General features: G+C 37.8%; 1 protein-coding gene across 1 annotated transcript; it reads right to left on the bottom strand.

Annotated features, from left to right (window-relative positions):
• Positions 1–54,564: 54,564 nt before the first annotated feature.
• Positions 54,565–55,011, bottom strand: LOC113708331 (uncharacterized). Its single transcript, XM_027230792.1, has one exon. It carries the CDS (start codon positions 55,009–55,011, stop codon positions 54,565–54,567), a length of 447 nt encoding a protein of 148 aa, XP_027086593.1.
• Between the last annotated feature and the right edge of the window lie 17,078 nt (positions 55,012–72,089).

Genomic DNA, 72,089 nt, shown 5'->3' with positions numbered 1-72,089 from the left:
GTAAAGTGATTGCTATTGAAGAAGCAAAAGATCTGAATTCTATATCTATTGAATCTCTTGTAAATTCTCTAACATCTTATGAGTTGAAACCTAAGACCAAAGTACAGGAAGAAGAAGATGCGAAGGTAAAACAGAGCATTGCTCTAAAAGAATTTCAAAATGAAGATGATTCTGTTTCATTGGATGTTGATGATGATGATCTAGCTCTCATCACGAAAAGAATCCTAAACAAAAGAAAATTCAGAAGAGGAGGACCTAGCAATACATTTCTAAATCAGTTCAACAATGCAAGGAACAAAGAAAAATAAAAAGCTAATAAAAAGCAAGCGGACAAATGCTTTGAATGCGGCCAACTTGAACACTATATGAGTGAGTGTCCAATGAAGAAGAAAAAAAAAGTAAGAAAATCAAGATTCAACAACTTCCAGTTCACATGGAATGAATGCAACTTCGATGGTGAAATTGAAGAGGAAGAAAAATCTACTCAATTGGCTTTCGTGGCCATTGGAGATGATGAGGTAACAACTTGTAATTCTCAATTTGATAGTGATGATGAAACTGATGATGGTTTTGAATCTTTCATTATAAAATTGCATGATAGTTTAAAAAAATTTTATACTAGAAACAAGGAATTAAAATATAAAATTAGTTTTCTTCTTCAAGACAATGCACGTCTTTTTCAAGAAAACAAAAAGCTGAAAACTGAAAATGATTTCTTTAAAAAGAATGAGATTGATTTACAAAATAAACTTGATAGAAAAATAAGATTTTGTGAAATGTTCAAAAAGGAACAAGGTGATTTGAAAAGTAGAATGAATAATTTAAATGAATTACTCCAACATAAAAAACATGACTGTTTTCAAGGTAATAAATCAAAGGCTTATCTTGACACTCATGAGAAGAAGTTGAATTCTGGTGCAAATGAATTTGCTATTTATAAAAAAAGACAAGTAAGATTCATTAAACATGTTCATGTAAATAACTCTTTGATTATGTGTAATTTTTGTTGTCAAAAAGGTCACATGAAAGGTGATTGCTATGTGAAGAAGAACATGAGAAAAGGCATGAAATGGATATGGATAGTTAGATATAATACTAACTCTCAAGAACCCAAAAATTAAAGGGTACCAAATATTAGTTCTTGAACTCTTGAGTAGGTGAATCTGGTGAATATCATTAAGGAATCAAAATAATTCATAGACAGTTGATACTGAAGACACATGACCGGTGATCCATCACATTTTATCAAATTCAAGCCAAAATCAAGTAGCAAAGTGACATTTGGAGATGATATAAAAGCAAAAAATTAGAGTAAGAGATGTTGGTAAGAATGATCAGATTTTTGTTCATAACGTTCTTTTGTATTTTTTTAATGTTTCTGATATTTTGAACTAAGTTTCCTTTGATGTTTTTAATAATTAATGAATTTCGGTTGATATGAATGTGGGTATGAATGTTAGTTTCATTGATGTTCATTGTTATTTTTTGGTCTCTTTTGATGTGATTTTTCTGTTATTGACTGGTGATGGTTGCAGCTACTGTTTTTTTTATGGCAATTACTCTCTACTTTTATGATGACAAAAAGGGGGAGAAATTATAAAATAAATGTGGTTTGGGATTCTATGAGTAAGGGGGAGTTTCTCCTCATTTTCTTTCCTTCCATCCATTATTTTGTCATCATCAAAAAGGGGGAGAATGTTGATCTTGATCCCTATCTTTTGATGTTTACAAAACAATGGATAATGCTAATATCTTTTCAAGAAATATTTTCAATTATGAAATAAATCGGATTCAAAGATCAAATGCAAATGAAAGGGACAAAGGCTGCTGAAAGCTGTCGGACACTTGGATCGGACGTCTGATAATCATTGTGCAACTTCGGACGCATAAAGAACTCCACCACCGGACGTCCGAAGGAAATAAGACATTCCCCCTGACTCACTGACCTTGATCGGACGCAAGCATCAGACGTCCAATAGGATCGTTCAAACTCGACGAAAACTGTCAGTCGCTCACAAAGGCAATACCGAACGTCCGATAGAATTGAATAAGATTTTTTAAACTCACTGCCTGCTGTCGGACGCAAGAAACCGGTGTGAGAACCCTCATTTTTAAAATACAATTTCCCCAAACTACATGCCTTGCACCAAGATTTAAACCACTTCTTATATGCCCTAGTATTATATTTCATAATGTGTTACAACAAATCCCTTGTATTGACCCTTGCTTTAAAACACAATTTTCTTATTTACATGCCTTATTATAAGATCTAGACCATTTAATATATGCCCTTACAAATTATTTTCTATGTGTTATAATAATTTCCATGCATTTCATTTCAATTCATTTTACTTGAAGTAAAATATATCCTTGAGCTAGGTTGTAAATAAATCACCACTTGTAATTGTCCAAGTGTTTTTTTATTAGTGGTAGAGACTTTATGTGAGAGATTAGAGGTGTTGAATAATTATTGGTGCATTTGGAAAGGTAAGAATGGCATTAGTCAAAGATTAAGAAAAGTTAGGACAATAATGGAGCCATGTGGCAAAACCCTAGTCATATATCTTGTTTGACCAAAGGATTAGAGGAATTTTAAACCAACTTTGCTTCATTTTCCTCCAAAATTTCGTCCACCTTAAGGGCTTCCAAGGGAAGGAAGAAAACTCCATCTTCTTGCTATGACAACCTTAGTTTGATCTTGAACAAAAACCAAAAGAGAAAGATCTAGAGTTTGTGAGAAAATTTCCTTCAATCTTTGAGATTGTTTCAAGCCTAAAGCTTCTATTGTGGTGGTTTGTTTGGTGACCAAAGCAACTTGTAAGTAAGGTATGTAATCTTTACAATTTGGGTTTATGATGCTATATCATCTACTTGAGGATGACATGGTGAAAAACAACTTGTTATGGTTGAATTTGGGGTTAGTTTCTTGAGTTAATCAAGTAATGGTTAGGTTTACTAATATGCATACTAAGTGTTTGATGAAATGTCTAACCCATATTCATGTGTGTTTATGAAGTATTGATTTGTTTTAAACCCCTATTTAGTTGGATTTAATACTTGTTATGTGCAAGGAATGAAAATAACAAGTAGAGTAGAAGTTAGAAATTTTTAAAGTGTGCTGACCGAAACTTTTTAAGCTTGCTGCCTGGTTTTTCATTGATATTTTTATGCACATTTTGGCTACAAATGTGAGTGTTATATGTTTGGTTATGTGTGTGAAGATTGTCTACAAAAAATTAGCCAATTTGGTTGAATAGATTTCGAGTTATAAACAAAGGAGGAAAACTGGACTAGGTCCAGAAATTTTCTGTCCAGCAATTTTGTTAAGGTCATAACGTGTTACTCACTGATCAGAATTGAGTGCCGTTTATGACAATTGAAAGTAGACTCTTAGAGCTTTAAAACGGTACAAAGATCATTTTCTGGTTCATCCCGAGTGATCCGTGGCGAGTCTGGAAAGTTGGCTGTCCGGGCGGTACTGTTCATCCGAGACAGTCCAGAAAGTTCATTTGGTTTCTTAATTTTGAGCCACTTATGTTGGGATTTTGGAAATGGTTTCTTCTAGACAAATTTAACCTTATGAACCTAGTTTCCAATACAACTGACGGAACCTAATTCTGACTTTCCCACAATGAGAAATGACCATTTTTCCGAGGCTGGCCGGGCGAGACAGTTTAACCCGTAATGAAGCCTTTGAGCTTTAGTGAAACTTTTCTTTTGCCAAACTTTCATGTACATACTAGACTTGTTTTCCATGAACTTTCACCGTGGTTTAGACCCTATTTGCATGCCGGATTAAGTAGGTTAAGCTACTCATTTGGCCTCTTAATGAACCTATATTTTAGTAGGGAACGAATCCAATTATTAATGTTTTCACTCGTTGACCTAGGTTTGGGCAACGACGGTGATCGTAACTGAGACGTTTGACGTCGATTATTACTTTTGCTTGACAGGTGAGTGTTCCACTACCTGTTACTTGTTATGTGGAATATTTGTGTACTTGAAATTATTGACTTGATGTTGTTTGAGCCAAACACTGTTTTAATGAAATTGAGGCGAGTGTGTACTTTATCATATTCGACCTTCCTTGTTTGATTGCTGAGGCTCTAATTACTAAATGAATTACCATGGAATAAAAAAAATGCGATATGTGACTGTGCTTAAGTTGCGTGGATGATATTCCACCGACTACTGTTACTGTTTGGGTACCCAACCTCATGGGTGAGTCGGTTGTATCGAGCCAGCAAGGGCTTGGTCGAGAAGTTCGATAAACCCTGAGGACTGTTTACTGTTCACTGGAAATCGAATCTTGCTTGGAGGTCCCTGGTGAAGCATAGCCGTTGTGCTTGCTTGTTGTGTTGTCCAGCACTACCAGTGATAAAATCCTCGGCTTGATACTGTTTCATTGGAATCCTTGAGCATTGGAAACTCGGATTCCTGGTATACTCGAGTATTACCAAACTACTGTTTATGGAGTGCGGGCCCGGTGGGAGGTTGTTTGGTGGACGGAAACTGGTGAAAGTGGTGTTCTACGGACCTATATACTGTTGCAAGTGTTGACGGAGTGTCAACAGAAAGTAGTTATGATCAAGCTCAAGTGGACCTTTGGCTTTTGAAAGCCACCCGTATCCTTGAATTGAACTGTGATTAAACTGTTATTTTACTGTACGGTGTTTAGTTGGCTATTTTGTGATTTTATGTGGTTATGTGTTTACTTGTTTACCTGGAACCTCACTGGGCTTTAGCTCACCCCCTTCCCTTTGTTTTCCTTAACAGATCGGGAAGGGATTTGACCGAGGGCTTTCTTAGCTTTATTTTGCCGTTCTTGCGTTTTCAGGTTGTAATTTTCGTTTAAGCAGACTTGTAAGTTTAAATTCTTAAGGGTGATTTATATTATGTAATTTTGAGTGAAGCGTGGTAAGTTGGTATGCGATGATATATGTACTAAGCTGAATTGTTGGATTAGTGATTATGTTTGAGTTAGTGTTTCAATTCCCTGCGTTGTCAAATGTTACATTCGTTTCATGATGGTACTAGTACTTTGAACGATTGAGTCCTGGCGAGAGCTGGGCAGGCAGTCCGCTGATACCCTAGGGTTTGCCCTAGGAAGAGGTGGGGCTATCACAGTTGGTATCAGAGCTTAGGTTTCCGATCTCTGTAGTGTTTCCTAGGCTTCAAGTTTAGGATACCGGACTGTGGGATTGGTTTGAAAGTTGAGTGACCGCTAGTAGGGATAAAAATTAGACCCTTGGTTTGAATTGGCTTGAGTGAATTAGAAATTTTCGACTTTGGGATTATATTTGACTATTTTCCTTTAAGAGTGCTTAAGTTTCCTCTACGTCTTGTGTACGATGGACGGATCTAGTGGCCCTATCAATAGACCAGTTGGTGAGTTGTTCCGTGGGGACTTACAGATGATTAAGTATCAAATCAGGCCCGAAAACGATAGAGGCTCTTGAAGCCCATCTAACCGCTACAGGCATTTCGAGTGCCATTATACTTATACCTACCCTAATGAAGTAGTTCTGGCCATAGTGAAGCAGTGGAAGGTCCTAGCGAGGGATAATACTAGGCTTGGATTTGAAATGAATTACCTGAAGAAAACTATTGAAATGGAAGCGGAGCGGATTAAGGAACTTGAGTATGATGTGGTTAAGAGCCAGGAAAGTGAGGATTAGAGCAGAATCCATTCGGAATATTTGTGATGATCTGCTGGGAGAAGTGAGTGACGAGGCTTCTTACTTAGGAGGCGAGATTAGAGACGAACCTGCCCAGTTTGGGGGGGGTCAACTAGTCCTACGACGGATTAAGCCTCTACTCCTAGGCTACTATCTTGGATGATTTTGACTATTGCACATAGAAAGGATAGGAGAGGTTGTGGCTCGGTGGTTGTACAGTTTTCTTTTGACACTTGTGCTAGATTTTGTTTAATATGACTGTACAACTATATCTGTACTCTTGAGGCTCGTACTTGCTACTTTTGGTCCTATTATTTTATAAATAACTGTTAGGGGCCTTTATGTACAGTGTTTGACTGTTAACTTGGATCTTTGACTTTTGAACTTTTGACTTTTGACTTTGACCTTATTTTGACATTGGCCTTTAACTGCTTTTCAATTTCACTTGTTTATTGTGACTCCGATTCCATTTCTTATATGATCTTTAAATATGAATAAGCATATTGTATACCCCTATTTGCTTACCTTGTCAGTTATAATACTTGGGCCCCAGACTAGTGAGTAATCATGGAGACTAGACGACAATATGGTTGGGGCCATGGGTGTGGATCTAGGTAGGTCCAAGATTAAGAGGAGGAATAAAGGTCTGTAGTCAATTAGAACCAAGGACCCAAATGTGGAGAAGGAGACCAGGCAGCTATAACTATCAATCGTATGACTGATCTATTGTTTACTGGCCTGTTTGGTTGACCATCGAGGTCAAGTACCAGGTAACTAGTAAAGGAACCTTGAAGTAAGTGAAGATAAGACCCTAAAATGGTTCCAAAGTTCGCTCCCCCTAAATTTCTTAGAGGACCAGATCCAAAAGCTACCGAGAACTGGTTTGAAAGAATGGAAGATATTTTTGCTACTTCGCGTGGTCCCTACGCGGAGTGAGTTTGGGGTCAAGTGGTGTTATTGTCCGATTAGGTGGGTAAGTGGTAAGGACAAGGTGCTCTTCTGGGGCGTAAGCTAGCTATGAATCATGACTGTTATAAGCATAAACCCTTTATCGGGATACTTGGGAGGAATAGATACATACGTCGGGTAGGAATCTGTAATATGGGTGATTTACTCTTGGGACCGGCCGGCTCGAGTTGTGAATTACCTTATTGTGGATTCTTGTACTTGAGTATCAAAAAGAGGAGAGCACTAGAATAAGGGTCTGTATCTTGATGGTACTTGAGATAAGTTTTAATGGCAAAAGTCAAAGCGTGGAAGATTCTGACACTTGACCTAGTTGTTGGACTGATTGAGGGGATATATCTCGGAAGTTATCATGGACTAATCTTGAAACAGTCTGTTAGCGTTTCTATAGACGGTGGCTAGACTGTAGTGTACGTTGAGAAATTTGCACTGAAGACCTATTTCCTTCTCCTGCGACTGTGAAGACTTGGTAAGTGTTTATTTCGAATGTATGGCGGTTTGATTTCAACTATATTGATATTTCTACTCCTCTTGTGACATTCTTTCCTATACTTCCTTGATACCTATCCACTAATATCAAAGTATGGATTTGTTTTGATTATTATAGTGTTGAGATCAAGAGTTTTGGAATCTTGTATGGGGATTGGAGAAAAGAATTGGGTTCTATACCTGTACGCAAAAGCTTGAGATAAGGTGTGAAACTTTTGATATACAAAATACGCTTTAGGGTTTCACTATGTACATAAGTGGCAATGGTACTTCTTGTGTTAAGACACCATAATAGAAATAAGTGGCATAGTATCTTGAAGTATTGCCCCACTTGTGTTCTGCTTTCTTGTCTATCTCTATTGAGAATAGCTAAATTTAATTCCTCGTGGTCGGATTGGAAATGAATGAACTTAAAAGTTATATGACTAGACCTTCTACGAAGCCAATCATACTTAGAGTTGCCTGGCAAGCTACTATCGATAAGTGAATCGGTGAGACGACAAAGGTGATTGATCTGCATGAGAAAATAGAGACTGTTCAAAAAGAAGTAGAGTTCCAAAAGAGATGAACTGAGTACTGGGAAAGATAATGGGAACCAAAATACCTAGAGAACATTGAACTATCGTATCAGGACATACAATTGAAAGGAAATATGAAGGGGTTCCAGAAGAGGTACAGAATAAGTTTGCATCAGTACATTTGCCTAGTTGAATAGCCATTAATGAGGTTTTGCCCGGATAAGTTATAATCATTGGACTATGCATAGTGACATTTTTTTTATATAGCAAGATGTATTCCCTTAGGAACAGTGGACTTGGTACCTGCTATTTTAATAAGTGCTATGAAATATTGGTGGTTGTGCAGTATTGGATCCTTATCCCCGAGTTTGTTGCCTTACTTTGGTCTTTGAGTTAAAAATTTATTGTTTGTCGCACGAAGGGAAGAAATGATTTAATATACAATGCATGGGTTAACGAGCCAGTAAGAATAGTAACCATGTTGTAACTCTTCTTTTATCGAGATTAAGGTTTGCGTCACATTTTTCACCTTGGCTAAATCAACAATTTGACTGAATTGTCTTCATCTTCCCTCTTACTTGCCCGAACCAAGAGAGAAGAGAAACCAAAGAGAGAGCTCCAACTCCAACCTCAATTTTGTACTTGAGTCTGAAGTTACTCCATGAAAATGTTAACTAAGAAAGATTTCAAGGTATTGGTGGAGCGATTTTTGAGGAAGAAGCCCTGGATTTCCATCTTTCTTGAGGTTATAAGGTAACTTTGGCTAGCAATTTTCCTCTACTACCAATATAGGTAAACTAGTGGATTAAGGTAGTACTTTTGGCAGCCTTATGGAAAATTTCATGGGTTGAACTAGTGTTGTGGTAATTTTATAGTTTTATGGTGAATTTTCTATCACACGTCATGCTTAAGTATTGACCATGGTCTGATAGCTTTGTTATGACTTGCCTAAAGAAAATTCTAGCTTGTGATTAAGAATTTCAGCTTCGGGTTTCATTTTGCTAAACTTGAGTAGAGACGGTTATATGCTTGATGTAGTGAGTTGTGGGCTTGATATTTATATGCTTGAGTTGAAGCTATTTCATGGGAAGAATGAAGCCTTGAATGGGCTAGGAAAAGTTAGTAAACACAAAGAATGTGCCGCTGAAAATTTTTCGCAGGGAACCTTGGAAGGTTTTACAGAATTTGTTATATCTTGATGTTGAAAAGTCAAAATTGAGTTTCATTTATTATGTTTGAAACTAGGTTCAGAGTATCAATATTGTTCTCAATTCCCATGAATATCTATGATTTTTCAAAGTTGACTGAAATTGTATACCTGTTCTGTCTGTTACTGGGTGAAGCAACAATTTTAGGTTGGAATTTGACCGACTCATGGATTGAATCTTACAATGGTACCTTCTAGAAAGTTGTAACAATTTGAATCCATATTCCGACGGTATAAAGTTTTTAAGTTTTGGACATAAGAATCTCGAGATAAGATTTTCAAATGAGATCACGCAAAAAAAAATTTTCTATTTTTCCTAGGATTATTCCTACTTACATTCCCAGCTTTAGGATTGGAGTTGGTAAACTATTTTGAGGTTGGTTTATGAGTGGAATCGAGACTTAAATGAAAAGAAAATGAGTTCTTCAAACCACCTTAGGTCAGACAGTTTACAACTTTTCATTTTGAACGTACGTCTTTTCTACTTTCTCTAAACGTTTGGCTATACGTGATACTTTTCTGCTCTAAATGACTTTTGCAACATTGATTAGTAAGGACATAAGGATTATTCTTCGATGGGAACAAGCTAGTATTATATTTCGATAGGTTATACAACTATGAAACTTGTAAATTGATACATGTTTTAAATAAAGATTTGGAGCTTCAATTCCTACATAATATGGCTTTGTATTGCTGGTCTTACTAAAGCATGCGCTCACAGGACTCGAGAGAGTTAAAAAGGATATTCATCGAAAATATTTTGAACTACTGAGTAATCAAGCTGAGAATTTCGAGGGCGAAATTCTTTAAGGGGGAGAGAGTGTGAGAACCCTCATTTTTAAAATACAATTTCCCCAAACTACATGCCTTGCACCAAGATTTAAACCACTTCTTATATGCCCTAGTATTATATTTCATAATGTGTTACAATAAATCCCTTGTATTGACCCTTGCTTTAAAACACAATTTTCTTATTTACATGCCTTATTATAAGATCTAGACCATTTAATATATGCCCTTACAAATTATTTTCTATGTGTTATAATAATTTCCATGCATTTCATTTCAATTCATTTTACTTGAAGTAAAATATATCCTTGAGCTAGGTACTTGTAATTGTCCTAGTGTTCTTTTATTAGTGGTAGAGACTTTATGTGAGAGATTAGAGGTGTTGAATAATTATTGGTGCATTTGGAAAGGTAAGAATGGCATTAGTCAAAGATTAAGAAAAGTTAGGACAATAATGGAGCCATGTGGCAAAACCCTAGCCATATATCTTGTTTGACCAAAGGATTAGAGGAATTTTAAACCAACTTTGCTTCATTTTCCTCCAAAATTTCGTCCACCTTAAGGGCTTCCAAGGGAAGGAAGAAAACTCCATCTTCTTGCTATGACAACCTTAGTTTGATCTTGAACAAAAACCAAAAGAGAAAGATCTAGAGTTTGTGAGAAAATTTCCTTCAATCTTTGAGGTTGTTTCAAGCCTAAAGCTTCTATTGTGGTGGTTTGTTTGGTGACCAAAGCAACTTGTAAGTAAGGTATGTAATCTTTACAATTTGGGTTTATGATGTTATATCATCTACTTGAGGATGACATGGTGAAAAACAACTTGTTATGGTTGAATTTGGGGTTAGTTTCTTGAGTTAATCAAGTAATGGTTAGGTTTACTAATATGCATACCAAGTGTTTGATGAAATGTCTAACCCTTATTCATGTGTGTTTATGAAGTATTGATTTGTTTTAAACCCCTATTTAGTTGGATTTAATACTTGTTATGTGCAAGGAATGAAAATAACAAGAAGAGTAGAAGTTAGAAATTTTTAAAGTGTGCTGACCGAAACTTTTTAAGCTTGCTGCCTAGTTTTTCCTTGATATTTTTATGCACATTTTGGCTACAAATGTGAGTGTTATATGTTTGGTTATGTGTGAGAAGGTTGTCTACAAAAAATTAGCCAATTTGGTTGAATAGATTTCGAGTTATAAACAAAGGAGGAAAACTGGACTAGGTCCAGAAATTTTCTGTCCAGCGATCTTGTTAAGGTCATAACGTGTTCCTCACTGATCAGAATTGAGTGCCATTTGTGGCAATTGAAAGTAGACTCTTAGAGCTTTAAAACGGTACAAAGCTCATTTTCTGGTTCATCCCGAGCGATCCATGGCGAGTCTGGAAAGTTGGCTGTCCGGGCGGTACTGTTCATCCGAGACAGTCCAGAATGTTCATTTGGTTTCTTAATTTTGAGCCACTTATGTTGGGATTTTGGAAATGGTTTCTTCTAGACAAATTTAACCTTATGAACCTAGTTTCCAATACAACTGACGGAACCTAATTCTGACTTTCCCACAATGAGAAATGACCATTTTTCCGAGGCTGGCCGGGCAAGACAGTTTAACCCGTAATGAAGCCTTTGAGCTTTAGTGAAACTTTTCTTTTGCCAAACTTTCATGTACATACTAGACTTGTTTTCCATGAACTTTCACCGTGGTTTAGACCCTATTTGCATGCCGGATTAAGTAGGTTAAGCTACTCATTTGGCCTCTTAATGAACCTATACTTTAGTAGGGAACGAATCCAATTATTAATGTTTTCACTCGTTGACCTAGGTTTGGGCAACGACGGTGATCGTAACTGAGACGTTCGACGTCGATTATTACTTTTGCTTGACAGGTGAGTGTTCCACTACCTGTTATTTGTTATGTGGAATATTTGTGTACTTGAAATTATTGACTTGATGTTGTTTGAGCCAAACACTGTTTTAATGAAATTGAGGCGAGTGTGTACTTTATCATACTCGACCTTCCTTGTTTGATTGCTGAGGCTCTAATTACTAAATGAATTACCATGGAATAAAAAAAATACGATATGTGACTGTGCTTAAGTTGCGTGGATGATATTCCACCGACTACTGTTACTGTTTGGGTACCCAACCTCATAGGTGAGTCGGTTGTATCGAGCCAGCAAGGGCTTGGTCGAGAAGTTCGATAAACCCTGAGGACTGTTTACTGTTCACTGGAAATCGAATCTTGCTTGGAGGTCCCTGGTGAAGCATAGCCGTTGTGCTTGCTTGTTGTGTTGTCCAGCACTACCAGTGATAAAATCCTCGGCTTGATACTGTTTCATTGGAATCCTTGAGCATTGGAAACTCGGATTCCTGGTATACTCGAGTATTACCAAACTACTGTTTATGGAGTGCGGGCCCAGTAGGAGGTTGTTTGGTGGACGGAAACTGGTGAAAGTGGTGTTCTACGGACCTATATACTGTTACAAGTGTTGACGGAGTGTCAACAGGAAGTAGTTATGATCAAGCTCAAGTGGACCTTTGGCTTTTGAAAGCCACCCGTATCCTTGAATTGAACTGTGATTAAACTATTATTTTACTGTACGGTGTTTAGTTGGCTATTTTGTGATTTTATGTGGTTATGTGTTTACTTGTTTACCTGAAACCTCACTGGGCTTTAGCTCACCCCCTTCCCTTTGTTTTCCTTAACAGATCGGGAAGGGATTTGACCGAGGGCTTTCTTAGCTTTATTTTGCCGTTCTTACGTTTTCAGGTTGTAATTTTCGTTTAAACAGACTTGTAAGTTTAAATTCTTAAGGGTGATTTATATTATGTAATTTTGAGTGAAGCGTGGTAAGTTGGCATGCGATGATATATGTACTAAGCTGAATTGTTGGATTAGTGATTATGTTTGAGTTAGTGTTTCAATCCCCTGCGTTGTCAAATGTTACATTCGTTTCATGATGGTACTAGTACTTTGAACGACTGAGTCCTGGCGAGAGCTGGGCAGGCAGTCCGCTGATACCCTAGGGTTTGCCCTAGGGAGAGGTGGGGCTATCACAACCGGACTACCGGACGTCTAATATTCCAATGACTAGTTGACTCTTCAGCTACTTTCTATCTGTTAGAAGCATTAATGAAGCACTTTCTTAGTCTCCTATAAATAGAGCATGGTCAGAAATTTCAAACAACTTTTGCACACTGAACATACAAAAGATCTAGAGTGATTTTAGTGAGAAAATACTTTTCAAGGAAGATTTGTAGTCTTGGTGGTGTGATGTTTGTTGTAAGCTTTCATTTGTGAGTGAATACTTCAATAGTGTAGCTCTGTGAGGGTTGTCCTGAGGGATAGTAAAACTTCCTACCATGACCAAGTGGAGATTGGGGCAAGGAGGAAGTGAACCTTCTTTTGTAAACAAGATTGGTTGTATTTCGTCAATTTGAAGAAACTTGTTTGAATTGGTCTACAAGTTCAAGAGGAGCTTGGTAGTCAATTGATTTGCAATTCTTCCCTTCTTATTTACTTATTGTTATGTTGCGATCCTTAAATTACTTAACTCTTCTACTTCTCTCAAGTGATACTGTTCATTCATTGTGTGATCACTTAGAAAAGAGGGAAAATTTCATATTGAACCAAAAGTGCCCATAACTTGATTAGTTTTCTAATCAACCTAATTCACCCCCTCTTAGGTTATCTTCGGGCCTTACAGAGTTTCCATGCATGTTATTTGTCTTGAATTTGCAAATTTGGCATAAATGTGAACTTGATGTTGTGATTGAGATAAATAGTGTTTTGAATTGTTGAAGTGTTGTGATGTCGCCGGGGTTGTTATCCCATCGACGATCAGTGATTGATTGTGCATGTTAATTCTCGGGAATTCCTAAGTCCTATGGTAAGTCTGTCGATTCGAGCCAGTCATGGGACTTGGTCGAGGAGATTTGACGAGCCATAGGAGAGTGTTTTGTATTCACTAGACTTGGCGTTTAGACTTGTCCCTTTTGAAGTAAAAACTATGGTATGCTCGAACAATACCCATTTTAACTGTTTTGGATTTCGGACCCGATAGGGAGAGTCATTGGAAGGAGAATGAAGTAAGTGGAGTTCTATATAGTGATAAAACTAAAAAGTCGACGGAGTGTTGACTATGTGAAGTAAGATCAAAATTCATTGAAATTGGCTCCTAAGAGCCACCCGTATCCTACCCCCTTGATATTGTTAATCGCTTTATTTACTCGCTTTGAATTGTGAACTTGAAATGTAATTTGAACTGCTTTATGTGACTGTATGCCATTTTGGAACTCGCTGGGCGTTAGCTTATTCCTTCAAATTTGTTTTCCTTTACAGGAATTAAGAACCTGAGTGAAGCCGCAGTCCATTAGGATGTGACCTTGTTTCTTTCGTTCCTTGTTTTGGGTTGTTAAACTTTGAATTCAATATTTTGAAAACTTGTAAGATGAACTCTGATTTTATCTTAAGTACGTTGGATCGTATTTTGTTAGTTGGGTTGTAAGTTGAACTTAGTTATGTCATAAGCTATGGAATTGTTATTTTAAGTACTTTGGAAATATTTTATTCGATCATATGAGTGAGTCCTAGCGCGAGTTGGGGAGGCAACCCATTAAACCCTTTGGTTTGTCCGAGGGGAAGGTGGGGCTGTCACAGGTGGTATCAGAGCCTAGGTTGAATGGTCTAGGCAGAGTTAGTGTTATTAAGATATTTGTGAGTTTTATTAGGATAGAACGAAGTGTTAGGCAAGAGGGACTAAGTGTGTTTGAGCTTTAGAATATTTAAGTATCTAATCCAGTTTATTCTTGTAGGTTATGGATTGACAGGGTGATAGTGAGCATCCTAGGATTCGTCGTCTAATGATCGGCTACCCCACGAGATTAGGGGGTTCTCGTGTGACCTATAACCCCATGACTCGAGCTAGGTGGCAGTGTGAGTGTTGGATGACTCATGCTTACCCTGATCATGTGGTCCTATCACTCTACCATGAGAGAAGACGTCTGACTAGGATCAATAGGGTGTTACGAGAGGAGGTTGATAGACGTTTGGTTGTGGAGGAGGCTCAGACAGCTAGGTTCACGTGACCACTGAGCGAACGATTGACTAGAGTGGTGAGGGTTGCTCGCGATCGAGCCAGTGGCATCGTAGCTGAGTACGAGGAGTTACTTGGAGGAGTACTCGAGGCTAGTCGAGTAGAGGTGGACCCTGTGGTTGAACCTCTTAGTGATGAGGATATGGGAAAAGATCCAATGATTGAGTCCCCAGGGGCTATAGTTGTGGCTGAGGCAGATCTACCCCATGATGAGGAGATTTCCAGTTCCGAGTCTATGGAGACTTCCGTGTCTGAGGCGGATTAGGCTAATAGGGTTAGAAGTAGTGCTTTTGTGAGAGAAACTGTTAGAGTGGTTTTGTGAGGACTCATGTTTTCATTCCTAATTTAGTCTATTTTATAATTATTTTGCCCTAGTGTTATTTAATTATACTATTTTTGCATGAATTTTCTTAAATTAAGCTTTTATCGCATACGCGTTGAAGTTTCTCAAAAATCGCACTGGCACGACTAATTTGAGATTTGAGGATTTAGTATTAGACTAGTAAGTATGAGTAATTGTAGTGCTAGAGGAATTACCTTGGAGGGTTAGTAGTTAAATGTATCAAACAGGAAAGAAAGTGGCAGTGCAGGGCACTATTGAGCCACTATTGAAAGTTGACTTTTGCACAAAACTTATGGCTAGCCCTTCTTCATTTTCCCTCCACAAAATCAAAACACAAACACTCCCTCACCATCTCTCTCTCTCGGCCGAACCAAGGAAGAAAAGGAGGAAGAGAAAAGCTTTGTCCTTTTGCTCCAATCTTGCTTGTTCTTTATCAACCAACCCACAAATCATTTGGATTCTTGTTCTAGCTTGAAGGAAGGTGCAACCTTGCGGTGTTTCTTGGTGAAGTTGTAGTGAAAAGGCTTGCATTCAACTAGGGTTTAGAGCATGAAGAGGTAATCACTTCATCCACCTTTAATCTTTCAAATTTCACCAAGTATAGACGTTGAATTTCATGGGTTTGAAACTCTAATTAAGAATCTAGGCTAGAGGACTTGAGGAACTTTTATTTCTTGCTTCATATCCTAGGCTAGTGGTCTTGAGGTGGCCTTTAAGTAGCTGACTTGAGGTTCTTTTACTTAATTGTTGTTTGTGTGGTGAGTGACATGATTTTGGCTTGAGAAGAGGAGAGGAAGTTTGAAGAAACCCTTGAGAGAGCTGGCCGAAAATTCTTTCTTGTTGTCATGCTAGGATTTTGAATTTTTGTTGATTATATGGCTGCTAAATTTCTTGTTTTATGTTGTATTATGTGTGTGGAAATTGGCTTTCAAAAATCATTTCATTTGGTTGCATAAAACTTGGGTTTTGAGGAAAGGTAGAAATCTGGAAAATGGTTACCAGGACAGCCGACCAGTGATACTTTGTCTGAGCATAAATCTTTGTACAAAGGTGGAAATTGAGTGCCGTTTGCGGCATTTGAAACAAGACACCAAGGGTTTTCAAATGGTACAAAATTCCCTTGCTGATTCATTTTGAGTGAGCCGTAGCAAATCGGCAAAGTGGACTGCCATGTTTTATTTGTTTACCCGAGAGAAACTAGGAAACTGTATCTTGTGACTCAATTTCGTCACACTTGTGAAAGGAGTTTGAAAATGATGTCTTCTGATGATTTGAAAATTTTTGAATCTAGTTTCTAACTCCACAAACCATTCTCAATTTTGACTTGTGTAGGGTTAGATATGGTCTGATTTCAAAACTGTGTCAAGGCTAGAAACTGGAAAATTGTTGAACAGGCTGTGAAATTGAGCCATCTTCAAACTGTTGTACCTTGTTGTTCAAAAATCCGAATTTAGTTCCGCTTATTGTGTTTCAAACTTTACTTGAGATGCTTGCTGTCTTGTAAATTTCACAGGTTAATTCAATAACTATGAATTTTACCAAATTTTCAAACTTTGCTGAAAACAAAAACTGGTTCTGCCCGGTCTTCATGAAACAGTAACTTTGGGATGGAATTTGAATAATTTCTAGTTGGAATCCAGGAAAAGTGTCTTCTAGAAAGTTTTAGTACTCTGAGTCTAGTTTCCAAAGGTGTAAATTTTCTAATTTTTGGACTTACCAAACTCAAGATACGATTTTCCAAGTATGGTCGTGCAAAGCCGAAATTTTCTGATTTCTTAAGAAACGAACTTTTATGAACTTCCCACTTCCTTTTGAGATTGATAGTCCGTTTTAAACTTGAATTCATGGATGATACATGTTACCCTTGAGACTTTAAACCCTCATTTTTGAATCTCGATTTTGATGAGAAAAATCTTTTAAGGCGTTATCTTAAATTTTAAGCAAAGACATTTTCTCCCTTGAATGTTAAATGATCTAGAGTATATGTGGGTGATGGTTGGTCACTATTTCTTTAGGTGCTCAAGAGGGTTTCGAAAGGGATCCCAGTGAGGACAACTAAAGGCCTTATTTACTCACTTACTATTGACTTGGTGAGTGTCAAGTGCATGAATTGTGGTATCCACTTGATTGATCTTGGTTGTATACGTGAACATGACTTGATGAGGCGAGTGTGTACTTTACCACACTCGCTCTCCTTTACTTGACTTGTTACTTGACTTACTTGAACTTGACTTATATTAATCTTGAACTTGCATGTCGATTGGAGTGAATCTCATCGACAAATTATACTTGTACTTGTGGGGACGCCCAAAACTCATTGGCTAACCTTGCAACTCGAGCCGGCATGGGATTGGTCGAGAAGCTTGATGAACCATGAGAAAATTGTAAGCTTGATCTTTTGAGATCTTACTTGACATACTCAAGTAGTATTGCCTTTTCTATTTGACATGAGGGCTCGGTAAGGGGTGTAACGGTAGACGGAATTGGGTGAAAGTGGAGTCTACGGATTTGATACTTGCTCGGTTGACGGAGAGTCAATGTAGGATATTTGGATCAAGGCCTTGGCCAAGCTGTGTGGAGTTAGCTCTTGAGAGCTTCCGTATCCTTATTGATTGTGTTTTACCTTCAGTAAAGGTAGTTCCCACACTGAACTTGTCTCTCGTGTCAATTCAGTAGACATTGCACTTACTCCTGATTTTGCAAATATGGTTTTAAAGACCAAAATTGAAGATAGCTTTAAGGGTAAAATTTTAAATTTTTTCTCTTATAAAGAGTTTCCGATTGCTTATTACTATTTTCACATTGAAAAATTGATGACTTACTTTCAAAAACACTTTAACACACTTGCTGAGGCAAAATTGGAGGATCTCAGTCCTCAAAATCTGATCGTTTTTACAATAATTTCAAACCTGTTGGTTCCTACTGATGGTCATAGGATTGATGCCAATAAAATGGAGCTTTACTTATTTTATTGCTTTGTTGAGAAAGTCCGAATTGATTTTGGTTTTGTCATGTGCAAATTTTTGCTCAAAATCAGCACTAATAGCCGTAGGAAACTCTCCTATGGAAAGTTTTTAACTCCAATTTTTGTTCATTTCAAAATTTCTTTCGATGGAGTATCTCCAAAAGAGAATGCATCCTCCATCTTTTCAAAAGTTTACTTTGAAAGAAAAAGCATTAGATTCTTTGATGGTCATTGGTGCTATAAGGAGGCTGTTTGGGAGTCTAGGACTAAAAGTCATCATGAAACTCCTGTTACTCTTAGAGCTCCCAGAGATCAGTCTCAGTATGTTTCACCCTTTTCCATCCATCCTAGAAAATCATTCACTCAGCCTACCTCATCCACTCATGAAGTCATCTCCTTATTTGAGGAACTCAAATAACATATTCTCCTTCTTGAAGATGGTCTAACCATGTCATCTGAGCAACAAGCCACTTTTTTGGATAAAAGAAACCTGCTTATACCTCCTGTCCCATAAGAAGATGATCATGTGCATCAAAAGGAGCCACGCACTAAGTCAACTCTTGTTCCACAAGATAAAGAGCCACAAAACTAAGTCCACTCCTGAAATTCATGCCTCAAGTTCTCAGCCTACTCCTCATGATCCCTCGACTTTAGACAAAGGCAAGGCTCCAGCAACTGAAGCTAGTGATGAAGATGATGAGGAAACTGAAGATGAAGTGGATCCTGCTCAGTTTCACCTTGCAAGAAGAAGGCCTGGATCGTCCAAGATCACCATTTAGGCACTCTTAGGCATTTGCACTTCATATTAGGATGCACCTTTTGTTTTTTCTCTTTTGATGTTTCAAGTACTCTATACTAATGGATCTTGGTTAATTTTGATAGTTTCTAGTTAATTTGCTAATGTACTTTCTTTGGTATTTCTATGTTTGGTACTTCTTTTGGTATAAATTCTCTTTTTTTGACTAATGGTTGCTGAATGATTAATATGTTGGTGATTGCTGATTTCTGGTATCATTTCTCTGTTTTTGTGTTGTTGGATTGCATGTCTGGTATGTTTGGTATATTGGATTGGATATTGGTTGATTTTGGATTGCTTCTCTGTTTTTTCGTTGAATTGTATATTGATTTTGGATTGGATTGGTTGATGTTGGTTGTTAAACTCATCTTATGATGATAAAAAGTGAGAGAAATGGATGTTGGGATGGTGTGTAAATGGTTAATGGTTAATATGTAGGGGGAGTTATTCTATAAATAGTTATTCTGACGGGGAGTCATCCTGACACTTCAAAATTTTTGGATGCAATGAGTGAGGAGGAGTTTATGCTCAATCTATTTCTTTCTTCCATCCATTATTTTGTCATCATCAAAAAGGGGGAAAATGTTAATTTTGGTCCCTAACTTTTGATGTTTACAAAATAATTGGATGATACTAATATCTTTTCAAGAAATACTTTCAGATATGAAGCAAATCTGATTCAAAAATCAAGTGTAATTGAAAGAGACAAAGAAAGGTGAAAGCTGTCGGACGCTTGTGAAAACAAGACTGGACGTCCAATAAAGTGTGCAGCACTTCGAATGCATGAAGAACTCCATCACCGAACGTCCAAAAGAATTAAGAAATTCCATCTAGCTCATTGACTTCTTTCGGATTCAAGCATCAGAGATATCGGACGTCCGATAAACTGTGCAGCACTTCGGACGCAAAGCATTAGAGGTACCGGGCGTCCGAAAGAATTGAAGAAGATTTTTTAAATTCACCATCTGCTTTCGGACGCAAGCATCAGAGACACCAGACGTCCTAAAGAATTGAATAAAATTTTTCAAACTCACTGCCTGCTGTTAGATGCAAGTAACGGAAATACCGGACGTCCGACACTCCCAATGGCTAGTTGACTTTTTAGCTGCCTTCTATCCGTTGGAAGCATTAATGGGGGCACTTTTTGATCTCATATAAATAGTGAATGATGAACCACTTTGAAAGTACTTTTACACATTGAAAACACAAAAGATCAAGAGTAGTTTTAGTGAGAAAATACTCTGCAAAGAAGATTTGTACTCTTAGTTATGTGAATTTCATGTAAGCTTTTCTTGTGTGAAAAAAATACTTCAATAGTGTAGCTTTATGAGGGTTATCCAAAGTGATAATAAAACTTCTTAACTTGACCAAGTGTAGCTTGGGGCAAGAAGGAAGTGATATTTCTTTTGTACACAAAGATTGGTTGTATTTTGTCAACTTAAAAAAGTTTGTTCTCTAAAGTGATACTCAAGCTCAAGAGGAGCTTGGTAGTCAAATTGGCTTGCTATTCTTTCCTCATTATTTACTATCTTGTGAATCTTAATTGCTTATGTCTTCTATTCTCAAACATTCTTACTTTCTCACTAATTGATTCATTGAGTGGTCACCTAGAAAAAAGGATAAATTTCATATTGAACAGAAAAGTGTCTCATAACCTGATTAGATTTAAATAACCTAATTCACCCCCTTCTTAGGTTGTCTTTGATCCCTGCATACACCTCCTTTTCCTTCTGCTTGACAGATTGAGAGATGTCCCCAAACACCTCTTTGTTCCATCACTAGATGTCTCCCCTAAGCCGTTTCAATTTAAAGCGCTAAACTTGCGTAGGAGACCTCACATAGGGTTGATTCCAAGATGCTTTAATAATCGGTAAAAAATTCCCCCGTGATGTCCATATATTTATGAATTGGAAAAGCCATGGTTTGTTATCTAATCTAGTAACTATAGAGATGAGAAGAGGGGCATTGTGACAACCCGTACATTTTCTTATTTTCTAGGCTTTATTTTATTTATTTGCACGCCTTTTATGCATTTTCTTTATTAGGAAAATTGTCTAGATAATTTTTATGAGCAAATAGGGGTTATAAGTTATTTTTCTAGTATCGGTTAGTTTTTAAGAAATTAAGAGCGTATATCGGATGTGGGACCCACTAGTGCGGAAAGTTCGGTGAAATTCGGCTAATTAGGTAAAGTTTTGTATACAGGGTTTATTTTACAAGGTGTTAAGAGATAATTAGAGGTTACTTAGTTGGATTAATCTTGGAGAGACAAAGGGATAGCTATAAACCAAAAGGTGACAAATGTCACCATCCAATTCACTCTTGGACTTTGACCTAACTTTTACCTTTACTAAAAACCAATTTTTGACCCAATTTTCTTCCATTTTTTCTTCTCTTGGCCGACCCATTTGAGGAGCAAAACAAGAGAGGAAATTTCTTCATTTTCTAGTTTCAATTCTTGCTCAAATCTTGAGTTTCAACCACCCAAATCACAAACTACACCATACAAATGCTCAACTAGGAAGCTTAAAGGTTTTGGTGGAGTTGTTTTGGAGGAGGAAAGTCTAAGCTACCATTTTTGTCTTGAGTTTCCAAGGTATTTTGCCAAGAACTTCCTCTTACTTCAATTAATTGGTGATTAGTGGTTTTTAGTTGTTTTAGATGTTGTTTTGTGGAAGATTAGCACTTGAATGCATGAATTTCAGATTAGGGTTTCTAGTTTCCTCAATTCTGCCTGTTTCTGTTTGAGTATGTTATATACTGAATTAGTCTTGGGTTAAAACATAAAAGTTGTAGAGAATTATGTTTGATAGTAGCCTACAAAATTGCAGCTCAATCGGAGCATCGTAGCTTGTGAAAAGACCGAAATACCCCTGCTGCCCTGTTTCTACCCGAACATGCTAATCAGCTTCTATAATTGGCTGTTTTCACCAGGAATATTACTGATTTGGTTGTCAATATATTTTTAAGACTTATAGCCTTGTATCTTAGCTTTCAAATGGTTTTGGAATCACTTGAATTGGAGTTGTATATTCTGAGATATGACTGAAGGAGATAGGACTGCCACAGTGAACTTCGAGCTGGAAAATCTGGAGTTGTTTTGGTAAATTTGACCTAGATACATTGCAAACTGGACTGAGTGGCTTTCTTCAACCTTGTAGCCCCCTATCTTAGCTTGGAAATGGTATAAGTTTCACCTCAATCCGATAAGCATAGCCTTGGATGTGCCCATTCCGCAAAAAACCCGTCAAAACTGTCTTTTGTAAACTTCGTTTCCGCACTTGTTGTTAGCTTAATTTTTGTCCTTGTATTGTCTTGAGCATATTGAGTGACTGTTTATGTTGTGTGTAATGTTGGGATTGATTGAGAAAAACAATGAAGCCATGAATGGCTGGAAAATAGGTAAATACAAAGGGCGTGTTGCCCAAATTTTCACTCGAGGACTAATTTTCTATTTGAACTTGTATATTTTCGTTTGGCAAATACTATGACCGTTTTTCCATCTTAAAACATGGTCCTTCTTCAATTGGAAACTCCAAATGTTTACTTACTCTTACCAAATAAAGAGAAATGGTTTAGGGTTTTCTTGGGCGCTTTGTCCTCCTTTTACATGAATTTCATTAAGACCCTTAGTTTACAATATCTACTTGAATATGAGATGATTTTGAACCATATAAACGATTTCGAAAACAGTATTTCTTAGCCTATCTAGTTGGATTCCGACTTGTCTTTGGTTCAATTGTTTCCATTGGAAAATTTTATAATCCTTTTGAGTTTGGTTTTACATTTGGTCTATGAAACCCTAATTATTTTGTCTACATGTCTAAATGTCCTCGTTTCACTTTAAAGTCTTTATTACTATCTACTCATCAATTGGCGAGTTTGTTTAATTTCACCTAATTGTTTGTGCTAGATGAGCTATAATATTCTTTCTCGTTAATTTTAGATTTTCTCGGTGACTAAAGATAATATCTGGAAGGATATTTTGCAAATTGTTTTGCGTACATAGGTGAGTGTTCCTTGTTTGTTATATTCTCCTTGACTTCATGACTTGTTGTTTTTGTTTGAAAATATGTTAAGTGTTTTCAATAATTTCCAAAACGAATTTTCTAGGTGAGTGTGTACTTTATTGCGCTCGACCTAAATGAAACGTGAGATTTTCAATGATTTAATGGTTGATACATTAGTTGCGTATGATGTAAGTCTTTTGACTGAATTGGGCCCTGCCCTTTGTTACCGATCGACACGAGCCAGAAGCGGACTCGGTCGGGCGATATGGTGACCCCGGGTGAATTTGGTATACTCGAGTATTACCTTGTAGTCCGGACAACGACTGGATGGGTGGAGCCTGGCCAACGGCGGGGAAGGGGGTGAACGAACGAACAAAAGAACAAACGAGGGATTTTATTTACAAAAATGCATTTTCAAACGATTGGAGGAATAAGGGGAAATGTTAGGAGAACGAACGAACAAAGAAACAAATTGCTCCTTGTGAGCCCGTATCCTTTTAATGAATGTGTTACTATCGCTTTCCATTGTAAATGTTTCTTGAATTATTGATACTCCATGTTTAATGTCTTGAATTGATTGTTTGATTATGTGTTCGGAACCTCACTGAGCTTTTAACTCACTCCTTTAGTTTTATTTTCCTTAACAGGGGACGGCGATCAGGATGAGAGCATAGACTAGCCAGTCTAGTTCTTTTGTTTCTTTTGTTTCTTTTGTAGTGGTTCTCGCCTAGTGCTTGGCACGGGTTGGACGTATGAAGAATTGAGAACCTTTGTATATTCGATGTTTATACTCCCTTTTGGGATGGCAATGTATATAAGTTCCGCTTTAAGTTTTGGATTGTTGTCCTATTTATTCTTATGATTTATTCCGATTTCATTTAAGGACTGTAATGAGGGAGTGAGTCCCGGCGAGAGCTGGGCAGGTGACCCGTCGAACTCTGGGGTACGGCCTAGGGGAGGTGGGGCCGTCACAGGTGGTATCAGAGCTTAGGCTTCAGATCTTTGTAGTGTATCCTAGGCTAAAGTTTAGGATGCCGGACTGTGGGATTCGATTTGATTTGAAAGTTAAGCAATTTAGAGATAAAACCTGTAGCTGCTTCGCGTGGTCTCTGCGCGGAGTGAATCTGGACTAAGTGGTGAATGAGTATAAAGGACTAAGTGCTCGTTCGGGCATAAGCTATGAATTGTGAATGTTATACGCCTTAAATCTTCCCCGTGGTATCTGAGGACCGTAGATAGGTACGTCAGGGAGGAATTTCGATTGTAGATAGTTTACTCTTGGGACTGGCCAGCTCGAGACGTGAATTATCTTATTTCGGATTCTCGTGCCCGAGTTCTCCAAAGTTGAGGCGGCGTTAAGTACTTGGAAATTTCATTTTGGAAACATGAACAGGCTTTGTCTGACTAGAATGAGCACAAGAGGTCAATGGACATCTAGTTTGGATAGTAAGTGATGTGAGAGACCAGACGAGCTGGTACTGGGACGACTTCACCTTTTCCTTTTGGTTCGCCCGTATATTACTACCACCTGACGTTAGTATATGTGTTTGTGTATATGGTTATCTGTCCAACTTGATATGTATTTGTGTACTTGCTTATCCGTCTTTTGATATGGTGTGTTATGTGCGATATGTTATTTGTGTAATTGGTATATTGGATTTTGTTATTTTAGTCAATTTACCGCATTCATTCATTAAAGTACCCTTTTGAAAAGAAAAGAGAGAGGGAGGGGAAAAACTATATATATATATATATGGAAGGAAGACGTAGTCGCGGACATGGTCATAGCCGTGGAACAAAACGAGGCCAAGAGTCAAGAGAAGAAAGGGAGGAAACAACAGCTGAACAAAACATGGACTGAGAGTGCCACTTGTATTCAAGAATTTATTATGACCCATTGTTGACAGGCTATCATCTGAGTTCCAGCAATTCTGTGAGATGGCACATTGGGTTGAGATGTAAAAGGAAATCGCGGTTCTTCGAGATGAAATAGAAGTCCAAAAGAAACTAGCCGCATACTGGGAACGGCGATGGAAGCACGAGTATTCAGAGAAAATTGAGCTCTTGCACAAGAACTTAGAGCTAAAAAGGAAATACGAAGGGATTTCCGAGGAGGCCTTAGCAATGGCACAAAGCACTACTTCTATGGGGGTTCCAGAGAAAACTCAAAGGACAGAAATTGCAAGGCCACAAGTGAAGACCTCCCATGCAAAGAAAAGGAGCGCATCTCTTGAGAGTCAAAGGCCAGAACAAGGTAAGCGAGGTAGGTCATTTGCTAAGAAGGTGGAGCGGGTGGAGTGACAATTTGTGGCTATTGTAGAAAATCCAATCATATTGAAGTGGATTGTTGGAGAAAGGGGAGGAGATGTCTGTGCTGTGGGAGCGCCGAGCATCGGATTGCTAATTGCCCGGATTTATTGCACGAAAAGAAAGGAACCTAGCAGCCAACCCAGACCGACCCTGGACCGTTAATTAGAGAAGGGACTGGAATGAAGAGCCTCGTTTCTTCTGAGGACGTAAAAGGTACAGGCCATTGGTTACTTTAGATTTGATAGATTCCGTTAAAAAAAAAAAATTTCGAGGATGAAATTTCTTAAGGGGGAGAGAGTGTGAGAACCCGTAAATTTTCTTATTTTCTAGGCTTTATTTTATTTATTTGCACGCCTTTTGTGCATTTTTTTTATTAAAAAAATTGTCCAGATAATTTTTATGAGCAAATAGGGGTTTTAAGTTATTTTTCTAGTATCGGTTAGTTTTTAAGAAATTAAGAGCGTATATCGGACGTGGGACCCACTAGTGCGGAAAGTTCGGTGAAATTCGGCCAATTAGGTAAAGTTTTGTATACAAGGTTTATTTTACAATGTGTTAAGAGATAATTAGAGGTTACTTAGTTGGATTAATCTTGGAGAGACAAAGGGATAGCTATAAACCAAAAGGTGACAAGTGTCACCATCCAATTCACTCTTGGACTTTGACCTAACTTTTACCTTTACTAAAAACCAAATTTTGACCCAATTTTCTTCCATTTTTTCTTGTCTTGGCCAACCCATTTGAGGAGCAAAACAAGAGAGGGAATTTCTTCATTTTCTAGCCTCAATTCTGGCTCAAATCTTGAGTTTCAACCACCCAAATCACAAACTACACCATACAAATGCTCAACTAGGAATGTTAAAGGTTTTGGTGGAGTTGTTTTGGAGGAGGAAAGTCTAAGCTACCATTTTTGTCTTGAGTTTCCAAGGTATTTTGCCAAGAACTTCCTCTTACTTCAATTAATTGGTGATTAGTGGTTTTTAGTTGTTTTAGATAATGTTTTGTGGAAGATTAGCACTTGAATGCATGAATTTCAGATTAGGGTTTCTAGTTTCCTCAATTCTGCCTGTTTCTGTCTGAGCATGTTATAGACCGAATTAGCCTTGGGTTAAAACATTAAAGTTGTAGAGAATTCTATTTTATAGCAGTCTGAAAAATTTCAGCTCAATCAGAGCATCGTAGCTTTGTGAAAAGACCGAAATACCCCTGCTGCCCTGTTTCTACCCGAACATGCTAATCAGCTTCTGTAATTGGCTGTTTTCACCAGGAATATTACTGATTTGGTTGTCAATGTCTTCTTAAGAATTATAGCCTTGTATCTTAGCTTTCAAATGGCTTTGGAATCACTTGAATTGGAGTTGTATATTCTGAGATATGACTGAAGGAGTTTGGACTGCCACAGTGAACTTTGAGCTGGAAAATCTGGAGTTGTTTTGGTAAATTTGACCTAGATACATTGCAAACTGGACTGAGTGGTCTTCTTCAACCTTGTAGCCCCCTATTTTAGCTTCGAAATGGTATAAGTTTCACCTCAATCTGATAAGCGTAGCCTTGGATGTGCCCATTCCGCAAAAAACCCGTCAAAACTGTCTTTTGTAAACTTCGTTTCCGCACTTGTTGTTAGCTTAATTTTTGTCCTTGTATAGTCTTGAGCATATTGAGTGACTGTTTATGTTGTGTGTAATGTTGGGATTGATTGAGGAAAACAATGAAGCCATGAATGGCTGGAAAATAGGTAAATACAAAGGGCGTGCTGCCCAAATTTTCGCTCGAGGACTAATTTTCTATTTGAACTTGTATATTTTCGTTTGGCAAATACTATGACCATTTTTCCATCTTAAAACATGGTCCTTCTTCAATTGGAAACTCCAAATGTTTACTTACTCTTACCAAATAAAGAGAAGTGGTTTAGGGTTTTCTTGGGCATTTTGTCCTCCTTTTACATGAATTTCATTAAGACCTTTAGTTTATAATATCTACTTGAATATGAGATGATTTTGAACCATATAAACGATTTCAAAAACAGTATTTCTTAGCCTATCTAGTTGGATTCCGACTTGTCTTTGGTTCAATTGTTTCCATTGGAAAATTTTATAATCCTTTTGAGTTTAGTTTTACATTTGGTCTATAAAACCCTAATTATTTTGTCTACGGGTCTAAATGTCCTCATTTCACTTTAAAGTCTTTATTACGATCTACTCATCAATTGGCGAGTTTCTTTGATTTCACCTAATTGTTTGTGCTAGATGAGCTGTAATATTCTTTCTCGTTAATTTTAGGTTTTCTCGGTGACTAAGGATAATTTCTGGAAGGATATTTTGCAAGTTGTTTTACGTACATAGGTGAGTGTTCCTTGTCGCGCCCCATTTTTTGATAAAATAAATAAATGGTTTAAAAAATGTATTTTTTGATTGGAAAATGAATTGTGATTTAAAAGAAAAATGGGTCTAAATGGGGGTTTGAAAATGCGACGATTTGACCCAAAATTATAGTTTAAAAAGGGTTTTTTTTAAAAATGGGAGTCGCCACTTGGTAATGAGTTAAGGTGTACCAAGTCACCTAAAAATGGATTTTTTAGGAAAAAGTTGTAAGAAACCCCTTTTAAACGACTCCTAATCCACGTAAACCAAAAAAAGGTTCGGGAGTCCATTTGACGAAGGAGAAGGCAAGGATAAAAATCCAAGGCACCCCTTCGACCTAGCCAAGGCTAGTTGCGTGATTTAATCAAAGTTTTTCTTATTTTAACCAAAGAATTTTATTACATTTGGATGTGCTACATGAAATGCAAAACCCTAGATTCTAAGATGTCTCTTGTAAGGTTTTTGGTCCCAACCACATGAATTGTGGCGGCCAATGAAAGAAAACCTTATAGAGGTCGATTAATGCAAATGATGATTCAAGTGCAAGTGTGCAAGTGTATAAAAAGATGCATGTGTGCAATTGTATGGAAATCCAAGTGTTTGTGTGCAAGTGTATGAAATATAGTGATAAGTGTATATAGATCGTAATTAAGTGCAATTTTGTGAAGTAGAAACCAAAATTGAACAATAAGGAAAGGAAAAGTAATGAGGAAATGTGAATTGAAAAAGTGAGTAAGTGAAAAATTGAGAATGAATGAACCTAAAGGAATGCATCAGGTCGGGTATGGGAATGACTCCTAACTTTTCGACTTCGATTTTCCCTTTGATTAGAAAGCAAAACTAGCGTGCTAAGGCTATCGAGTAGCCACACTCGCTCGTTTCCCTTATCGGAGGGGACTCTCAAGCAAATGAACCCTATAACTAGCATGAAATGCAAAAATCCTAAAATGGAGGGAAAAGGGGTTCGAGGGGCATGCAAAATGATAAAACTAAAAAGAATGCATGATATGTAACGAACATGCAAACATGTACTAACGAGGGGAAATCCCTAAGGGTCTAGCATTGGACTAGCCCATTCTATGAATTCCGACTAGCGTTGGACTAGTGGAAACGTACATTCATCCATTCCATTCATCTACACTACGGAAAGCTAGTAGACATGCCAAACACTCATAAACACGTAGCACGTAGCACTTAACATGCTTGACTAGATGCAAAACCTAATAAAGCAAGTAACACGTAACACATAGGCATGCAACCAAACTAATGAACTTATTACATTCACTAACTAAAACAAAAGGGGAAGGGGAAAATGGACCAAATTGCTCGCCAAAGCCCTATCTATTACAAGCCAAGAGGTGTACACATACCCCATTAAAAGAAAAACTTAATGAAAATGAAAGTAAACGACATAAATGAAAGGAATTAAGGAAAGGCTAGGAAAGCAAAGTAGACATGCAATTCTCACTTAGCACGTTGGATCACATAGGAGAGACACAAAAAGGGATAAAAGAAATTATACCGCCCCCTTTGAATGGTGTCCAAATGAAAGAAAAATGGCTTATTTATCCTCCAAAATAAAAGAAATGGTCAAGGTACCAATTTATTTGTAAAAATTAAAGAAAACATGCAAACAAGGGCTCACGTGGTCATAAAGCTCTTAAATTCATGCATGAAGTGCAATTTAAACAAAGCAAGGTGGCTAATTGGAATCAAACAAACAATGAAGTTGCAAAAATTAAAACTACCAAGGACCAAATTGCAAAGAATCAGCCCATAATTGGGCCTTAGTGCAATAAAGGGAGACTTGGGTGGTCAAAGTGCAATTTTTGAAAGTTCTTTCATGCAAGCTCATGCAACTACGTAAGAAAACCTGTTTCTGCAACATTTTCTGTTATGCTTGCTTAAACGAAACTCAACCCAAGCTCATAGCTTATTTTCAAAAATCAGATTCCAAGTCCACATACACAGCTTTAACTAAGTAGCAAACTACATCATTACCATCACCCCAACAGGCATAAAACTTAGAAGGAAAACATGCAAATTCCACACAATAGCCATGAAACAAATCAAACAAGCATTCTGCAATACATTTCGGCAAGCCGAAGGTGTTTTTTTAGCAAACCAGCAAAATGGTAAAGGTTTGAACACAGCTCACGCTGCATCCATTCCTCTATAACCTCCATTGAAACAAGATTGAAGTGCAAACAAGGTGATAAAAACCCAGCTTTATGGGCTGCTTGCGCGAAAAAGAAAAGGCAGCAAAAGACATAAGAATGAAGTGCAGCTTTTCTTCATACACTTGGGAAACTAATCATGATGAAACAAAGGAAAGGGACACTGATACGAGGATACAATTACAACCCACATGAACGTTTAACAAATGGGAATGATGCGTGGATCAGATGAGTTGCTGTGCAACAGCTTCATGAGCTGCGCACTTCATAAAACTGCAAACTGAACAGCATTTGGGCAAGAGAATGATGCTAGCAAGCATGAGAGTGACCAATTCATGCAACACAAAAGAACCTTGAAGTATGAGAGACAGAGCTGGGTCATTACAAAAAGATCATAAGCAAGGAAATCAAGGAGACTCGATCATATCAAGCATGCTAGTTTCGGCAAGATGTTCTGCAATTTTCCAGCCAACGACTTTTCTTTCCTTTTCATGGTGCATACCAGATTTTGATTTAAATACAAAGCTTTGATTAGATATCTCTCAACCCAACATCATAACTCCAACTAATCAACACGCAACTTAACTTTAAAATCCCAACAAACAAGAACAATGGAGGAGCTAATACATCACAGAAATTCTGGATAAGACACTCATGCAGAATGGTTTGACAATCTGAAATTTGGACAGGACCATGAGCTTTAAGCTCATTGCAGCAGAAAAGATACAAATAACTTAGCTAATTGTGGTTTGCAAAAACCAATTTTCATTTTTCTGACCATGATTGAAATCCCTACCAAAACATCAAACATTTAGTTTTAAGCAAGGGAAAAAAAAACAACAAGATGACTATCAGGCATACAATTCTTTTTATGAATCCGGGAGTTCAACAGACACGAAATTCTTTCTTATTCAATCACTTCATACTTTATCTAGTCAAAACTAGAATGAAAACATCAAAAACACAGGTTTTTCTTTTGCATTCTTTTAGACAAAACCGTGTCATACAAAGATTCCAGCGAATCGAGTATACCTGGAATGGACCCTCACATAGTTTATCATCCAAAACAGAAAAACTAAAGCTTCCTTGAATAACGAAAACCAGCCATGAAACAGAGAGTGCTAGACTGAACGCACCAAAGGGCAGCTATGGTTGCCTCTTGGGTGAAAAACAAGTTTTAGAAACCCAATGGTAGAAACAGAAAAACCTTCTAACATGCAAGGGAAGACGCAAGAAAACAGCAACAACAGATTCAATCTCAAGAATGCTAGCAACATTCAAATCAGATTCATGTAGCCATCAATCAAATCCCATAAGAATCACATCCTCATCAGCAATCCGCACAACAACACGAAATTAGTGCCTCAGATTTCTCACTCCAGATAAGATTATCCATCGAGAAATAAAGTCGTGCCAAGCAATAGTAAGAACCCAAAAGGCACAGATTTCGTGTATTTTACTTCGTTCAAGAACTAGCATGAACAAAAACACAAAAAAAAAATGGAGTTATGGTTACCTGATGATGATTCTTGGGCAGGGTTGAATCCGAAGAAAACGAACAGGAGTTGATTTCCGAAAACTCTCCTGGTTTCTTACGTAGCTTCCTTCCTTTCAGCCCGTAACAACTCCTCTCTGTTTTGTTTCTAGCTCTCCCCAGATCCTTCTCGGTGGCCCTTCTTTTTCTTCTACTCCTCCCAAGACTCTATCTTTTCCAGCTTTCTTCACCCCGTAGCCTCTCCTTGCGTTTTTCCAGCCGTCAGTCCTCTCTCTCTTTCTAAACTCAGCCGCCTCCCTCAGCCTTCACCAGATTTCTAGCCGTCCCTTTTATTCTTTTCTGATCCGCTCAGCCCTTTTCTTTTGTGGCTCTTTCCTAAAACCTAGCCGTCAATCTCTCAAGCTCTGCAGCTCCCTTGAAATTTTTCCTAGCCGCCAGCCTTCATCAGCCGTTCCCCCACATTTTTCTCTTGCTTTCCGTTAGCTGTCCACTCAAAAAAAACCTCTCCCCTCTGTCGGCTGTCGCTAAAATCACTCCCCTTGCGGCTGAATCCTCTTTTTCTATTTATATGGGAGCCCCCCTCCTAAACCCTTAATAACTTCCTCTGTATTTGCAGCTAAGGAGCTGCCTCAAAGTTCCTTTGCAAGCTGCAAAAATGCAGCTTGCATGCACGCAGCTTTTTTTTTTTTTTTTCTTAATAAATACAGAATATAAATAATAATAATAATAACAAAATGACAAAACCATGTAATAATAATGAAAACAAATAAATAAAATAAAAAAAAACAAACTAAACAAAGAAAAACAACAAAAATGTCCATTTTTCAAATTTCTTCATTTTTCCCTTTTTTTTCTTTTTTCTTTTCTTTTCTCAAAATAACTTAATAAAAATAACTAAAGTGCCAAAAGATTGAATTTGAACGTATTTTTGTGACCAATTTTCCCTTTTTCTCTTTTTTCATGATTTTTTCCTTTTTTTCTTTTTCATGATTTTTCTATTGTTTTCTTTTTCTTTTGAGAAATTCCATCCTAAAAGCTTAAAAATAAAATAATAACATGAAAACTAAAAAAACTAAAAACTAAAAATGAATAAAACAAACATGACAAAAACAAAAAACTAAGAAATAAAGAGTAAATGAACTTGAGCTAAAATTTGGTGTCTGCATTCCTTGTTTGTTATATTCTCCTTGATTTCATGACTTGTTGTTATTGTTTGAAAATGTGTCAAGTGTTTTCAATAATTTTCAAAACGAATTTTCTACGCGAGTGCGTACTTTATCGCGCTCGACCTAAATGAAACATGAGATTTTCAATGATTTAATGGTTGATACATTAGTTGCGCATGATGTAAGTCTTTTGGCTGAATTGGGCCCTGCCCTTCATTACCGATCGACTTGAGCCAGAAGCGGACTCGGTCGGGCGATATGGTGACCCTGGGTGAATTTGGTATACTCGAATATTACCTTGTAGTCCGGAAAACGACCGGATGGGTGGAGCTTGGCCAATGGCCGGGAAGGGGGTGAACGAACGAACGAAAGAACAAACGAGGGATTTTATTTACAAAAATGCATTTTCAAACGATTGGTGGAATAAGGGGAAATGTTAGGAGAATGAACGAACAAACAAACAAATTGCTCCTTGTGAGCCCGTATCCTTTTAATGAATGTGTTACTATCGCTTTCCATTGTAAATATTTTTTAAATTATTGATACTCCATGTTTAATGTCTTGAATTGATTGTTTGATTATGTGTTCGGAACCTCACTGAGCTTTTAGCTCACCCCTTTAGTTTTATTTTCCTTAACAAGGGACGGCGAGCAGGATGAGAGCATAGACTAGCCAGTCTAGTTCTTTTGTTTCTTTTGTAGTGGTTCTCGCCTAGTGCTTGGCACAGGCTGGACATATGAAGAATTGAGAACCTTTGTATATTCGATCTTTATACTACCTTTTGGGATGGCAATGTATAAGTTCCGCTTTAAGTTTTGGATTGTTGTCCTATTTATTCTTGTGATTTATTCCGATTTCATTTAAGGACTGTAATGAGGGAGTGAGTCCCGGCGAGGGCTGGGCAGGTGACCCGCCAAACCCTGGGGTACGGCCTAGGGGAGGTGGGGCGGTCACAGGCATGATCAGATGTCTCATGGGCTAAGTGTGAGACCGACAATTTAACCCCATATCATACCACTGGTCATGAACCAGCACTTGTCCAACCATTTCCAAATCCTTGCATGTGAGACCTCGAAATTCTACTTGCCTTTAGAGCTCTTATTTGAACTTATTTTGCTTTGAATTCTTGGTTGCTTTACTAATTCAATCATGATTTTTAACCTATTTTCTTATTTGGTGCATGTTTAACTTGGTGCATGTCGAGTTTCATAGTGTATTATACTGGTGTTACTGACTAGTGAGGTGTGTGCAATACATTTGGAGAATTAGAAGGACCATTTTGCAAAATGGATTATGTGACAAGAAGTGTTAAGAGTTAATTGGAGGAGCACAAGATATGCTAGTGACTAGAGACAAAAGAAAGACAAAGAGATAGGCATGAAACCAAGCTTCGCCAAGTGTCGATCATCTAGACCCTCTGTGAGGACAAGAAAAAGTTCCTAGTTTTATTTTATTTTATTTTATTTCTTCGATTACATTTTCGTTACTTTATTGTATTGGCTTCATTTCCTAGATATTCTTACAAGTGAACCAAGTTTTTAAATCATTTGCCTTATATAAGTTAGTACATGTTAAGTTTGTAATGCATTATGAAAGTGGGATCTACTAGTGAGGTGTGTGTGTTAAATTTTTTAAGATTAGGAGGAGTTTTGTGCAAAAGGATATCATTTATAAAGTGTTAGGAGATAATTAGTGTGAGGACCCAAAAAATTTTCTTGTTTTTATTTTATTTTATTGGTTTATTTAATTACTTATTGACCCGTTTACCCCAAATAATTTATTTCACCCGTTTTAAGTCCATTTATATGCAAAAATGTCCCTTTTATATTTCTAAAATGTTCCGTTAGCAAAATTAATTTTTCTACGGTTCGTTTAGCGAGAAATAGCGAATACACATTTTTCAAGGTAAATTCGATCCGAAAGTACATTAGTTTTGGAGAACTAAGGATGATTAAGAATAGACTAAGAAAAGTTAATTGAGAGATTAGATGTGAATTAGTTAAAAATTAAGTTTTTACCGCGCGCGTCAATAGTTTCCCGAAAGTCACGTCGGTACTACTAATTAAAGATTTGAGGAATTAATATTAGACTACTAAGGGTGATTAATTACCATATTAAAGGAAGTACCTTGGAAGATTAGTGCATGAGTGTATCAAACCTGAGAGAAAGTGGCAGTATAAAACACCATCTAGGCACTATTAAAAGTTGACTTTTTGCACCAAACTTAAAGCTACTATTTCATTCTTTCCCTCCAAGTTTCACCATACAAACAAGCCCCCATCTCTCTCTCCTCACTCTCTCATTTTCGGCTAGACCAACAAGAAAGAAAAAGGGAAGGAAAAACTCCATTTGTTTAGCTTAATTTCACTCACCAAACCTCTACCAAATCGCAAATAACTTGGAGTAACACTTCATCTATGAGTAAGGAGCAATCTTGAGGACTTTTCTTGGAGAGTTTCTGTGACGCCCCACTTCTCCCTAGGGCGAATCTTAGGGTATCTGCAGAACGCCTGCCCAACTCTCGCCGGGACTCACTACAATGTATAATTCAAAAGCTCGAAATACTTCAATTTTTTTCCAATATACATTTAAAGTACTAAAAAATATTTCATACTTACAATTAGTTAGATTTCAAACTTAATACAATCCAAAAAAATATGTACTACAGTCGTCTACTATAATACAATTTAAGATCTTCAAAAGAAAACGACTTAGTACTATTTGCGAGCACTCTCGGTCTTGAACCCTGTTAAGGAAAACAAAAGTATGGAATGAGCTAAACAGTCCAGTGAGGTTCCAAGACACTCTAACAGTTCTAATAAATCAAGTAATTTGAGCATAACACATGTATGGTTCAAGGTTGCACATTAGCACATTGACAAGAAACAGTTATCATTATACAGAAATAAACACATATTGAAGGATACGGTGTTCCAGTGGAATCATTTCGATCAACTTCACCTTATAACTTTAGATCCCCTCGGTCTGTCTGGCCATCACCTTATCCCTCCAGTGGTAATACTCGAGTATACTGAAACGGTGGCCTAAGATTCCAACCTACCCAACGAAGCCCAGTCCTGGTTCGCGCAGGTTAGTAACCAAGGGCAGGATCCAGTTTAGTTTAGAGCTTACAACATGCACAAGTAATCAAGTAAATCGGTAAACGGTAAGTAATTGATGGTTAATCGGTAGACATTTAAGATTAAATGGTAGAAATTTGTCATTTTAGTAGGTCGAGTGAGATAAAGTACACACTCGCCTTAAAATAGTGGACAATTTTTATAGGAGCAATTATAGTTAACACTTAACACTTAAACGCATAAGAAATATGTTGTAATTTCATATGAACACGTAATTTACGGTAATCAAGTAGTCAAGTAATCAAGTAAATCGGTAAATAGTAAGTAATCAAATAGATCGATAAACGGTAAGTAATCAAATAAATCAGTAAACGGTAAGTAGTTCACGGTTAACGGTAAAATTTATTATTTTAGTAGGCCGAGTGCGATAAAGTACACAATCGCCTTAAAATGGTGGAAAAGTTCATAGGAACAATTGTGACGCCTCCACTTCTCCCAAGGGCGAACCCAAGGGTATCGGTGCGACGTCTGCCCAGCTCTCGCCAGAACTCGGTACTAATTCAATTCAAACTTAAAGTTTAATACTAGCAATGAAAATCGGAATAAAAGTATGAAATCATTTCCATACGTAAATATTCAATCTTACATCACAATTTCAAACTTACAATTACTTTTTCCAAAATATACAACTTCCAAAAGTTGTTTGAACAAATACATTCAAAAATCTAATCAAATGAACCACCAAGTAAACTTCTCCATAAATCCTCCCATATCCGCTCCTGTTAAGGAAAATAAATCTAATGGCATGAGCGGATGCTCGTGAGGCCAAAAAAAACATGCAAGACAAGTAATTCAATAGCAATAGCACTTATACAATAGTGAAAACTATAACGTTCAAGAAATTCATAATTTATAATAAACACACTTGAGTAGGAGGCAGGAGCTCTCAAAAGCTAATTTTCAATTACTTTGCCCAAGTTCAAATCAATACTTTCTTGTAACGACACTTCGTCACTTGGATAGATAATTAAATCGTAGCACTTCACGTATTCCATTTATGTTTCTGAGACGACTTGAGAGGTACCTCCCACCTGAATCTGTGTGGTACTTACTATCGTTCAGAGGTTTAGGGTACTGAGAGAACTCGAGAGGTACCTCCCACCAAATTGGTGTAGTACTTTCAATCGTTCAGTGGTCAATGAGACATCATTCCAATCGACTTAGCATGAATTAGGGTACTGAAACGACTCGAGAGGTACCTCCCACCCGAATCGGTATGGTACTTACAATCGTTCAGTGATCGATGAGACATCGCTCCAATCGACTTAGCATGAATTAGGGTACTGAAACGACTCAAGAGGTACCCCCCACCCGAATCGGTGTGGTACTTACAATCATTCAGTGGTCGATGAGACATCGCTCTAATTGACTTAGAATGCTTTAGGGTTCTGAGATGATTCGAGAGGTACCTCCCACCCGAATCGATGTGGTACTTGCTATCGTTTAGTTAATAGGTCTGAGACGATTCGAGAGGTACCTCCCACCAAATCAGTGTGGTACTTGCTATCGTTTAGAGGTCAATGAGACATCGCTCCAATCGACTTATGCAGCCATAGCATATTTTTCAAGTCAAGTCATATCAGGTCAAGCAATTCAAGTCATGTCAAGCACGAGTCATTTATTTCAAATGAGAACGAGTGTGGTAAAGTACACACTCGACTCCATTTCCAAAATTTCAAGTCATTGATATCAAGTAAGAACATATCAAGTTCACAGGATTTCAACTATTCATGTACTAATAATAATCGAGCATGTAATATCCATGTACAATTGCCTTTCATATTCATTCATGTAATAAGTATCACGTAGTTACACGAGAAACAGGATGAGGGCGATAAAGTACACTCTCGCCTCGGTAAGTTTACATATCATGTATAATACTTGTAGAACTAATATCTCAATCACACAAGCATTTAACATACACTTGACACTCACCAAGTTATCAAAGAAGGAATGTCACTCAAAGTTCAGGCATCCACCATGGGGTCCTCTTGAAGGTCCTCGTGCGTGCCTGAGTAATTAATAATGGACAATCACTTATAAACCCCAATTATCGAAGAAGATTGTACTAGAGTACAATTTAAGAAAATCTCATGAAAATGAGCCTTAATTTCTCGTAAATCGAGGCTCAAAAGTGGAGTTTTAAAATACAAGAGAAATATGATTTTCATCTTTGAAATCAAGTATAAAACATTCAAGTAATATCTAAGGAATAAGGAGAATTCGAAAAACTTCATTTCCTTAAGATTCGAAAATTTCAGTTTTGATACGAGATCTTTGAAAAATCGTATCTCACTCTTTACAAGTCCAAAATTGAAAAACTTGGTACCATTGAAAACTTCTTCTGAAGTACTAAAAGTTCCTGGAATACACTTTTCCATGATTCCAAGTGGAAAGCATTTGAAATTTGGCCCAAAGTTGCTGTATTAGGCTTGCAAGACAGTTTCGGGATTGGTTTTGACAAAATTTGGAAATTCGGCAAAATTCACACAACGCGAACTAGCCTCTACAATTTGGAACTCAATTAGAGTTACAATCAAAGTTTAAAATGCAATAGGTGGAACAGGAATCGGAGTTTTGAATAACGAGAGACATCAGTCCAAAGTTGGTCACATTTTGCAAACTGTTCAGTCATTTTCCAGATTTAAAGACTATCTTGGAAATATCATTTGGCCATCGATTTGGCATTACAAATACACCAAAATGGGTACACTAAATCCTCCATGTGTGAACAACATTTATACCAAGTTTCATGTAAAAATTCCCACGGAAAGGCAGTCATTAAAACAACCAAAGTTCAAGAAATATTTCAAGGCTAATCTGCCTTCTCACTTTTCTTTTGGTTGCAAAAGTTTTATGCAATGAAATCAGTTCTAAATCACTCCATTTTTGAAACCAAGAGCCCATAAACATCCACTAAGCAATTTAAAGGTAATGAACATCACAATTTTCGAAATATAACTCTCCAAATCAGATTTGACCATTTGGCCAAGAGAAAGGGAAAAGTTTTCCAGATTTAAAAAGCAAGCTTTGGAACATCTGTTTGGCATTGAGAAGGACTTGGAATGACACCAAACTTGGCAGTATTATACTACCATATGAGGGCTATTCGACTATAAAAATTCATCAAAAAATACATACGGAAAGTCAGTTAACAAAATTGTTGAAGTTCCACAAGTTTCCAAAGCAAATCTGTCTTGTATATTTCTCTTTCTAAACGTTTAGCCAAAGGAAACATCTTAAATCTGGTTCATTTAGGTAGAAAATGTCTAAGAAGCATCCAAGATGTGTTTGGTAGGTGATTGACACCAAGAATTTCGAAACAACAAGTCCCAATCAAGATTTAGACATTCACTTAACCGAAAGAAGGTTGTGTTCAACACTGGGTCAGTTTCGAACTTTGGTCACAACTCATTCAATTCAACTTGGAATTAAACGTGGTTGGTGGCATTGGAAAACTCATTCATAAAACTATAATTTCTTAGAAGAAACCATTTTCAAAATCCATCCACAAGTAGCCATATTTGAGCATCAAGTTGTAGTTCCTGTTCTGCCTTCCAAGGAAACAACGAAACAGGACAGCAATTTTCAAACGAATGGTTTGGCTCACTCAAGTGAAACCAGGATGTGAATTTTATACTAATGGAAATCTGGGAATGTCTAGTTTCCAGTGCCACAAACGGCACTTGATTTTGACATCGGAGGAAAGAGTTATAGCCGAAACAAAAGGACTGCCTGGGCAATCCGGGAAAATTTTCTAGTTTTGCTATCCTTTAGAAATCAATACATTTGGCCAACCAAACCATGTTATTTTTCAATGAAACTCTTTACACCATCCATATAACATGTATACATCATAAAAAGTTATTAGAGCATAACAAATTCACACCAAAATGCACGAACATGGCAAGGGTAAAATTGTCACTTTTGCTCATTGCACCTTCCTTGAGTTTCGACCAACAATATGACATTATCCCACTAATTTAAGCACTAAACCAACATTAATAACATCATCATTCATCAAATCAGTCCATCCAATCAAAGTGGGAGTTCATAGAGCCCACACACCAAATTTCTAACAATTTAAAGCTACCCATGAGAATCCAAGAGCTCATGAGTGTAATATAACTTCTATAAACTAAGATTTTTGAGGTTGATCGTTCATTACCTCTTTGGATGAGCAAGACAGAAATTTTCGGCCTCTTGAAGCTCAACAAAACTGTGGAAAGCAAGCTCTCTTCCTAGCTAATGTTGTTCACCAAGTGTTTAGCAAGTTGTACGTAAAATTTGAGGTGATTTGATGAAAGATTGAAGCAAGAAATGAAGAAGAATTTGGTCTTCTTCCTCCTTGAGGGTGCATGGCTGGAATGAGAGAGAAAAGAGAGTGTTTTGGGCTGCAATGAAGCTTCCAAGAGAAGCTAAAATGTGTGGCTCTAAATTGTTTCAAAAGTTAACTCTCTCTCCCACGCGTACGCGGACGTTTCGTGCTCGATTCCTCTCGGGTTTGTTTCACTTGTGCACTAAACCTCTAATACATTTTCAATCATATTATTATTATTCATTCTTAATAACCCCAAAATAAAGGTCTCAAATCCATCAATTAATTGCACGCGCAAAAATGCGTACTTCCGATTTAAGCGTCATAGAGTGAAATCCCCAAGAAATTCTTATTACGATAGTATAACTAACTAACATTTGAATACTTAAACATAAAAATACCTATTTTGAGACTAATATACAAGTCTCCAATTTTTCAAGTTTATTGTATCCTCAAATCAATTGTTAACTCCAATCGCGTATTCACTATTCTCACTTAACGAGTTTTCAAAAATTAAATTTGGAAAAAAAACATTTTAAAAATATATGCAAGTCATAATTCCATGTAATTGGGTCTAAAAAGGTTGAAATAAAATATTCAGAGTAAACGGGCAATTAAATATTTAAATAATCTAGTAATAGGAATTTAAAATAAGTAAATTTTTGAGTTCTCACAATAATTATTGGTAGCACTTAACAGTTAAACACATAACGACCATAGAGTAAACGTGTCATAAAACTATTCAAGTTACGTACTCCTATATGGAACACTCACCAATCAAAATAAGTGAGTAAAGAAAGTCGTCAATGATCCACTTTGGGATTCTCTTCGAGACCTTCTTGATCGCTTGAAGAAAAGTGACCAATAATCACCCTCACAATTTCACAAATTCCTTATCAAACAAGAAAGAATGCAAACTTGATTTAGAATTCAAGTCAATGTCTTTATAAGGGTTTCATTTTATCGAAAGTTAAGATTCAAAAGTGTGGATTTTAAAGTTACTGATGAAACTCATATCCTCCTCGAAATCGGGTTCAAAACAATAGATTAATATCAAGATAAGAAGTCAAGTTTCCAAAATTTCATTTTCTAAGAAATCGGTAAATTTCAGCTTTGTGCGTCAAGCCTAGAAAAATCATATCTTGCACTCTGTAGGTCCAAAATTGGAAAACTTGGTACCATTGAAAACTAGTTTCAAAGTAATAAAAGTTCCTAGAAGACATTTTCCTAAGATTCCAAATGGAATATACTCAAAGTTTGGCTTGAAGGGGCTGACTTGGACTCCCAAAACAGTTTCAGCCTTAGTTTTCGGCAAATTTTGGAAATTCAGCAAAATTCATAGAAAGTGAACTAGCCTCTGAAATTTATACCTCAATTATAATTCCAATTAAGGTTTAAAACAAAATAAGAGGAACTAAAATCAGAGTTTCGAGCATCAATATATAGCAGTCTAAAGTTAGCTAAAAATAAGGACAGATTGAACATTTTCAAGATTTGAAAAACGACTTTGTGTGACAGCCCCACCTCCCCCTAAGGCGAACCAAAGGGGTTAGCGGACTGCCTGTCCAGCTCTCGCCAGGACTAACGAGACCATTCAATGTGATCTAAAATGTTTCGGAACACACAAGTGCGCTTAAACAAGTCAAAATCACAAAATAAAAAAAAAGAAAATCGGAGCCGACATGAACAGTGTCGGACACGTCAAAATCCGGCCAGAGAGCAATGGCCGGATTTCCAATTTTCCCAGGGCAATCCGGCCAGTTTCTGGCCGGATTCTTGGCCAGATTCGACCCTGTTTTTTTTCCACCAATTTTTTTCTTTCGCCGTTTGAAACCCAAATCCGTCCGAAATCCGTCCAAACATCAACAGAGCATATAAACCAAGAAATCACATAACGGCAAGCCCATATAACATACTAAACACACTTATACATGTACGGTTCCAAATTTACAACTCAAAAGAAAAATCGGATCTAAATCCAACTAGGGTTTTGTACATTAAAGAGCTATTCAAAAGAATATGTACATCTAGCTCAACTTGGTAACAATGTATCAAGGCCTTCCAAAAGAGGTTCAATCCCTGTAAGGAAAACAAAAGGAATGAGGTGAGCTTTCGCCCAATGAGGTATTTTCACCCAAGCAAGGAAGTTCAATTACACATAAATCCGATCATTCCAGATTCATTCAATAAGAAACCAAATATAGTCACATATCAATACAAGTGGTAAAAGGATACGGACGGCTCTCAAGAGACCCTTTCCTCGCTTGTCATACTTGATCGTATCTCATTGACCCTCCGTCAATGTACCAAGAGCAACCAAATGTAGACTCCACTTTACTCACTTTCCTTCCACCACACATACCCCAACCAGGCCCGAACTCCAAACAGTTTAGAATTGGTAATACTCGAGTATACTGGAATCGAGAGTCTCATACTCCAAGATTCCATAAAACAGTCCCCCTGGCTCGTCAATTTTCACAACCAAGCCCTTGCCGACTCGATTCAATTGTATGACAGCCCCACCTACCCCTAAGGCGAACCAAAGGGGTTAGCGGACTGTCTGCCCAACTCTCGCCAGGACTAACGGTGCAGTTTAGAGCGATCTATTGCGTTCCGGAACTTACAAACGCGCGTAAACAAGTCAAAATACCAAAATAACCCAAAATAAAAAAAATGAAATCCAGAGTCGGCCATGAATAGTAACCGACCCGTCAGAATCCAACCAAACACCAAAGATACATCTACAACATCAAATTCAGCATTTACAAGCCAAAATGGCATATGAAAGTTACTCAAAAATTAATACATGTACGGTTGCCAAAATAAAAGTGAAAACGGCCTCAAAGGCACATTTAGGGTTTCAATTCATAAACTATACAAAAGAGATATTCATCTAGTTTATTCGGCAACCAATTATCAAAAGTCATTCCAAAAGCAGTCAGATTCCTGTAAGGAAAACAAAAGGAACGGGGTGAGCTTACGCCCAGTGATATACTATCACTCAAGCAACCAAGTGCATATAAGCATCAAGCTTTTTATTCAATACATTAAAAGTAAGCAAAGGCACACATCACATGTGGTGATAAAAGAATATGGGTGGCTCTCAAGAGCCCTTTTCCCTCGTTTGCATTTCTTGATCGAACTTCATTGACTCTCCGTCAATTCAAAAGATACCAACCGTAGACTCCACTTTAATTCCATTCCTTCCACCCAACATACCCCTACCGGGCCCGAACTCAAAACACTTGCACTTTGGTATTACTCGAGTAAACCGGAATCGAGAGTCTCTCATACTACAAGATTCCATATAACACTTCCCCAAGGCACATCAATTGGCACGACCAAGCCCTCGCCGGCTCGATTCAATCAACTACCAATGGGGTTGAGCTCAAAGATAACAATTGTAGTCGTTGGATACTCGTCCAAACGACACCAAACCATGTACTTTCATTTCATGTAACATTTCGTATAACATTCCAATAACATGATAAACAATAAGTGAGAGTGATAAAGTACGCTCTCACTTCAATCAATTCACATTCAACGTATCAAGTTCAAGTACCAAAGCCATATAGTAACACACAAGTGAGTAGTACACTCACCAAGCTTGCAAATGAGGTTTCATGCACTTCCGTCAAAAGAATGTCGTGCACCACCGTCACGCCCTAAAACATGCAAACAAGTACAATGAGACTCGATAACGAGTCATAAACCAATGCCAAATACGATCACAATAGGGTTCCATAAGCATATACAAGCATTAGAGGAAACCAGAAAATCCGGAAATGCAATTAGCTTTGCCTTGAAAAAAAACAGTTTTTGACCTCATTTTGCGGTAATGGCACCAAAGGCACTACGATGATCGGATGAAGGTGCAAGACCCACCGTTTCGAAACTAAGAAACAGGGTTACAATATTGCAGAAGGTCACTCAGCACATTTCGGAGTGCAAACAGGTTAAAAATGCAAGATACTACACTAGAACTGCAAAAACAGATTCACAAACCACATTCTGCTGCAAACAGCTTAAATCTGCCTACCTAAGTCTAAATCCAGAAATTCCAAAGCCATCCGAAAGCTTAGAAATAGGGCTACATTTCATCAAAAGACCTCAACACAAATTCCGAAGCAATACCAACCAAAACACCCAATTACAGGCGCAATTCTTACATTCGGGTAAAACCAGGACAGCAAGGGTAATTTCGACTTTTCTCAGGCTACGCTACTCCGATTGACCTGAAATTTTGTAGGCACCCCTAAAATGTCATTCCCTACAACTTTAATGTTTTAACCCAAAGCCAATTCGACCTCTAACCATGAGCTACAAAACCGGGCAGAATGTAATCATCATAAACCCTAACTTTCCAAAATTTCTTCCAAAACAGAAATTGTTTGCAATTAACCACTTTTTCCACCTCATAGAGTCCTTAAACATCATTTCCAATCATCATATATAGCCACACAATCATGTTCATATTAAAACAGAAAAATCACCAATAATTAGAAAATTTCACCAATTCAACCAAAACTCAAAATATAATCCATAAAGTTGCATCTCATACCACCACTAATCATAAATTAGGCATCATTAGAGGAAGGAAAATGGTTCTTCACAACTCACCTTAGAAACAAGAGAGAGAGAGCAATTAGTCCTCTTAGCTATCCAAATAACTCCACACAACACCTCACTATCACTCCCTTAAGTGTTTCTATGGAGAAAAAACAAAATTCAATGGTTGATTTAGAAGATTGGAGCAGAGCTTTCTTTCTTTCTTTCTTGAGAGAGAGGGCCGGCTATGAGCTTGGGAATTTTGATGATTTTGGAGCAATTTTTGACTAAAATGGTAAAGTAAGGAATAGTAGTCAAAAGTCAAGGTTAAATCATGTGGTGACACTTGTCACCCCATTAAATGCATAGCTATCTCTTTGTTCCTCTCACACCAATCCAATTAACACCCTCTAATTATCTCTTAACACCCGGTAAATTAATTCCAGTATCCAAAACTTAACCTAATTGGCCGAATTTTTCCGAACTTTTCGCACTAGTGGGTCCTACGTGCAGTATACGCTCTTAATTTCTCAAAACCTATTCGATACTAGAAAAATCATCCAAAAACTATATCTGCTCATTAAAAATATCTAGAAATTTGTCCTACTCACAAAAATGCAGAAAACAAGCCATGCAAGATTCTAAAACCTAGAAAATGGAAAATTACGGGTTCTCACAAATTGACCACCAATGGGGTTGAGCTCAGTGATAACGGTAATGGCCGTTGGATACTCGTCCAAACGACACCAATTCAAGTACTTTCATGTATCAATCCAATAACACAATAAACAATTATATAAGACATCAAGGGTGAGAGTGATCAAGTACACCCTCGCTTTAATCAATATCAACGATACAATTAAGCATTCAAGGCATCAATTTCAAGAAAAACAAGGCCACAGAGTAACAAACAAGTGAGTAGTACACTCACCAAGCAAGCAAAGATAATTTTTCACACTTGTCCACCCGACGAGCGCCTCGAACCACCGTCACGCCCTAAAACATTCAAACTAGTACAATGAGACTCAATTACGAGTCATAAATCAAAACTACAAGTCACTAATGTAAACCAAAGAAACTTGCAAATAAAACGAGAAATACCCAGCACTAAGGGTTTAAACAACCCTAAGGCCTCTAACTACCCCTAAAACAACCCAAATCCAATAACACACGAGAACCCCCAATTTGGACAGCATTTTCCCTTAAAATTCTATGTTTCCAACCTACAAGTATTCACTCATACCTTCCAAATACAATCACTAAACCCATTACAAGTCATAAACCCTTCAATACACCTTATTAGAGTCACAAAACTCTTTAATCCAAGCCAATTCAAGTGCTAAATAGAAACCTTAGAAAAGCCCCAAATCTAAACCCTAAATCTAAAATTTTCCGCCCAATGCGGAAATTTTCTGCAAACAACCACAATTTACGCACTATAGCCTCATTCTAAACCATTCCAAACTATCATCCATGGTCCAACAATATTAAACATATTAAAACAGAAAAATCATGAATAAATATAAAATTTCACCAATTCTACCAAAAGCCATGAAATAACACCTAAAACCACCTCTTTAGCTCACATAAAGCACTAATCAAACATGATTAAGAAGACAAGAGAGGTTCCTTAGCTACTCACCTTACCAAATCAAGAAAGGAAGCAACCTAGCACCTTGATCTTCCAAACCACTTCACAACCAACCTTAATACTACTCAATTAAGAGGTTTTATGGAGGAAATCCAAGTTTAATCGGTTGAACTTGGAGATTGAGCAAGATTAGGAGCAAGAAAGTTGAGAGTTTTCTTTTCTTTTCCCTTAGAGATGGCCGGCCGAGAAGCGTGAAAAATGAGGATAATTTTGGGTCAATTTTTGGTTAATTGGTAAAGTAGTGAATAGTGGTCAAAGTCAAGAATTAATCACCAAGTGACACTTGTCACTACCATTAATGCATGGCTATCCTCTTGTCCCTCTCACACCAATCCATCTAGTAACCTCTAATTATCTCTTAACACCTGCTAAATTAAACCCGGTATACGAAACTTAACCTAACCGGCTAAATTTTACCGAACTTTCAGCACTAGCGAGTCCCACGCCCGGTATACACTTCTAAAACCTCATGAACTAATTTATAATAGAAAAATAATTTAAAAACCCTATTTACCCATAAAAATGTTTTAGAAAATTTTCCTAATAAAGAAATTATAGAAAACGAGCGATTAAATAAAATAAACCCTAGAAAATACAAAAATTTACGGGTTCTCACACTTTCTCCCCCTTAAAAGAATTTCGCCCTTGAAATTTTCTCACCTTGATTCACGAATAGTTCAGGGTATTTCTTTTGCATTTTTTCTTCCACCTCCCAATTAGCCTCTTCTACCCCATGGTTTCTCCACAATATCTTTACCAAAGGAATCTGCTTATTTCTCAGCTCTTTAACTTTTCGGTCAAGCAGCTGTACAGGTTTCTCTTCATAAGTGAGCGATTCATCTATCTCGATTTCCTCCGGTTGTAAGACATGAGATGGGTTGGGATAGTACTTCTTAAGCATCGAGACGTGGAAGACATCGTGAATTCGAGAGAGATTCAGTGGCAGTTCCAGCCAATACGCTACTGTACCTACTCTCTGGAGAATCAGTTGCAATTTCTTTCCTCTACCCGCCGTGATGCTCCCTAATGGTGTAACCTTGATAAAAACACGGTCCCCAACTCAAACTCCAAGTCTTTTCTTCGATTGTCCGCGTAGCTCTTTTGTCGGCTTTGAGCCGTTTGGAGTCTTTGCCGTATCAATTTGACTTTTTCTCGTGCCTCCTCCATCCACGGGATAGCCATTGGGTCTAGGACCTTTCTCTCACTGACTTCATCCCAGTAAATTGGTGACCGGCACTTCCTCCTATACAATGCCTCATACGGAGCCATTTGTATCGACGAATGGTAGCTATTATTGTATGCGAACTCCACTAAAGTCATGTGTTGACCCCAGTTACCTCCAAATTCCAGAATGCAGGTTCTTAACATATTCTCGAGGGTTTGGATGGTTCGCTCTGATTGCCCATCTGTCTGAGGGTGGTAGGTGGTGCTTGGATTGAGTTTAGTCCCTAGAGTCTCTTGGAATTTCTGCCAATACCTAGATACAAAGCGAGGATCTCGGTCGGATGCAATGCTTACCAGAACGCCATGTAATCTTACAATCTCGTCCATGTACACCTGAGCCAATTTGTCCAAGGAATACTTCATGTTTACAGGCAGGAAATGAGCCGATTTGGTTAATCGATCAATGATTACCCACACGGCATCGTGTTCTCGCTGTGTTCGTGGTAACCCTGAAACGAAATCCATGGTAACGTTCTTCCACTTCCATTCGGGTATCTCAAGGGGTTGGAGTAAGCCTGATGGTTTTTGGTGCTCTGTTTTAACCTGTTGGCAAACGAGACATTTCTGCACGTACAGAGCGATTTCCTTCTTCTTATTGTCCCACCAATAGGCTCTTTTTAGATCCTGATACATCTTGCTACTACCCGGATGGATTGTATACTTGGATTGATGAGTCTCCTCTAAGATCTGCGTCCTTAACGCTTCATCTTTGGGTACCACCACTCGGTTCCGATATCTTAAAATACTCTCAGTACTAAAGTTGAAGTTAGTTGATTCCCCTTTTTCCACCTTCTCTCCCCATTTTCGTACCATTGAATCCTTCTTTTGAGCTTCTTTAATCCGCTCCAATAGGGTGGAGGTTACCTTAATGTTGCCAAAAACCACCTTATGACTCCCAAGGCAGGGTTTCCACTCGCAAACGGATTCTAACAAATCCAACGCTTTAATCATTAACCCTGCTGTCGCGCCCCATTTTTTTGAAATAAGAAAAATAAAAGACGTGTTTAGAAAAAAAATGGCTTTTGATCCAATTTTTGATTAAAAAAATGAATTTTTGGTTTAAAAGGAAAATAAAAATATGGGTCTAAATGGGACTTGAAAATGCGACGATTTGACCCAAAATATAGTTTAAAAATGGTTTTTTGAATAAAAAATGGAGTCGCCACTTGGTATAGAATTAAGGTGTACCAAGTCACCTAAAAAATGAATTTTTAAAGAAAAAAAAAGTAGAAAACCCTTTTTAAACGACTCCAAGTCTACGAAAATCAGAGAAAAATGATTCGGGAGTCACATTTGAAGAAAGGGAAGGCAAGGATAAGAATCCAAGGCACCCTTTCAACCTAGCCAAGGCTAGTTGCGCGATTTAGTAAAAAATTTTCTTATTTTAACCTAAAGATTTATCACATTTAGATGTTCTATATGAATGCAAACCCTAGACCTAGGAGGGTATCGGAGGGTCGAAATGTATCTTCAAATCTTATTTGGTACCAATCACATTAATTGTGACGCCCAATAAAGACTTTTCGAAGAAGTCACAAATAATGCAAGTCATGAGACTCGAAAGAAAGAAAAGGAAAATAAGAGTAATTATACAAATATATGTGGCCTAAAGGAATGCATCATGTCGGGTGCGGGGAACTAATGTTCGTGACTCCAATGTTCCCTTTAATAGAGGGAATACGAGCGTGCTAAGGCTAGGGAAGCCAAACTCGTCCATATCCCATATCCAAGGGGTTTTTCCCTATCTAATCAAACAAATGCACTACCCTAATTCTAATTCTTAAATGGAAATGCAAGTCTAATGTCATGTTTTCATACAAAGGGGTAAGGAATATACATATAAGGGGAAATACGGGATAAGGGCTATACATATAAGGAAAGTGTCATACAACATGGTAAAGCCCTAAAAGTGAAAAAAAACATGCATGAGATGAAGTGATTTTATCACACAATCATGATCTAACGCTCGAGGGGTTCCTAAGGGTCTAGCGTTGGACTAGCCCATGTCTATGAATTCCTAATAGCATTGGACTAGTGGAAAATCGGAACAAAAGGGCCACAATTAGCAATGGACTAGTGTGGTGACGTCACACATCGGTTACAATCAAATAAATCATGTAAGACCTAATAAAAGCATGTAAACACATAAATCACGTATAGCACATAACACATAAGCATGATATCTAGATGCAAGACCCTAAGAAAGCGGATAACACATAACACATAAGCATGCAAAACATACCAAGCAAATAAAGAAAACAAGCCCTAACTATTACATTGGGGAGGCCCTACTACAATCTAAAGGGAAAAGAATAAAATAAAATAATCCCTAACTATTACAACTTTGGCATTCAAGTGCCTTTCAAATGATCAAAATTGAACTAAAAATAATTATACAAGCTAAAGCCAACAAAGCGAATAAATAACTAAATGAAATAAATAAATAATAAAACATTTAAAAGGCATGCAATTAAACACGTAAAATCACATAAGGCACGTAGGGTCAAATAAAGTAAGAAATAAGGAATAGGGTGTACCTCCCTTGAGTTGGGGCCCTAATGGAGTGAAATCACTTATTTACCCTCCAAAATAATAAAAGGGTCAAGGCATCACTTTAATCAATAAATAATCACATAACATGGGAGTAGGCATGAAATTGAATCAGTTAAGGGCACTTAAAGGGAGGCAAACAACTCATGTTTAAGAAATTTAAACAAATCAAGACCCAATTAAAAAGTTTCAAGAGTCTAAAATGAAATGTTAAAATTAATGCCTTAAGATGGGACCTATCAAAGTCACATGCTCAAACTTTCACAAAAGATCAATAGAAACCTATTTGTTAAAATTAAACATCAGAATTACCCAAAATTTTATTAAAAATACAAACCAAAACTAAAAACCTATCACAAAATTCATTCTAAAATCATAAATAATCTGTCCAAGGTTCATGTTAAGACATACCAAAGCAAATTAACATTTTGAAGGGACAAAATTGATTAACTTTTTCCAATTTTTAGGCCATAGCGAAATTAGGCAAAACTTAAGGGATTAAAGTGCAACTTTTTTTTTAAAACATGCATGCAGATTACCTAGAAGAGCCTTTCTTTTCTGTACCAATTCAGCCGCAATCTTCTTTCCATTTCATCATGCAAGCAAGTTCAGCAAGTACCAAGGTTTCAACTACTTGTTGCAGGATTGAAGCAAAGCATTTGAGTTGACCCAACAGCAAGAGAAAGGGAAGAAATGCAGCAAGAAACACAAGAGGTTTCATGTATCAAGAAGACACCACAAACATCAGCAGCTCTACGATGCAACGAAATGTAAAAACATAGCAGAGGCACAAAGAGATAAACTCGCGGTGAACATGCACACAATATACAAACCAAAAACCTAAGAAATCATAAGCTTCAAACAAGCCCAAACTTGAACAAGCCAAAGAAAGAAACAGAATCCATTTGTCCACACTGCTGCAACAAGCTGAGAGCTTTAAGCTTGTTGCAGCAGATTTTTATGCGCAACTCTAAGTGCAAAACTATTCTAAGACCAGGTAAACAAGCTCCTCAAACATTCTTCTTAGTTTTCAACATAAAATTCTTAGGCTGAAACACAAAATTCAGAAAGAAAGAGTGTGCAAAACTGGAAATAAAATTTATGCGACTTTCGGATGGCTTTGAAATGTTTGTTGAACCTCATGCTGCAATAGCTAATAACACTCTTAAAAAAAAAGTCCTCAAATTCTTGTTAAACTTCCTAAACCCATTATCAAATACAATACCAAGCACACAAAAGAAAGAAAATCTGAACTAGGGAAAAACTTGCAAACCCAGATTTGTTCATTAGTTTCAAATTTCTGGTTTTCATGTTAAAATCACACGAACACCGAGTTTCTAAGCCAAAACAACAAACAAACTCCACATCTTGTACTTTGCCCTCCTTAGAATTCTTCAGACCCAAATTACACACACAAACAAGAACCAAAAATGAAACCTTTAGTACATTAGATTACATATGTGGGAAAACATTATCTACTCATGGCTCCTAAACTGAATTCATGGTTTCAGATGCACGTTAAATGAACAAAGAGGCTAACACCAAGCCTGTCAACGGCACAACAATATCACCAAGCAGAACCATAGTCATAGTCATCAGGCATGGGTAACGACCAAAACTTAGAAAAGGAAGAAAATCATGCATAGGAGACTCAAGTCCCTGTGAAAATTGTGTTAAACTAACATTGAGAAGAGTCCATTATACCTGAGAGCACTTAGGCTGCTAAACGGATAGGAGAGACCCAAAGAAATCGAACGGTTCTGGAAATTGAAATCCACGAACTGGGTTGCAAGAGATTCCAGCGCTGATGCAGGCGATGCCAACCGAAGATCCCTCCTTTTTCTTTTCTGGTTTCCAGCCGAAGCCCTCCTTCCTTTTCTTCCCTCTCTTGGTTCCCTCCTCAAACTCACAGCCGAAACTTTCTTTTTCTAGCTCCCTCTTTCCTGAACTTTCTCTCGATCCCCTTTTCTCTATCTCACGGTGGTTCTTACCCAAACCTAGCCGTCACCTTTTGCTCTCTCCTTTTTCTCCCCTTTTCTTTTCCACCGTCACCCCAATCTATCACTCTCTATCTTTCAGCCGTCATCTTGGATTCTACCTCTGACCTCTTCTCCCTCTAAACCCTTAGCTCCCTTTTTATATCAGACTCCAACCCTAAAAACCTCATCTCAATGGTTCATAAATAGCTTCAGGTCACCGTTTCTCTCTCAGCCATCGGATTGGCCTCAATTTCTAAATTGTTTTTTTTTTTTGGCTTGTCGATGAAAGCCAGGTATAACAGTACTAACATGATCGAAGGGAGCTAATTGCGACTTTGTTTTCTGCTAATATGATATCAAGGAGAACCAGCGAGCGTGCCTAGCACGCGCGCGTGAGTCTCTTTTTTTTTTTTTTGAACTAAGATTCAATTAAATTAAGTGAACAAACATCATTAATTTATAATCGAAGCTAAATTGCAACAAAATCCATAATTGAATCTAAAAATTAAAAATATATATATATTTTTTTTGTGTGAACAATTTTCTTTTTTCGACAAAATCTAATAAAATTAAGAGACTAATGAGCAAAAATCATTTATTCTATAAAAATAAGAATAATAAATAAAGTGAAATAATAAAATTAAAAAAATTAAAATAAAAATAAGAATAAAAATAAAAAAATGTCTAAACAAAACTATTAGTTTAAAAAAAGCAAAACTAGATAATTATCAATAAAAATTAAAATAAATAATAAATAAAGCTAAATTAAAATTTGGTGTCTACAGCTTGCCCCTCTTTGTCTGAGTTTCGAAGAAACTCAAGACAACTATTAGTTTAAAAAAAGCAAAACTAGATAATTATCAATAAAAATTAAAATAAATAATAAATAAAGCTAAATTAAAATTTGGTGTCTACAGCTTGCCCCTCTTTGTCTGAGTTTCGAAGAAACTCAAGACAAAGACATAGATACCAAATACTTACCTACAGTTATTCCGCCGTGAGTTGGAATATGTAAACTCAAAAAGGTCAGTGGGATGAATACCCGAGCATGCCTTCACTTTTCATTTGGTCAGGGGGATGAATACCTGAACCTGCTTTCATTTTTCATTTGGTCAGTGGGATAAATACCCGAGCCTACCTTCATTTGGTCAATGGGACGAATACCCGAACCTGCCCTCATTTTTTATTTAGTCAGTCGGATGAATACCCGAGCCTGCCTTCACTTTGTCAGTGGGATGAATACCGAGCCTGTTTTCACCTGGTCAGTGAGATGAGTACCCGAGCCTGCCTTCATTTTTCATTTGGTCAGTTCGTACAAAACTTTTGCAGAATTTTGAGAAGGGACACAAACAACTTCCTCTAAAATTGCCCCAGTGTCATGCTTATTGGACTATCGGACCTGCAAGAAAAAAAACAATGATAGATAATACCGCTTCCATCCGATCAACCCCTTTTCAAGAGAAGTGTAAACATGAGCATTTGGACTCCTAATTTGGCGAAGCAGGTACTTCAATCTTGCCCTGCGAGCAATATCAAGTTTTCATAATTTCTCATATGTAGACCAATGTGTCATCTAGTATCTACTCTCTTCGATAAATCATAGGGATTGCCATTTGACAGAACGAAAAAGACAAATGTGACCATGCAACACATGAAAAACATTCTAATTGCACATAATGATGAAAAATCTTAACAAACACAACCCTTTACTTTTATTGCATGAAAAATCATTTCAAATAAATAAGCTTGTATACTCAAATTTTGTGTTTGATAAACCAAACACTTTGGTTTTCGAACAAAATGCTACGCTTGACCCTTTGGATATCATCTCTTCGGAGTTCAAATGCTTGACAACAGAACCACAATGTGAGGAGAATTTTCAATGAACTAAGTCACCAGCACTTTAGATCCATGCTCACTTTTCCTTGTAAAACCCTACCTCAGCGCCCTTTCGGGTTTTCACTAAGGTTACCCCCGCCCCTTTTGTTTTGTTGTTGTTTTTTTTGTGTTTTTTGTTTGTTGTTTTTTCTTCACCTTTCCTTTCCTTTTCCCTTTTTATTTTTATTTTTTTTCCTCTTCTTTTTCCTAAGGTGCCCTTGCAGGTTTTCACCTAACAAACAAATCTTGTCTATCACCCATATTAATCTAGAAATGTGTTTTAAGAAATAATGACATCTAAAAAACAATCCTTCCCTTGCAAAAAAGATGAAGATGTTTTTGACATCATGTGCCACTTGATTAGAAATTTTCCTAAAAAGGCAATATAAAGAACAGAAGTCAGGACTTTTAGGTTTTTCCAATGGGGTCTGGTGGGGTGCTTAGAAAGGGTTAAGGCTTGAAAACGGACTTATGAATGTTTAGATTTCCTGAGATCGCATCTTTAAATTAACCCTACTAATAATTGTCCCAGTTTATTCTCAACTGAAGCTCTTTTCTCTTTCATTTTCTTCTCTCTCTTTTCTTTTTTTTCCCTTTCCGCCTTCTGCCATTCTTTTGAAATTTTCAAAATTTGCCCCAGTTTATGCTTAACCGAGATTCTCTTTTCTTTCATTTTTCTTTATCACTTTTACCTTTTTGAAACCCCTTCCCTCTTTCTTAACTTTTTCAATTCAAAACTTGCCCCAGTGTGGGGTTTGCGATTCTCAGTGGTTGCCAAACGAAATGATTTGCTCTGAAGGCTCAAAAAGGGATAACTAGGGATAGCATACTTGATTGGAAAGGAAGAAGGCCTGACTTTTCATTCCATTCTTTACATTGATCTTAAAAGGAAAATTCCATGTATCATATGAAAAACTTCTTTTACATGTCCGAATTGATCGGTTGAGGGAACACTTGCCCATCCATTTCTACAAGAATGAGCACTCCTCCGGGCAAAACTTTCTGGACAATAAAAGGGCCTTGCCAATTTGGTGCAAATTTTCCCTTAGCTTCCTCTTGTACTGGCAAAATGCGTTTCAACACTTTATCTCCTTCTGTGAATATCCGTGGTTTGACCCTCTTATTGTAAGCACGGGCTACCCTCTTTTGATAACATTGGCCATGACAAATGGCATTTAACCTTTTCTCATCGATTAAAGACAACTGCTCATGACGTTGTTGAATCCACTCAGCCTCCTCCAGTTTGGCCTCCATTAAAATGCGTAAAGAAGGGATTTTGACTTCGGCTGGCAAAACTGCTTCCATTCCGTACATGAGATTGTAGGGAGTTGCCCCAGTAGAAGTCCGAATAGTAGTTCTATATGCCATTAATGTGAGGCCCCAATCAGTTCGTAAGTTGATATTAGGGTTATTCATTATTCGGAGTGGTGAAATTAGGGTTAGGGCTAAGGAAGAAACCCTAATCTCGGTTAAGATTGAAAACCCTAGTTTATGTATTAGTTTGAAATGGTTAGCAAACTCTAGATTAGCAGACCTCTAGTGTTACAATTTATTAGAAAGCTTAAGTGGAGTTTTATTTATCGCCCGCCTTTTTCTACATTTTCTTTATTAGAAAATTCCCCAGATAATTTTTATTGAGTAAATATAGTTTTTAGATGATTTTTCTAGTATCGGTTAGTTTTTGAGAAATTAAGAACGTATATCGGACGTGGGACCCACTAGTGCGGTAAGTTCGGAAAAATTCGGCCAGTTAGGTTAAGTTTTGGATACTGGGTTTAATTTACCGGGTGTTATGAGATAATTAAAGGTTGTTATATGGATGAGAGTGGAGAGAGACAAAAGGATATGTATGTATTAAATAGGGTGACAAGTGTCACCATATGATTAAACCTTACAATTTTGACTACTATTTACCTTTTTACTAATTGACCAAAAAAACCAACAAATTACCAAATCATCTTCATTTTTAGCTCCTTATAGCCGGCCACTCTCCAAGGAGAAAGAAGAAAAACCTCTTCACTTTCTTAACTTCAATCTTGCTCAATCTTCGATTTCAACCAATTAAATTCGAAAACTCTCCATAAAAATCCTTCTCTTAGTAGTTGTGAGGTGACTAGTGAAGTTGTTTGGAAGCTTAAGGTGCTAAGTGGTCTCTCTTCTTTGGTTCTAAGGTGAGTGACTATGGAACCCCTCTCTTCTATCTAAAGATGCTTAATTAATGACTTGTGGTTGTTACAAGTGTGATTTGGTGGACTATTTCTTGATTTTAGTTAAGATTGATGAAGTTTTCTATTTATTTGGGATTTTTGCTGTTTGCATATGATTAATATTATGTGGCTATGTATGATGATTGGAAATGATTGAGAATGAAGCTAGTTGGTGTGAATGGTAGTTAATTGCAGCAAATTTCTGGTTTGGAAGATAAATTAGCAAGTTAGGGTTTCATTGTTCTTCATTCTGTCTGGTTCTGTAGCACATAGTTAGAGGCCGATTTGGCCTTAGGTTAAAACATGAAAGTTGTATAGAATGATATTTTAGAGGTTCCTACAAAATTTCAGGTCGATCGGAGTAGCGTAGCTTGTGAAAAGATGGAATTACCCTTGCTGTCCTGTTTCTACCCGAACCTGAGAACTGCGATTGTAATTGGTTATTTTGGTTTGGAATGCTTCAGAATTGGTTGTTTAGGTCATCTGATGAAATGTAACCCTGTTTCTAATCTTTTGGATGGCTTTGGAATTTCTGGATTTGGACTTATGTAGGCTGTTTTATGATGTTTGTACTAGAATACGGTTTGTGAACCTGTTTTACGATTCTGGTGTAGTATGTGACATTTTTGACATAGTTACACTCAAAATTGGACTGAGTGGCCTTCTTCAACATTGTAGACCCTTAAGTCTTGAATATGCCTGTAAAATTTCAGGTGAAACGGATTAGTATATCCTGAGTTATAGACAAAACACTCAGGCCTGTTTTAGACATTAGTTTGTGCTACGTTTTGAAATCAGCCTCTGACCATGCATTTTTCTGTTTTGATCCCGTACGATCTGGGTTTTGACTCCTTCATAATAAATATAGATCTTGGTTTTGGCTTCGAAACGGTATAAAGTACGTCGAAATCCGAGTTCCGTAGCTCCTGTTATGACCAAAACAAGATCGATCGTCAAAACTGCCTTGTATCTGGACAGTTCTGATGGGTACTTTGACACTCAACTTTCGTTCTGTTCTGAGTGGATTCAGGTCTTGGCCAAAACATCAAAGGTTTAGCCTTATGTCTCAGCTTTCTAATGCCTTTGGAATTTCCTGATTTGGATTTGTGAGCTGGGAGTTATGGTCCAGCAAACATACCCTTTTCGTTACTCTAGAGTGCGAATTCCTGGAATGGTTTTCTGTACTTTCGACCTATTTCTGTTTAGATCCGGAGTTAGGTATCTTCATGAAAATTGTAACCCTTCCTCTTAGCTTCGCAACGGTACCTCATGTACCTTGATCCGACACTCGTAGCCTCAATTAGACTCAAAACAGTTTTGACGGCAAAGCGATTAGGTTATCATTTCCGATTTCCGTATGCCGTTTCCGCATTCGTATGTGCCGATTTTGCCGTTTTGCTTGTTTTAAGTATGTTAGTAGCCGTTTATGATATTATGTGACGCAATCTTCTATTTCAGACGGTGGTGAGCTAGGTGGAGCCGGTGGGGCCTACTAGCTACTCTTTGCGGCACAAATTTCGAATTTTTGCTCTTTTGTTCGTTGTGTAAGTATTCAGGCCGCCCTTACGTGTTAATTGCTTATGTGTTTCAATATGTATGAAAAGAGTACCTAGGCGAGAGTGTACTTTATCGCACTCGACCTAAACCCTAATTTGCGCACATATTTGTACATGACATATATATACGAATCATTTTGGAACTAAACCCCTTGAGCTTGTGGCTCGGGGTGACTTTTGAGTAAAGTTTGTGAAATTTGTGAGTTTGGGGCCCGATCTCATGACCTAGATGGACTATTCGAGCCGGTTAGGGCTTGGGCGAAGTCAGTCCAACTTGGTTTGAGGTCACCAAGTTTGTGAATCCGGTTCACCGATTATGTGGACCAAGTTTGTGACCCGAGCTTGTGAACCAAGCTCAATTTCGTTCGCTCGAGCAAGTTTGTGAGGTGTTTGGCCAGAGAGGGTGATAAGGTGTACGGTGGGAGTACTGTGAGAACCCGTAAAACCCTAATTATTTTCCTAGGGTTTATTTCCTCTTAATTGCATGTTTTCTGCATTTTCTGGCTTAGAAATATTTTCTTAGTGGATTTTATGAGCAATTATAGTTTTAAGATGATTTTTCTAGCATTGGTGAAATTTTAGAAAATTAAGAGTAAATAGTGGACGTGGGACCCACTAGTGCGAAAAGTTCGGAAAAATTCGGCCAATAAGGTTAAGTTTCGGATACTGTGTGAAATTTATCGGGTGTTGAGAGATAAGTAGAATGTGTGAAGTGATTGATGTGAGAGGGAAAAAGAAAGATAAGAATGCATTAATGAGTGTGACAAGTGTCACAATATGATTGGGTGGACTTTAAGAATTACTATTCACTTTCTTGACTTTTTTGACCAAAGGATTAAATATCAAAAAAATGCCCAAAATTCACCATTTTTCTCTTCCTTGTGGCCGGCTCTCTCCTTGCAAAGAAGAAGGAAATTCCACCAACTTTCAAGCTTCCATAAGCTTCAATCTTCCATAAACAAAAGTTTAGACTAGATTTCACTCCATAAAATCCTATCTTCAAGTGCTAGTAAGGGTTGTAGTGAAGTTTGTTTGAAGAGCTAAGTGTCCAACACCTCTCTACATCTCTTGTTTCTTGGTAAGTTATGCTTGAACACCCTACTACACCTAATGATGGTATTATTATGCTTAGAAGTGGCTTGAGTGTTGGAATATGTGATTTATCTCTTGATTTGGCTTGTTTTGGTGAAGTTTTTATTTTATTGGGAATTTTTCTGGTTTAATATGAAATGAATGTTGTGGCCATCTTTGATGATTGGCAATGGACTATAATGGCTCTAGTAGGTATGTTTGATAAGTATTTGCAATCAATTTTGGATTTGGATGGAAAAATGGAAAATTAGGGTTCATAAAACCCCAATTCTGTCCGGTTTTAGATCATAGGGTTAGAGGCCGAATTAGACTTTGCTCAAAACATGAAAGTTGTAGGTATTGATGTGTTTGAGGTGCCTGTAAAATTTCAGGTCATTTGGATTAGTGTAGAGTGAGATATGACGAAATTACTGTAGCTGTTCTGCTTTGGTCAGAATGAGAAAACTGCGATAGTAATTGGCCATTTTGACTGGAATTGGTTTGGATTTTAGAGTTGGTCTCTTCTGATGAAATGTAGCTGGATGTCTTAGCTAACTTATGCCTTTGGAATTTTGGCATTTGGACTTGTATGGACTGAGATATACCGATTACAGTTTTCTGTGTTTTGCAAACCTGTTTTGGTGATTCTGGTATAGTATTTTGCATATTTGACCTAGTTGTGTTAGGAACTGTGTAGACACCAAATTTTGGTGTAATTTCATTTACTATTTATTTTTTTTAGTTTGTGCTTGTTTTATTCACTTTTTAGTTTTAGTTTTTTTTAGTTTTTTATGTTGTTATTGTTTTTTAAGTTTTTAGCATAGAATTTCTCGAAATGAAAAGAAAAAAATGAAAAGTTGAAAAATGAAAAAAAAGGGAAAAAGAAGAAAAGGAAAAAAGGAAAATCTTAGCTTTTTATTTTATCTGTTGGTTATTTTTGTACATTTTTATTTAAGTTTAAGTTGGTTTGAATTATTATTATTTTTATTGTGATTTAAATTAAGTGTTAAAAAAAAAAAAAAAAACGGTGCTAGTCACGGCAAGCTGCAATTTTTGCAGCTTGCAAAGGAGGACCTGTGCAGCCCTTAGCTGCAAATATGATGGAATGTTTGAGGGTTTAGGGTTGTGGTTTCTGGATATAAAAGGGAAGAGAAAACAGGCAGCCGCAAGGCAAGGGATTGGGGGGAGCAACGGCAAAAAGAAAAAATAGTGCAGGAAGGAGAGAAAGCTAAAGAAAGAAAAAGGCCGAGAGAGGTTAAGGAGAGAGTTTTGGCAACGGCGAGAGGTTCTGGGACGGCAAAGGAAAAGAACAAAAGAAAAACTGAGAAGAGCAAGAAAGGGGTCGGCTGTGAAAGAACAGAAACCAGGGGAGAATAAAAAGAGTAAAATCAGGTTTGACGGCAAAAGGCAGAGAGAGTTGGTGAGCTAAAGATATGAGGAAAACAGGCTGAGGAAAGACAAAGGTTACGGGGAAGGCTACGAGGTTTCTGAGGAGAAAAATTCTGAGTTTGGTCACAGGGGTTTGAGAGGGTTTGACGGAAGAAAAAGAGAGATTTCGGGAGAGAGTGAACGAGATCGGCAGCAAGGAAGGAAAAGTTGCAGTAGCCATTGAAGTTGAGCTTCCATCATCGTCATTTCAGCCCCCATTGCCTTCGGCAGATCTGCACCAAGGTACTTCAATCACAAACTCACGCCAAGATTAGATTTTTCTGTCATTAATGCTCGATTTACGATTGATGAACGCATGGACCATAGTTTGGGAGTCTTCGGTGGTGTTTCTTTTATCATGAGTTCAAGATGTCTTTGTTTGAATTTTCATGGCCGATTGTTCATGACAAGCAAGCCCAGCAAATTGTAGTTTTTCTTTCCTTTATCAGATTTACATGACTTTCCAATCTGTTTTGTTTTTTAAAGATGCTTACGTTTTGGGTTTTAGCCGAAAGTGGATTAATGAAAGTTTTCAACTTTGAATGATTTCTGTTCAGTTTGTTTTGGGCATGAACTGATCTGTGGTTGGGCTCTGTTTAATGATGATCATGGAGGGGGTTTAGAGGTTCAGTTTTAATGCTGGTGTCATGAATTGTTGTTTGAGTTTGTGGCTGCTATTTGTATGATGAATAAGAGCAAAACCAGAAAATAGCACGCAATTTCTGAAACTTCGTTCGCTGGTCGTCACTTTCATCATTTTGTATGTCCATAGTAATGCATGTGAGTTGCACGTTTTTGCTGGGTTGGGGACGGATGCAACATGTTTGTATGGGGGCAGTGAGTTTGACATCCATCGCGAATTTTTTTGTTTTTGAACAAATTTAGCAGGTTGCAAGTTCACCCGCGCGTTTCCCTTTGCTGTTTTTCTTGTCTGTGTTGTGATTAATGCTTACTGGATATGGTTTTTGAGTTAGACAGCAGTAGGGGTAATGTTTGGTAATCTTATTCCTTCAGTCCAAACCTTCGTTGTCTAGGTTGTTCCTTGCATTTGGACTACATCAGAAAACACGAAAGTGAGTTTTTGTTTTTTTAAAATTAAAAACGCAGCACAGCTTGGGCTGAGTTGCATGAACTTTTGGGGGCGTTTTTGCTCCTTTTGTTGCATGTTCAGCTGTGATATGTTAACCAAAGTGTTTAGTTGTTAAATGGTGATTGAGTGATGGTCTTTGCTGGCTTTTGTTTGAAGTCTTATATGAAACCTGCATTTGAAAGCTTAAAGTTGCGGGAAAATTTTGGATGAATGTACAGCAGCCTGCCGAAACCAATTTTGCAGAACTTTATTCTTTCGTTTGATTCTTTCTTTTGGCTCTGAGCTCTAACATTTTGTCTAGATAACAATTCAATCATGTTTTTTCTTGTTTGGCTTGCATGAATGTGTCTAAATGGCATAAGGAGACTGCATGAGAATGGTTGTGGACAAATAGAAAATTTTCTGTTTTAGTTGCAGAGGTTTTGTTTCTAGCTAACTTGCATGGAAAAATTCTAAGTTTTGCTTTGCCATGAGGTGCTTGGTTATGTTTTGATTGGAGTTGGTTCAAAGTTTTGTTTCTTGAAGGTTTGAAATGAAACTTGCGTGTGAAATGGAAGCTACTGCTGCATTTTTTGGATTGCCGAAGGCTTCATGGTTTGCTGCAATTTGAGTGCAGAATTCTTCTACGTGATTGCATGATTTTTGCATGAAAATAACTTTAGAAATTGCATTTTGACCCCCCAAGTCCCTTTTTGTTCTACTAAGGCCTAAGTAATTGGAACATTTAATCAATTTGATCCCTCTAAGTTTCTCTGTGTGCCACAAAAGCCCAAGCATGTTTTAGTATCTTGCAATTAAGTCCTAAAATCATTGCAACCTCAATCATTGCTTGGCTCTTTCTTTATTTTTGGAATCTTTGAAGTGCTTAAACTATTTATTTGGACTTGAATATTTGAACAATGCTTGCTTTTGGGTCCTTAGTAAATGCTATACTTGGGATTTGAATAGGTCATTCCGATTTCTTGGTCTTTAATTAACTCTTGACTCCATGAAGTTGAAATTGAGGAATGATTTGCTGATTTTGGTGGGTTTAGTTTGTTTATTTACATTCTATCATTAAATTGGTGCATTAATCCTTTGTTTGATGGTTTTAGCCCAAATTAGGACCTTTTTTACTAGCTTCAAGAACGAGGGAGGTATAACTTTCTTTTATCCTTTTTGTCTCTCCCTATGTGGACCAATGTGCTAATTGAAATTTGCATGTCTACTTGCTTTCCTAGCCGCTCCTTATTTCCTTTCATTTATTTCATTTACTTTTGATTTTTATTAATGGGGTATGTGTACACCTCTTGGTTTGTAATAGATAGGGCGTAGCAAGTAATTTGGTCCATTTTCCCTCTCCCTTTTATTTTAGTTAGCAAATGTAATGATTGCATGCCTATGTGTTATATGTTAAATGCTTTATTAGGCTCTTGCATCTAGTCGAGCATGCTAAGTGTTATGTGCTATATGTTTATGAGTGTTTGGCATGTCTACTCACTTTCCATAGCCTGAATGAATGTGATGGATGAATGGACGTTTCCACTAGTCCAACGCTAGCCGGAATTCATAGAATGGGCTAGTCCAACGCTAGCCGGAATTCATAGAATGGGCTAGTCCAACGCTAGACCCTTAGGGATTTCCCCTCGTTAGTACATGTTTGCATGTTCATTGCATGTCATGCATTTTTTTAGTTTTATCATTTTGCATGCCCCTCGAACCCCTTTTCCCTCCATTTTAGGATTTTTGCATTTCATGCTAGTTATAGGGTTCATTTGCTTGAGAGTCCCCTTAAATATGGGATATAGACGAGTGTGGCTTTTTCTAAGCCTTAGCACGCTTGTATTCCCTCTATAAAAGGGTAAATTGAGTCACGATTTAGGTCTCCCCATCCCAATATGCATGCATTCCCTAGGCTCATGCATTCTAAATCCACTCTATCATTACACTTTCACTTTTCCTCCCATTTGCACACGTACACCTTTTATCCCTTCACTTGCACACGAACACTTTTGTCCCATTTTGCACACGTGCACCTTTATGTTTCTTCACTTGCACACGAACACTTTTATCATCACTTGCACACATGCACTTCATATTATCATTTCACATACCGTACCTTGCCCACTCACTTGCACATTTTCATTTACATATTTATTGTTTTTATTACTTTTTCAAACTCATGTCCTCACATTGCATACATGCATTCCATTCATTCGCATCACACTCGCATTATTCGTGACCTCTTCAAAAGATCATTATTGGGCTTCACAATTAATGTGATTGGCACCACTCAACCTTCGAAGAGAAATTTCCCCCAATACCCCTAGGTCTAGGGTTTGCATTCATGTAGTGCATCCAAATGTAATAAATTCTTTGGTTAAAATAAGAAAAACTTTGATTAAATCACGCAACTAGCCTTGGCTAGGTCGAAGGGGTGCCTTGGATTTTTATCCTTGCCTTCCCCTTCGTCAAATGTGACTCCCGAACCTTTTTTCGTTGGTTTACGTGGACTAGGAGTCGTTTAAAAGGGGTTTCTTACTACTCTTTCCCATTTTTCTTTAAAAAATTCATTTTTAGGTGACTTGGTACACCTTAACTCATTACCAAGTGGCGACTCCGTATTTTTCAAAAAACCCTTTTTAAACTATAATTTTGGGTCAAATCGTCGCATTCTCAAACCCCCATTTAGACCCACTTTTCTTTTAAATCAAAATTCATTTTTTTAATCACAAAAGTACATTCATTTTAAACCATTTATTTATTTATCAAAAAATGGGGCGCGACAGTTGGCGACTCCACTGGGGACATTCGAGAGTCCGAGCAAATTTGATTTAATCAACCTTTTTCTTCTTTTAATCTTTTCATATATCACATTTGGGTGTTTAGGATTGCATTTTTCCTTTTATTAGGATTTTTGCATTTCACACGTACCAACTCCCTCACTTACTCATTTGGCGTACGATTGTTTTGATTGATGAATGGTTTATATACGTGATTCCGCGCTTTGCATTGCATTTGGGTTGGGGACATCACCTTAGAGCCTCGCGTTGGTTCTTGATCCCTCCCCTCCAAACGAGCACTAGCATACGTGCATACGCTTTAATTTTTCACCCTCCATTTATTTTTTCTTTTAGTGGCTTGTCACGCCACTCCACCCTATTAGGATTAGGAGACCAACTTGGACGTGTGATCGTGACACGACGTGTGCGTAGCACGATCCAATGGGTCACTCACTCTTCCGCTTTAAACTTTGGGTTAATATCCTTAGTTTTTAGTCGAAGGTTGAGGTTTTTTATAGATTCACTCAAACATGCGGCCGTGACACGACGTGTGCGTAGCGGTGTTTGGGGAATCGCTCGAGCCACCGACAAAGGGCCATGGAATTGATGACCCTTGGCCCTAAGTCTGAAGGCTTGGGGACCTGAGCTTATCGAGTTAGATGCATTAGTGAACCCCAACCTCATGCATCCATATAGTTCACCTAGGGTAGAGTCTGCCTTACCCTATTAGGGACACCATTCACGAGGGGAGGGATCCCATCCTTTTCCTTATTTACTTTTCCTGTTTTTTATCATTTAATTGTCCAACGTGTTATGTGATTAAATGTGGAACTAACTTTCCTTGTTTCTTGTTTTTGCATTCACAACCCTAGCAAATAAGAGGTCTGGCATGACCTTCTTTTAAGAAGCCTACCCGTGTAGATAGGACATGGCACGTTTAAGAAGTTTTGTATATTTTTGTGCATAAATAATAATGTCATGTCATTTTGGGCCTACCCTGGCAAATCAAGGGTCCTTTAGGTCATATTGCATATTTTACTGCCTTAATAAATGGCATCATGCATAAGCTCTAGAAAGGGAATGCCATTTAGGCGATCCCGTGCTAGGAATAAACCACCTTGTGTCTCGGATACTTAATCCAAAGAGACTTGCACGTTTACATTTTGTACCATCCAAAGGGGTAGTGCACAAGGTAAGGTAGGATCCGATCATTTTCATAGAGTAATCTTTGGAATATGAGCGTCTAATAATCACTTTTTGGCCATTTTATCAAAAAATTGGTAAAAATCCCTTGCGTGAAGGACATTAATTTGAAGAAATTCACAAATGATTCCTCCTATTGAGACGATAAATAAATTGAGGCCAAATCGTGATTTTAGAAGGCTCATAGACTAATTTTTTTTTAAACCACCAATGGCCGAACGATTCAGTCGATCCGTTTTGTCGATTAATTTTGAATGAACCATCATTTTACCAATTTACCCTTTTTAGGGTCATTCGGTCTACTTTTGAATAAATCAATTTCATTTGACCAATTTACCCTTTTTAGGGTCGTTTGGTCAATTTTTGAATAAATCAATTTCATTCATTTCGTTTGACCAATTTACCCTTCTAGGGTCATTTGGTCGATTTTGGAATAAATCAATTTCATTCATTTATTTTGACCAATTTACCCTTTTTAGGGTCATTCGGTCGATTTTTCTGAATAAAATCAAATTCATTAATTCATTTGACCAATTTACCCTTTTTAGGGTCATCTGGTCGATTTTGGAATAAATCTTCATTTCATTTCATTTGGCCAATTCACCCATTTTTAGGGCAATCTAGTCGATTTTCTGAATAAATCACCAATTTTTCCATTCTTAGGGCGATCTTATCGATTTCGAGTAAATCATTAATTTCGTCCGATTCATTTGACCAGTTTACCCTTTTAGGGCGATCCGGTCAATTTTGAATAAATTCTCGATTTCATTTAATTCATTTGACCAAGTTCCTTTTTTTAGGATAATCCGGTCAATTTTGAGTAAGTTTCTAAATTTCACTCAATTCATTTGACCCGTTTCCCTTTTTAGGATAATCCGGTCGATTTTAAATAAATGGTCAATTTCATTTGACCAATTAAGGTTTCAATGTCGAAATTCAAATATGGAAACTTAGTCGATTTTGAGAAAACCATCCTTTGCATTTGATCAGTTGGAGTTTTGACCCGTGCTTCACTGAGAAATTTGTCAACAAATTCCAATCTCTTCGATAGGAAGTTCGTCAAAGTCAAACCTGTGCGTTTTTGCAAATTCTTGTATCAATCAAAAGTGATCAATCCCTTCGGACGAGGTCCTCGTTTTGACAAGTGTCTCTCGTCACTCCAATTGACCAAATTTTTCAAAAAAAATTATTATTCACTCAATGAGTTGATCAGATCCATCAGGTATGGTATAGTGCCTACCTCAGAGGATTGCATTTTCATGCTAGGCCTACCCTTGGCACAAAAAGGGCTCCCCCGTAGGACATGCATCCGATTTTTTTTAGATATTTACTAACTCTTGTCTTTTTCTTTTCCTTTTCTTTATTTTCTTGGAATAACTAAGCGAAGGTTAAATCTAAAGGCAATTTTTCAAAAATTTTCAGGTAATATTTAAACTTAGCTTTTCGTCAAAACCCCATCATACCACGATCTCGTAATCAAGCCTAGAGGAGTCGTGAAAACATGAGTTCACAACCGAAACAGTCAGATAGGTCTGCTACTACCGCTCAACCCGAGACTGTAAGTTTGGGGATTCAGTTGACTGAGATGCTTACCAAATTCGGAGAGATGGCGTCTGAGATGGCCGCCCAAGGGAAGTTGAATGATGAGCTAATTAGCAGCGGAATTCAACCCGAACCTGTACCCGCCAGACAGCCTGAACAAGAGCCATTTGTCCTACCTTCGGCCCATGCCACTGTTACTCCATCATTTCCTATTGTACTCGAAGAAACTTTCACCTATCCCACCACAAATTTGCCATACACTTACCCTCCTCATCCTTCATTTTTTCTTACTCACATGCGAGGTCCGCAACCCCAAATCACTTCAAATATACCACCTGAGCCACATACCTTTTATTACCCTGCTGCTGAGCCATTCCTGCCGGACCATACTTTTCAAACCAAGCCAGAAATGGGGGAATCTTCCGCTCCCGTTGATCTGAAGTTGCTTAAGCGCCTTGATCGTTTTGATGAATTTATAAGGAAGAGTCAGGGGTTGAACAAGCAAGGAGTCCTGGATTACGATGAGCTTTGCCTTTTCCCGAATGTGCAATTGCCTGAGGGGTTCAAAACTCCGAAGTTTAACAAGTATGATGGGACGGGCAATCCCAAGACACACCTCCGACTGTTCGCCAACAAGTTGGGTAGGCCAACAGATGATGAAAATCTGCCTTTGAGGCTATTCCCAGAAAGTCTGGAGGGGGATGCACTCGACTGGTATTCCAAGCTGAAACCTGAAGAAGCAAAGACCTGGCCGGACCTGTCCAATGCGTTTGTAAAGCAGTACGAGTATAATTGCGAGTTGGCTCCAACACGAACCACGTTGGAAGGGACAAAGAGGAAGCCATCTGAAGATCACAAGACTTATGCCAAGAGGTGGAGGAAAATAGCTGCAAAAGTCGAGCCACCAATGACGGAAGACGAAATCATACGTACTTTCATTAAGGCACATGATCCGCCGTACTTTGAAGAAATTTTTCGCATGACTGGATGCTCATTTGCTGCAATTGTTAATAAGCTTGAGGAATTTGATGATTTCGTGAAGGCTGGAAAAATTGTTAATGTGTCTGCCCTAAAAACTCAAGTGGAAGCTTTGCAAAGCCAAGGAGGTAATGGGAAGAAGCAACAATTCAAAAAGCAAGAGGGGGAAACTACCTTCACCTGGAGTCAAAACCCTGTCCCAAGACCCAGACCTCGACAATACCCTACCTACTCAAACCCTTACCCTTACTCTTACTATTTAAGCCCTCATCCTGTTTATCACACCAATATCACCCATCCTCGACCTCGCCCAAATTATGCCAATCCGCCTACAACCCCTTTCCAAATATTTCAACCTAGCTTTCAACAAACTCGTCCTCGACCCCCTTACCACCAAAGATTTTCCCCACCAAATAGACCCACCTACAACTATCACCGACCCACTGAAACCTACAATCAAAGCCGTACCCGAACCTTCGCCAACCTAGACAGGCCTTTGGACCAATTGTATGAGCAATTGAAGGCTGCCAACAAAATAGGCGTGATTCCCCCTCCAACTTACCTTCATGGCATGCCTGCTGGGTACAATCCACATGCTATTTGTGCCTATCATTCGGGAGTACCTGGTCACTCAACCGTCGATTGCAGGGTACTCAAGCACAAAGTCCAAGACATGATCGAGGCAGGGGAAATAATGCTAAGGAAAAGAGGTGAACAAGGGCCGAACATAAGTACAAATCCTTCCCTGAACACAAGGACACCTTCGAAGCATCCACCTCCAATGACAGAATTTGAAAATCCTGAAGGAGCTTTGCATAATTTGAATGGCCGAGTATCTTCCCTCTCGAAGGGAATTTCGGTAAATCTAGGGGTTGTTATTTACTAAGGTTCACGAAAACCATTTCTTGCATATGTGAATAGCTTAATGAAAACATCTTTTGCAACTAAGTTTTTGTCTTGTTTCCGTTTTGATTAGTTTTTCCATCAAATGCATAATTTGTTTTTTCTGTTTATTTGATTATTGTCCCGAATTTTTAATTCTTTTAGATGGCCAAAGATGAAATTATTTGACCATTTGAATATCACTGTTCTGGATTCCGATAATACCATTCATTCAAAAATTTCTTCGTGGAAAATTCCTTTGTTGAAAAGGCCAAAAATCCCTTCGTTTGAAAAGGCCACAAATCCCTTCGTTTGAAAATGCCAAAAATTCCATCATTGAGAAAGTCTTCATTGAGAAATTCCTTCATTAAAAAAGCCTTCATTGAGAAATCCCTTTATTAAGAATTCGTTCATTGAGGAAGCCTTCATTGAAAAATCTCTTCATTGAGAAAATCCCTTCCTTGCCAAGTTCGAAGCTGATTGATTAAAGCAGCATCACCGACAATTGATTTTGATGGATGAAAAGCAGCTGAACGCCATGTGCCATGGCTAATGTTATCAAAGTGCGTGGCCTGTGTTCATAACAAAAAGGTCTGCCTCCGAGCCTTTACAGAAGGAGGACAAAGAGTTAAAGCGAGTTTTGCCAATGCAAGATGAAGTCAAAAATGAACTTGATCTAAACTGGTAAGGACATTTGTCATTAAAAAAGGTGCCACCGAGTGGAGCACTTATCCTTGAAGAGATAGATGGACAAACATTCCTGCAACTTATCAACTCAGATATGTGTAAGAAGTTTTATTTTTGATTATGCAAATTTTTTTTTGGAAATCATGCAAGGGACGAGGTAAAAGTCAGGTCATTTTCCTTTCCAATCAAAACATTTCATCCCTAGTTATCCCTTTTGAGCCATCAGAGCAGTAATTTTCGTTTGGCAGCCCTGAGAGTTGCAAACCCCACACTGGGGCCAAGTTATTTTGGAAAAGAGATGATCAAAAGAAAAGAAAACCCTACACTGGGGCAAATTTATTTTGAAAGAGAAAGAAAAAGCAGAAAACCCTACACTGGGGCAAATTTCCTCAGCTTCGTTCAAAATTTAGAAATGATTTCAAATGATGCAATTTCAGGTTATTTCACCTCTCATAAGAACAAATTGCGTTCAAGCCTTAATTTTTTTTGAAACACCCCACCTGACCTCATTACAAAAGCCCAAAAGTCCTGGCTTTCGTTCTTTGCTGTATCTCTATCAAGAAAATTTGCTAATCAACTGGCAGGTGATGTCCGTAATGTTTTCGCCTAATCTCATAAGGGAAGTACATTCTACTGATGCCAAAAATCTTCAAATCATGTTTCTAAGTCGATCATGGTCGAGATATTTCTTTGTTCTTTAGGTAAAAATCCGAAAGGGCGAAAAAAAAAAGAAAAAAAGGTGAGGGCAACCTTGGTGAAAACCCGAAAGGGCGCCAAGGCAGGTTTTTGGCAGCAAGCAAGCATGAAAAGGAACAGCTGATGACTTGGTTCATTTGGATTTTCTCCTTATTTTTGTCATACCTCAGCCAACATTGAATTCCAGAGCAAAGATGTCCAGAGAATCGAATATGACATTTGTTGGCCAAAGCTGTGTCATTTTGTAAAAACATTCTTTTGCAAATACATTCTTAGGAAACTCATTTTTTTCAAATTACTTGCATTTATGGCATTTTTGTAGAATTTAAGCACAAATGGTTATGTGTGCATTCTGGTGCATATTCTTTCTTACATGACATGTGAATTTTCTTGCATACCCCATTCTTTATCATTGAATTTTGGTGAATAACAATCCCAGTGGATTATTTCAAAAGTATGCTTGGATTCAGTCATCTTTTGGGAATAGTTGAAATTCAGCCAAGCCAGCTACACAGACTTCGCAATATGGCAAAGCACATACCTGGTCAGTTTGAAAATCGGAAAAGCCTTAGGGTGAGAAATCCAACTCAATCGACTGCTGCAGCAAAAGTTGATAAAGGCCTTGAAAGACTCATGTGTACACGATTCTCAAAGGAAAACGGATCAAATGATGGTGGCAATTTCTTTGTTTTTTCTCTTTTGCAGAAAATTGCATACACAGATGAAAGTAAGCACACCTCGCACTGGAATCGGTGTCGGAAAGAGTCCTCCGGTGAACAAAGGCAGATTGAAAATGTCGCAAGCAAATTTCATCGGAAAAATGCTACAGCATGGCGATACAGAATCAACTCTGGACTCACATTGCAAAAATTCATCATACTGGGGCAAATTAATTTTTTTTTTGGAAAGATTTTCAAAAAAAAAAAAAAAAAAAAGAAGCAAAAGAAAAATCATCATCAATCAAAAATCAACACAAATTTTATCACGGCAGGCTCGGATTTAATCCCACTGACCGATTGTCAAAGCTTATTCGGGTCAGTCCCACGATCAAAAGCTTATTCGGGTCAGTCCCATGATCAAAAGCTTATTCGGGTCAGTCCCACGATCAAAAGCATTTTCGGGTCAGTCCCACGATCAAAAGCTTATTCGGGTCAGTCCCATGATCAAAAGCATTTTCGGGTCAGTCCCATGATCAAAAGCTTATTCGGGTCAGTCCCATGATCAAAAGCATTTCCGGGTCAGTCCCATGATCAAAAGCTTATTCGGGTCAGTCCCATGATCAAAAGCATTTTCGGGTCAGTCCCATGATCAAAAGCTTATTCGGGTCAGTCCCATGATCAAAAGCATTTCCGGGTCAGTCCCATGATCAAAAGCATTTTCGGGTCAGTCCCACGATCAAAAGTATTTTCGGGTCAGTCCCATGATCAAAAGCATTTTCGGGTCAGTCCCACGATCAAGAGCTTATTCGGGTCAGTCCCATGATCGAGAGCATTATCGGGTCAGTCCCATGATCAAAAGCATTTTCGGGTCAGTCCCATGATCAAAAGCTTATTCGGGTCAGTCCCACGATTCAAAGTTTATTCGGGTCAGTCCCGCGATTCAAAGCTTGTTCGGGTCAGTCCCGCGATTAAAATCTTATTCGGGTCAGTCCCGCGATCAAAAGCATCTTCGGGTCAGTCCCGTGATCAAAAGCATTTTCGGGTCAGTCCCATGATCAAAAGCATTTTCGGGTCAGTCCCACGATTCAAAGTTTATTCGGGTCAGTCCCGCGATTCAAAGCCTGTTCGGGTCAGTCCCGCGATTAAAATCTTATTCGGGTCAGTCCCACGATCAAAAGCATTTTCGGGTCAGTCCCATGATCAAAAGCATTTTCGGGTCAGTTCCACGATTCGGGTCAGTCCCGCGATTCAAAGTTTATTCGGGTCAGTCCCGCGATTAAAATCTTATTCGGGTCAGTCCCACGATCAAAAGCATTTTCGGGTCAGTCCCACGATTCAAAGCTTATTCGGGTCAGTCCCACGATTCAAAGCTTATGCGGGTCAGTCCCACAATTCAAAGCCTGTTCGGGTCAGTCCCGCGATTCAAAGCTTATTCGGGTCAGTCCCGCAATTAAAGCTTGTTCGGGCCAGTCCCATGATTTGAATTTCCTTCTCTAGTCAGTCCCAATTTTAATTTTTCTGTTCGGATCTGTCCCGTTTTAAATTTCTGTCTGGGTCTATCCCATTTACATTCCTGTCCGGGTCAGTCCCGTTTTCAATCCATGTTCGGGTCAGTCCCGTTTTAAATTCCTATTCGGGTCAGTCCCGCTTTAAATTCCTGTTTGGGCCAATCCCGTCTTTAAATT

This window comes from Coffea arabica, chromosome 9c, assembly GCF_036785885.1.
Source record: "Coffea arabica cultivar ET-39 chromosome 9c, Coffea Arabica ET-39 HiFi, whole genome shotgun sequence".
In the NCBI taxonomy this organism is placed as follows: domain Eukaryota; kingdom Viridiplantae; phylum Streptophyta; class Magnoliopsida; order Gentianales; family Rubiaceae; genus Coffea; species Coffea arabica.
Note: the sequence above shows the minus strand (reverse complement) of the source record. Positions and strands in the feature narration are given on the sequence as shown.

What these genes read in the sequence shown, in the direction of transcription:
- LOC113708331 (XM_027230792.1), bottom strand. Translation starts at nt 55,011, where the DNA reads ATGGCATATAGAACTACTATTCGGACTTCTACTGGGGCAACTCCCTAC.